We start from the raw sequence: 72089 nt of genomic DNA on the forward strand, positions 1-72089 counted from the left end.
TCAAGTCATCACCTCTTGAAGATTTTCCAAAACGGCCACGCCTTGAGAACTTCTAGGATTTCCTCATGAGCATTGCTAGCTCCTGGCTTAGTTCCTCAGGATCACCAAGGCTGCTGTTAGAATCTTCCCCTTCAGATGAGGAAATTGCCTTGGCCTTCAGTGCACATGATCTTCCATAGCTTGGCCCGTAGAGGTCTCTCTTCTTAGCTTGTTGGAATTCATGAGTATTCGGTCTCTCAAGGATATCAGCGGGATATAGTGACTTGTAGTCTCCACGTTTTTGAATCATCAGTGTCAGTGTATCGAATGAGGAATGAAGTGAACTCAGCAATTTCTTCACCACCTCGTGGTCGATGATGTCGGTGGCACCAAGTTCTTGAAGCTCATTGGAGATGTCAGTGAGGTGATCGAAGGTTTGCTGAACATTTTCGTTGTCGAGTCTTTTGAAGCGATTGAAGATATTGTGAAGTACGTAAACTCAAGAATCAAGTTGTGTTGATATTCCTTCGTTGTCCTTGGATAGCCTATCCCAGATAAGCTTTGCAGTCTCCTAAGCACTCACTCTGTCATACTGTCCTTTGCTCAGATGACCACATATGATATTCTTCGCTTGAGAGTTGAGTTGCTTGAATAACTTCACATCAGCAGCGTTTACGGAGGGGTGATGGAGGGAACGCCATTTTCCACAATGTACCAGAGATTGTTGTCAATTGCCTCAAGATGCATGCACATCTTGTTCTTCCAGTAGGGGTAGTCCGTCCCATCGAAGGTAGGACACCCAGCCGAGACCTTGATCATGCCTGCAGTCGACATAACTAAAACTCCAGGTGGTTAAACCAAAATCACATAGAACAAGGGAGTACTTGCTCTGATACCAATTGAAAGTGCGTTATATTGACTAGAGGGGGTGAATAGGTGATTTTTGCAAATTCATCACTGAGGAAAAACTACTTGAGGAATTTGCTAAGTGACGAAATACAAGCAGCGGATAAAGTACTCAGGTGCATGCATAACAAGACAATAGCATAGTCATCATGATGAAATGAAACATACACAAAGCACAGGTAGCGTGTAAACAGGATAAACAGGAAGAAGACAAGGTGACTGAAGAAATAGGACTGAAGAAATTGAGAAAGTCTTCAGTCAAAGTCTTCAAACAGTAATAATCAATTTCATCAACACATAAATGAGGGAATGAAAGAGCTGAGGAAATAGAACCAGTAGCTCAGTGAAGACAGTGATTTGGTAGACCAGTTCCAACTGTTGTGATAGTTGTATGTCTGGTTGGAGCGGCTTGGTATTTAAACCAAAGTACACACAGTCCTTACCTTATTCTCCTTGAGCTAAGGTCACACAGGAGGTGGGAGACACGATATTTACCTCGGTTCGGGCCCTCTCTATGGAGGTAATACCCTACTTCCTGCTTAATTGATCTTAATGAATATGAGTATTACAAGAGTTGATCTACCACGAGATTGTAAGGGCTAAACCCTAGAAGTCTAGCCTATGAGATTATGATTGTTGTGACTAAACCCTAGAAGTCTAAACCCTCCGGTTTATATAGACACTGGGGGAGCTAGGGTTGTACAAAGTCGGTTTACAAAGAAAGGAATCTTCATATCCGAATCGCCAAGCTTGCCTTACACGCCAAGGAGAGTCCCATCCGGACACAGGATGAAGTCTTCTATCTTGTATCTTCATAGTCCAACAATCCGGCCACAGTATATAGTCCGGCTGTCCGAGGACCCCTTAGTCCAGGACTCCCTCAGTAGCCCCTGAACCAGGCTTCAATGACACAGAATCCGGCGCGTAGATTGTCTTCGGCATTGCAAGGCGGGTTCCTTCTCCGAATACATCAAAGTAAAATCCAAACACAAGGATCGTGTCCGGCTCTGCAAAGCAAACACCACACACAACCGTTGAGAGTATAATATTTCATGAGTCCAATCCGCTGACAACTTTTTGTAGCGTGACATCACGCCACTGCCCGGTCATTATTTGAACCGTGTTTTAGCTTGTCGCTCCGTATTTCGACGTGCGTTTTCACTGGCACATCTTGTCGAAGCAGAGATCATGTCCCCTTATCACGGGATCCTCATCAATATAGGCATGGGTAACCCAACCGTGCCATCTGCACGACGCTTGGGGAATAGGCGGATTTTAAGGCGAGCCGGGAGGTGCATAACTTTTACTACCTTTATAAGGGATAAGGATCAATCCTTGTTCACCCACGCCTTCTCCTTCCTCTGCCCATCCATTCTTGATCTCCAGCGCCCAAGTTCTAACTTTCTCCGCCCAAAAAGCACTCCAATCATGTCCGGATCCAGAGCTGGAGGCAAGTGGATGGCCTCCTCTGTCAAGAAGGAAGACATCAAGAAGCTCCGGGAGGACGGGTACCTGGCCAAGGATATCGCTCATCGACTTCCAGCCAAAGGACAGATCGTCCCCACCCCGGAGCCACAGGAGAGGGTGGTGTTTCTCACCCATTTTGTCCGCGGGCTGGGATTCCCCCTTCACTCGTCCGTCCGTGGACTGATGTTTTACTATGGGCTAGACTTCCATGACTTGGACCCCAACTCCATCCTCAACATCCTGGCATTTATTGTTGTGTGCGAGGCCTTCCTCCGCATCCCACCTCACTTCGGCCTATGGCTGAAGACCTTCAATGTGAAGCCAAAGGTGGTGAGCGGCCAACAAGCCAAGTGCGGGGGCGCCATGGTGGGCAAGATGCCCAGCGTCACCTGGCTTGAGGGCTCCTTCGTGGAGACGGTGAAGGGGTGGTTCTACATTACCGAGCCGCACGGCAGAAACTGGGCTTGTCTTGGGGCTCTTCGGACGAGCTGACGGGGCTCCAACGTGTGTCCAGAACATGATAAGCAAGAAAATCAAGCTTGTCAACGTGGTCCAGGTCATGCCCTTCCACCGGATCCTTCCGTGCCAGCGCCGGACTAGCAATTTGTGGGAGTTCGCTCGGCCAAGCACCAGACGCTGCTGGAGTTCTTCGGCACGACGCACGAAGACATCTGGAAGGTGCTCTTCAAGGCCGGCGAGGTACAATCGCCCACAACTGAGGATCGTGGGCTTAGCTCGAAATGCCCGGCTAATCCGGTAAGTTCTTTCATGTTTTCAAGGTATATCCTTTACTGGCATATCTGAGGGAGGAAACTAAGCCTTCCTATCAATTTTTCAGGCCTGGATAGAGGTAGCGGAGCAGATTAACTGTCCGGCTCCGCTGCCCGAAGACCCAGGAACGCCTCTTCTGACAAAGATGTTGTTTCCGGCACCTTATGAGGTGCCGGAGAAGAAGGCCAAAAAGAAGGCCCGGGGACCAAAAGTGGTCTCCGTTGCAAGGGCACTTCGGACGTGACGTCTGAAGACTCCGAGACGCGCTCCTCTACCGAAGATGATGAGGAAGAGGAGGAAGAAGAAGAAATCCATCCCCCCTACTGGGGGGAGAAAGAATAGGAAGGCCCCCAAACATGGGGAGGCCGAGGCGTCCAAGAAGGGGAAAACTTCCCTTCCGGACAACTCTGCAGCGGCCACCAACAGCGGCGGGGAGTGGGAGCCCAAGGACAAGCCCCTGGCCATCTTGTAAGTGACCGGACATAGTAATATATCCAGCATTTTTACTTTATTGTTTTTAATGTGCTACATCATGCACTTGCAGCCCGGCCCAGTCCAACATCGCACTGTCCTCCTCTTCGGAGGGGTCACTAGACCCGTCGGTGATGAACAACACATCCCTTCCGACGGCCTCCTCCCCCAAGACCGCGGGCAACACCGAGGAGAAGCTCAGGAGGCCGTCCCGGTGGTGCCAGAGGGTGAAGCCCAGGCTTCCGGACACGTGGTGGAGCAAACCCCCATAGACACCGGCGATTGGGGCCGTATCCAATTCGACCCCCAGCCGCATACAGCTCCAGAGACCCAAGCGGCTCCGGATTCGGGCAGGCCGCCTCTTCCGAATGAGGGAAGTGAGCCAACTCCACCGGTGACCTCTGTCCAACTAGAGGCACCGGATAGATTACTGGAAGCGCTGCAAGGCGCTTCTATTGTGGAAGAACACCGCACTCTTATGATTATGCTGATCGAGAAGGTCCAGTCTACCAAAAGCGGACTGACCGAAGCGTGGCTAGCCTTCTAACAAGCTTCGAGGTAAGTAATTGTAAAAGAATGTCACAATATAGACAGTAGCCCCTGATGCTCTGTTCGGTGTTCGGAAAGAAAAGCCGAACAGAGGATCAAATTAATTTTCGCAGGAGTGTAACATAAAGTGTCTATGTGAATGAGCAGGCGTCGCTACTGGCTGCGACTACTCACACTGCCGAGGTCTTCGGACTGAAGCAGAACCTGGAGCGGGCTGAGGAGGAGCTCGGCCTTGTGAAGAAGCAGCTGGAGGACAGCCAAGGTATGCAGTGACCTGCGTGTATATTCGGGAAGGATGAATGGTTCGGGCTGACTAAAGTGTTATGAACTTTGTTAGGGGCCACGACCGAAGTAGCGACCCTCAAGAAGGCGTTGGCCGAGGCCGAGGACAAAGCGGCCAAGGAACGCGCCGCGCGTGAGAAGCAGGAGGCCTGGGTCAGCGAGGTCCAGCAGGAGCTCCAGGACATCGTCAAGAAGTACGAGTCCTTGGATCGCGATTTTAAGACTCAAGAGTCTGAACTTGCCAAGGCCCGCCAGAGCGCACTAGATGCCCGAGACGAAGCACAAGGCGCCCTCCAAGAGATCCAGACGGCCAAGAAAATTACAGCGGGTAAAGCTTTCATTATGCAAAGCAGATATGTGAAGGAAACATTCCTGTTACTTACCCGGATTTGGAGCTCTCCAGGGGCATTTACGGATCTGCCGCGCAGCATATCAGATGCTTCCCAATTTTACCGAGCCGAAGAAGGGAGCTCTACGGAGAAGCTGTTCTGGTCTCAATACCTTGGACCAGAACTTCCGGTGCCCTTTAGCGACCAGCTGAAGCAGCTGGTCGAGCTGCATAAGGCGGCCGAACTAGCCATGAAGGACTTAATAGTCCGGCTATGGCCTGCCGAGCCCATGCCCAGCAGCTACTTCGGACTCGTAAAGCGGCTTGTCAGTGCCTGCCCACGGCTCGAAGTCATCAAGCGATCGGTATGCATTGAAGGTGCGCGGATGGCCTTTGCCCGCGCCAAGATGCACTGGGCGAAGATGGACGCCATGAAGCTGATGACCGAGGGTCCGCCTAAGGGCAAGGAGCACCGCCAACCTGAGCTATATTTCGACAATGTCCTGGAGGGATCCCGCCTTGCGGCGGAGCAATGTGCGAAGGATGTTGTATTCCCATGAAAACATTCATGTTTTCCTGTCCTATGATATGAAACAAGTTTGTTATGTAATATAATGCTTGTTACTTTAAAAAAATTACCTCTTGTGCGGCCGTTTATGAAAATCTGAGAGTTGCCAGTCGTCGGCTTCTGCCCCCATGTAGATAGTATGGGGGTGTTCGGGATAAATATAAACACTCTTTACTCCAAATTTTGGTCCTTAAAGGAGGTGTTTAACGCAACCAACAAGGCAATCGGACTATATGACTTTATCACCCTCACTTAGCCATAGGAGTTTGACAATGAAAATTTTGGCGAAGCCCCTGGTATTCGGAAGACCAAAGTTGGGGCGCTATACACGCCTAATCGGATGAAAACCGATTCCTCGCATAAAGAGGAAAAATCTCTAAGGATTTGAAAACCTCTCGAACAGCTGACCAGCTCTCGCCGCATCATGACAGTCAGTTTTCGGCTTTCTCTACTGAGGTTCTCGTCCAGAAGAACTGGGACACAATCGCAGTAGTTCTCCCTTTACTACCCTAGCCGATATAGAGGAATGTAAGGTAGTAAGCACAGGAGCTGGGCAACCCAACTATTGACCAAAGACATGATTCGGAGCCGATGCCTATAATGCTATAAGTTCGGGGCGCCGAACTGTACTGTAAAAGTGTTCGGACTTGATTGTCGTATTTTGCGGTGTAATGAAGCCCCTGGCGAATTAGTACGTACCAGAATGTAAGGGTGCAATAGATAATGAATACAAAGACAAGGAAAAAATCAAGTAATAAGCTGACGCTGTAAATTATTTTCCATTGTAATTTGAGTAATACGTCGAGGCATACTTGTACAAGTAATGCGATAAGCAAGAAAGGCTATTTAACATGCCGTGACCAAGAGCGAGCTGCATGCGGGTATGTAAAACAGGTATAGCAATCGTCAGCAGATACCACCTGGGTATTCCCTTGTACGTCAAAGCCCCTTGCCTCCTTGGTGTATCCGTCCCGTGATGGGTCCGATGATCAGGTTGTTAGAAAAGCCTCAAGAAGAGAAAAACCTGAAAGAAAGAGAAAAAGGTAAAGGTATGCGGATCCAGGGGTGGTTGAGCCGCATTGTGGACCGCAGACTAGCTATGCCTCTGTCCATGCCCATGGTACTTTAAATGCGTAGTTATGTACGCACGACACAAATTTCATCGCTTGATTGGGACTGGGACGGGGGGCGGATTGCTAGTTGAGCTCTGGACAAACTGGACGGTCCTGCTGCAGAGTAGTTCGGACTCGCTTGACGGTGTTCGGGGGCTTCACTGCCGAATTAAGGTTCTGACTAAGTAGGATGCTCTGTACTTCTGCTGGAAGGGCCGCGGTGTGCTCCTCAGTACGGAGGGAGCGCTCTGTATTTCCATTGATTGTTATAACACCGTGAGGTCCGGGCATCTTGAGCTTGAGGTATGCATAGTGCAACATCACATTAAGTTTAGCGAATGCGGTTCGTCCGAGCAGTGCATGATAACCACTGCGAAAAGGGACGATATTGAAGGTTAACTCTTTGCTTCGGAAATTATCCGGGGATCCGAAGACCACTTCCAGTGTGATTGAGCCCGTACAGCAGGCCTCTACACCTGGTATGACACCTTTAAAGGTGGTTTTAGTGGGCTTGATCCTTGAGGGATCGATGCCCATTTTGCGCACTATATCCTGATAGAGGAGGTTCAGGCTGCTGCCACCATCCATGAGGACTCGTGTGAGATGAAATCCATCAATAATTGGGTCAAGGACCAGTCCGCCTGAACCGCCATGACGGATACTGGTCGGGTGATCCCTACAACCGAAGGTGATTGGACAAGAGGACCATGGGTTGAACTTTGGGGTGACTGGCTCCATCGCGTAGACGTCCCTGAGTGCACGCTTGCGTTCCTTTTTGGGGATATGGGTGGCATATATCATATTCACCGTTTTGACTTGGGGGGGGGTTCTTCTGTCCCCCTGTGTTCGGTGGTCGGGGTTCCTCGTCGTCGTCACTGCTTTGCGAACCTTTCTCCTTATTCTCGGCATTTAACTTGTCGGCCTATTTGAAAACCCAGCATTCTCTGTTGGTATGATTGGCTGGTTTATCAGGAGTGCCATGGATTTGGCATGGTCGATCGAGTATGCAGTCCAGACTGGACAGGCCCAGATTATTTCTTTTAAATGGCTTCTTCCACTGACCGGACTTAGAGCCACTAAATCCGTCGTTGACCGCCGTGTCTTCGGTGCTACCACCGTTATTTCGACGCTTATGTCTATTGCGTCGGGGCTTGTCGTTGCTGTTTCTGGCTTCAGAAGTGCCAGGTTCGCTTGTTGCTACGGGCTAGCCAGCTGTCTTCGCCCGCACAAAAGTGGGTCATGAGTGATGTGAGGGCTGACATGGACTTCGGTTTTACCTGGCCGAGGTGTCTGGCCAGCCATTCATCGCGGATGTTGTGCTTAAAGGCCGCTAGGGCTTCGGCGTCCGGACAGTCGACGATCTTGTTCTTTTTAGTGAGGAACCGAGTCCAGAATTTCCTGGCCGACTCTTTGGGCTGTTGGATTATATGACTTAGGTCATCGGCATCCGGAGGTCGGACATATGTGCCTTGGAAGTTGTCGAGGAAGGCGCCCTCCAATTCCTCCCAGCTGCCGATGGAGTTTTTGGGCAGACTGTTTAGCCGGTATCTAGCTGGTCCCTTGAGTTTGAGCGGGAGGTATTTGATGGTGTGAAGATCATCTCCGTGGGCCATATGAATGTGGAGAAGAAAGTCCTCGATCCACACCGCGGGGTCTGTTGTGCCATCATATGATTCAATGTTTACGAGTTTAAACCCTTCTGGGAAATCATGTCCCATTACTTCGTCAGTGAAGCAGGGGGGGTGTGCGGTGCCTCTATATCGGGCCAAGTCGTGACGTAGTTCGGAAGGAGCTCATCTACGGTTTTCAGCCCAGGCGTGGTTATGTTTCTCACGTTCAGCCAGATGGCCGTCGTCGCGCCTCGAGGCACGCCCCCGTGATCCATAGATTGATCTTGTATGACCTGCTCTCTTTTCCAAATCGCGTCGCAGGTCATGTGTATATCCCCGAGCTGTTGTATTTCTGTTTGTTCGGTGAGGTAGAGCGGGCTAATATTCGGCTTGAGGTGCCGCTTTGTCCCGGCCATGTGGTGGTCGGTCAGCCGTATTGTACCTTGGTAGGATGGGTTCCAACACCTCATCATCGAACTGTGGCAATAGTTTGCGCTTCGGGTAGCTTTCGGTTGGGTGCTCGAGGCCATATTCCTTGGCTACCAAGACATCAGTCCATATTTCATTGAGCAGATCCTGATCAGCTTGAAGCTACTACTGCTTCTTTTTCAGGCTTCTTGCAGTGGCAATTAGCTTACGCTTAAAGCGTTCTTGCCCGGCAGGCTCTTCAAGCACGATGAAATCTTCGTCACCGAGGCTAACCTCGTCCTCGGAGAGTGGAAGGTAGTTGCTATCCTCCGAGTCTTCGTTCATGGCCTGTTCGCCAGGGCCGGCTTGCCCGTCCTCCCATTCCTCCTGTTCGGAGGTCGGCTCAACGGGGTCTTCATTGTTTTCGGCACTGTCCGGAGTGTTATCCTCTTCTGTGACGGTATTTCTGTTTTTACTACGGCGTGGCTTAGAGCGGCGCCGCTGACGTCGGCGCTTCAGCTGTATCTTAGGAGGTTTATCCTCGACTGGATTTTCCTCATCGCCGTTATTTTCTTTGGGTGTATCCACCATGTATATGTCGTACGAGGAGGTGGCTGTCCAACGCCCTGTAGGCAGTGGTTCTTGCTCTTCTCCGGCATCGTCGCCCATACCGTCGATGTCTTCGGAGTCGTAATCGAGCATGTCAGTTAAGTCATTGACTGTGGCTACAAAGTGGGTGGTGGGTGGGAAACGAAGTTCTTCGTCATCCGCTCCCCATTCGAGCCGAACATAGTTTGGCCGTGAGTCCCCTGACAAGGAGAGGGATCTTAATGAGCTTAACACGTCGCCAAAAGGCGAGTGCTGGAAAATATCCGCGAGCTGAACTCTAAGATCGGCGCCCAATCAGGTTCGATGGACGCGAATGCACGCGGTCCGGAGTCCATGGCCAGAGATGAGTCCGAGGTTCCGGAAACACAAGGCCAACTTGATGTTGGGTCTGTGTGCAGCTCGAGCACCGCTGAGTCTGCGTCCTCCGCAGCGGGGTTGGGCTTCCCGTCTATAGACGACGCAGTCCGCTCCGGCTCTAGGGCCAGGGCAGTCACAGGTGCTAGCTCCTGTGTGCGGCCAGATGACAGATCTAGGTCATGTTCATCATGGTGGCCGAGGGCAGCCGTCATGGGCTCGAATCCGTCGAAGATCAAGTCACTTGGATGTCGGCCACAAAATTCAGGCTTCCAAATCTGACCTGATGGCCAGGGGCGTAGCTATCGATCTGCTCTAGATGGCCAAGCGAGTTGGCCCGCAGTGCGAAGCCACCGAATACGAAGATCTGTCCGGGGAGGAAGGTCTTCCCTGGACTGCATTGTTGTAGATGATTGATGGAGCCATCAAACCTATCTTCGACGACACAGAGGAACTCTCAATGAAAGCACCAATGTCAGTGTCAAAACCAACGGATCTCGGGTAGGGGGTCCCGAACTGTGCGTCTAAGGCTAATGGTAACAGGAGGCGGGGGACACGATGTTTACCCAGGTTCGAGCCCTCTCTATGGAGGTAATACCCTACTTCCTGCTTGATTGATCTTGATGAATATGAGTATTATAAGAGTTGATCTACCACGAGATCGTAAGGGCTAAACCCTAGAAGTCTAGCCTATGAGATTATGATTGTTGTGACTAAACCCTAGAAGTCTAAACCATCCGGTTTATATAGACACCGGGGGAGCTAGGGTTGTACAAAGTCAGTTTATAGAGAAAGGAATCTTCATGTCCGAATTGCCAAGCTTGCCTTCCACGCCAAGGAGAGTCCCATCCGGACACGGGACGAAGTCTTCTATCTTGTATCTTCATGGTCCAACAGTCCGGCCACAGTATATAGTCCGGTTGTCCGAAGACCCATTAGTCCAGGACTCCCTCACTCGTGGTAAGTCTTCAAGGTGACTTCCAAACCTTCACAGACTTGGTCAACCGGCAATCCACAATTCCTCTTGGATGCTCTAGACCTTGATGCCTAACCGTCTGGAAGATGCACAGTCTTCAAAGTAACAAGCATCGGTTCCACACAGGAACAATCTCTTCAGTGATGCTCAATCACTTTGGGTATTAGGTGTTGGGGTTTTGGGTTTTTCCTCATTGATGATTCTATCTCAAAGTCCTCGGAGGATGAGATGCTCTAAATGACAAGTGTCAATCTATCTCTCGGAGCAGCCAACCAGCTAGTGGTTAAGGGGGGCGGCTATTTATAGCCAGGGAGCAGCCTGACATGATAAGACATAAATGTCCCTAATGATATGACTATTACATGGATAAGATATCTGGACAACTGGCGCAAGGCACATCAACGGTCGGAATTTCGAACCATGAAATCCCTCAGGGCTATCATGTTCCTCACTGTAGGCAATTCGCACTAGCGAATTCCTAACTCCTCAGTCAGAACAAATTGCTTAGAGACCAGAAGAACTTCGTCTCTGTCACTTAAGAAATTGACTGAACTGCAGGAGATTTCCAAAGGATTCACTCGAAGGATTGGGTATGTGTAGGCTTTGAAATGAGCATCACTTGTAAATTTTTCCTTAGTATTACCTCAACCCCCTTTAACAGTACGGTGTTTCCTATGACTCAAAAGAAAGAAATGAAACTATGAAAACAAAAGTCTTCACGCTTCATAGTCCTCACATCAATATCTTCAAGGTCACCCCAATTTCCTCATTTTCAAAGTCTCCAAGAAAACCAAAGCCTTCAGATGAAGACATTCATTTTTAGGGGTCGACTTTCTTCAGATGTATCAAACTCCTCATAGACTTATAAGACATGTGTACACTCACAAACACATTAGTTCCTTAACCTATAAGTCTTTAATACACCAAAATCACTAAGAGGCATTAGATGCACTTACAGTTGGATATCTAGCACCATATAAAGGGCAACGATACCATGTACCAGATTTCCAACAACACCCACTTGGGAGATATGAGACATTCAACCATCAACATTCTTCTTTGCGAAATGTCATCGAAAGAACATTTGGTGTTCTCAAGATGAAATGGTGAATTCTTGGAGGCATACCTTGTACAAACCGGAGACCCAAAAGATGATTGTCACTGCATGCATGTGTCTCCACAATTGGATTCATGATAGCAAGTGACATGATGAGCATTTTGACAAGTTTGACAATGATGCATATGTACAACCTCCATGTCGTTTGTAGGTGCCAACGCTCTACCACCAGAAGATGATAGTACCATGAACGCAACATGCGAGTCGATTGCTGGTAGTCTTGTACCTTGAGATTATTCATTTTTTATCTCATCCACTTTTGTAATGACCAAAACTTTAAATCCATTCTAAATGTAATATTTAGCACTTTTTATGACATCCGTAAATCACTTCCGTACTCATTCGACTAGATATTGTTAAAAACAACAAAGTGTTAACAATTCATCAAACAATTTTTGTCTAAGGGTATACAAACATTTCAACACACAACTCTTTCCGGAATGTCAAACTACAATCTCAGAAAAGAACTCGACGACAGATTCTGGGAGAATTTTCCAGAATGAGAATTTTCCAGAATCTTGATTCTGCAAAATCCTGCGTGAAAAGAACTGGGCATGAGATCAACCCCAGAAAAATCCCCCAATGACCCACCGCTCCCTCGAACGACCCCTTGCATCTCCCCCTCTCACCACATTTCATCGTCTAGCCGCCACACACTCACATCTCTCTCGCGCGCACGACGCACTAGGAGATAATGGCGACCGAACCCTGATCTACGTCGACGTCGGTCGTTGCCCCTGCCCTTAGTCTACCTCGATGTCGCCCCTGCTCACCGCCGGTCACGGGCGCCCCTACCCGTGGTTTACCTCATCTGTCCGCCCCCATCTCCCCTCCTCGCTTTCTCCTCCCTTCCTTCCTGCTCCTTGCCATCGGTGCCCTTGCTCCCTACTGGTGCCGATCTAGATCCAGTCCTCCGTACATCCCAGCCTGTCCTCCTTTCCGTCCAATCTACTACCCCTGCCCGTTGATTTGTACATTTTGTTCTGTTTGGCCCTTTCCCAGGGAGAAACTATTTTTGTAAACCCCATTATAAGTTGAATTTCGAATGAGGCCATGTAATGTGAATCTAGTGATGTATTGGTACAATTTATGATGGTTTATTGCTTATGATGTGTGGCACAAATACATGGCAAATCTGAACATTTTTTATGGCAAGTTTGCCGATGTGAGGATGACAACTTTAGTTATCAAGTATGACCATTTCTTTTCGTATGACAAGTTTCGTTTATTGGGTTTTTTCTTTTTTTTTTGGATGACAACTTTAATTGTAAAAAACGTCAGGGCCGGAGTGCTTCATGCCACATGTGTGACTCTTATTATTTGGGTTGCGTATGTAATATGAATCTAGAGATGCACTAATACAATTTATGATACTTTAATGATGAGATTATGTTAAAACGATGATGTTTTATTGATGGATTTATGTGTTAGTTGTTGGAATGGTGATGCTTTGTTGATGAAAGTATTAGTTTAGTGTCAAAATGTTGGTTACCTTACATGCAGTCTAAATATAGCATATCCAAACAAAGCCTGTCTCATCACATGCAGATCTACCAAACAATTACGATTACATATACTACTCCCTCCATTCCTAAATGTAATTCTTTTTAGACATTTCAAATGGACTACAACATACGGATGTATGTAGACATCTTTTAGAATGTATATTCACTCAATTTGCTCCGTATGTAGTCATTTGCTGAAATCTTTAAAAAGACTTATATTTGGGAACGAATGGAGTAGTACTCAACATGTTCATTCCCACACAAAAAAAAAGTACTCAACATGTCCACACTGGGAAAAGTGTGCGTGCCACCGCGACGTGCCGACGTCTACCACGCCGCACCCGCGCGTCGCTTTCCCTTGTACCAGCGCCCGGGACGCGGCTGATCTCCACTCTCTTCTTATTTCTTCTTCCCCTTGTGTGCTTCTCTTCTCTAACCTCACCCGCTCCTGCTCCCCTCGAATCTGAGCTGACCCACTCTACTCCACCACTCAGCAAGCTGTACCCACGAGAGCGCGCGACCACGCATACCGTCGGTAGCCCACTCTGCTGCGCGACCTCCGAAGCGAAGCGCCAGATTTGATTACCTCGCTGTCCGAGGAGGTCGCAGCTCGACCGGCGCCGGGCACAACCTGATTGGATCGGATCCGTGGACCTTGGCATAGGTCAGTTTCTCTATCTTGTTCTTGCTACCTCCAACCAAGCTTATGCGGATCTTAAAGGAAATTTATCATCATTAGCTCTCGGGTATTACTATCATATCATCGTGTCAGTTCTTATGTGGTTCCCCTAACGTGTGCACGTATCAGCCTTGCGATCTTGGTGCACAAGTTAGCTGTACTTAATTTATATATTTTCACTCTGTCTAGTTTCTACTCTCTAGTACAGTATATGGCAGTACAGTTCGTCATTGCTCCGTTTTTGCCTTTCCCAATGTATCTAGAACTAAAATACATCTAGATATATTCATTCCTCCGACGAGTATTTCCGGACGGAGGGAGTATATTCTAGCATTTGCATTTTATGCTGATTGGAATGTGTGTGTATGTAGCCTATGGTTCGTCAACCCCGTGGCTTTGGTTCCATTTGCTCATCCCTGAACTGAAATCGCCGATAGCCTTGGCGCAGTTGTCGGCTGAACAGACTATATGATTCTCCATCATGTAGCAAATTGAATTGATAGTGACAGAACGTTCTAAATGCAGGTCATTCTGGTTCTTGGAGGTTATTGCTAGCCCATCTCGAATTAGATATGGAGGCAGAGAAGAAGTCGAAGGATGAGTTACATCTCAAGATTAAGAGTAAGGACAAGTCCTCGGTGAATGAGGAGGACGAGAAGAAGGAGATCGAGATAGAAATCGATGCAAAGGTTGTGGAGAAGGAAGAGGTGTCCAGTGATGGTTCAAAGTCTGCAGGCAAAGTTAAGGAAACTAAAAAAGACAAAGAAAAGGAAGGGGAAAACAAGTCAGAGAAGCATGTAGATGAACATGAAGAAGATCAGAAGGCGAGTAAGAAGAAGGAAAATAAGAAGGCAGAGAAACATGAAGATGGTAAGAAGGAAAAGAAGAAGTTAGAGAAGCATGAAGATGACGGGAAGACAAGTAAGAAGGATAAAAAGGAGAAGGATGAGAAAAAGAAAGAAGATGGCGAAGGCTCAGAAAAGGAGAAGGCCAAGAAAGGGAAAGATAAGAAGAGCGAGAGCAAAGAGAAGGATAAAAATAGCGTCAAGGAGACTGGAGCTGATGCAGATGACAGTAGCCCCAAGAACAAAAAGAAGGAGAAGGACAAGGCAAAGAAGAAGGATGAAAGCGATGAAAAACAAGAGAAAGACAAAGAGGAACATGAGAACAAGAAGAAGCATGTAGAAGTGGATCAGGCAAGAGAAATCAAGCTACAAGATAATGAGTCGGCGAAGAAAGAAACTGATGCTTCTGAAGAGAAGAAGGATGGCACGGACAAAGCAAAGGATAAAAGAAAGAGAGACAGTGCGAAGAAGCAAGATGAACATAAGGAAATCGGTGACAAGGACGAACAAGGTAACAAGAAAGATACAGAGAAGAAGGACAAGAAGAAAGATAAAACCGACAGGAAGGGGGGAGGCAAGAAGAAGGATGGCGATGATGAGAAGGAAGAAGGTAAGAAGGACAAAGAAGCGAAGGAGAAGAAGAAAGATAAGACCGACAAGGAAGAAACTAAGAAGAAAAAGAAGGATGGTGAGGATGGGGAGGAAGAAGGTAAGAAGAAAGACAAAGAGAAGAAGAAACACAAGGGCGGCAAGGAGAAGACCAACGATCCGGCAAAGCTTAAGAAGAAGCTGGAGAAGATCGACGCAAAGTTACAAGACCTACATGCTGAAAAGGAAGACATCCTAAGGCAGCTGAAGGAGAAGGAGCTCGAAGAGGGAATGACCACTGAAGAGAAGAAGCCTGTACAGATAGTGGAAGCGAGTGGCAAGGCCAAGTCCAAGGAAGATGATCTTGTTACTGCACCCTGATCTTCTGGAAATCTTTGACTTGTTGACACTTGCTGTGATTTTATATGGTTGTAACGCGAATAATTTCTGATCTGGGTACGTGCACACGTTTCTGTGTGCAGTACAGAACTCTCTCTATATACATATACAGCTTGAGTGTAAGAATATAAACGCCCAGAAAAATAAAATAAACCCATTAAACATGTTTGCTCCCATGGTCCTTTCGTTATGCATCTGCTAACATGTTCTTTGTAGCTGGTATTCCGCTGCATGTCTCTACCCGGTGGTAGTGCAGTCGGACTGGCTGAAGCTCTTTCAGTTCTATTTAGCAATGGTCTCATAAGATCAGCGTATGGTCAGTTAATCCTAGAGATCAAGGAGTTTGATGAATAGAAGGGAGTTTTTACCTCAGAAAATTCATCATAGACAGAATAGTGTTGCAGATCGGTTGGCCAATTATAGCCGCACCGAGAGAACCACGGCTGTGTGGGTACACTCGATTTCACCTTGTATCGAGGATTTGTGGCCTCTTGATTGTAACACTGTGACATTGCAATAAAAACTTCCTTTTCCCTGGAAAAAAAAAAGAAAAATGAAAAGAAAATGAAAGCTCTGGTCTTCACTGATTGACCCAGCAGCGACACTTGCGTCAGTATATATCTTGTACTCTCTACCTATGTTCTGCGCTTTATACCTTACTAATGAGACCTGGCATTGTGATGAATTTTCTTTTTCTTTCTTTCTTGACCATCACAGGTTGAACTATATGATGTATGCACCTCCCAGTATCATGATTTTTTCTATGATCTGTTGCGCTGCATCAGTCTCAATAAAATTATATTCCCTGTTCCTAAATAACATTATAGTCCCTCTGTTCTGGCAGTTCAATTTCAACTACCAAAACATCTTATATTTAAGAACGGAGCATCCACGGATGGTAAACCGAAAGGTACTACTCCCTCCGTCCAGAATTACTTGTCACCAAAATGGATGTATCTAGAACTAAAATACATCTAGATACATCCATTTCAATGACAAGTATTTCCGGACGGAGGGAGTACATTATAACCTTGCTTTTTCTGAAAAAAAAACATTATCAAACTATGAATCACATTACATTACACAAATAGGGAGGTCCCATGACCATGTCTCATCATGCTCCAAGTATACATCTTCCATTTGTTTACTCTCATCGTTTTGCCTATTTGAGTCACAAATACCTGTATCCATCCATCAGTCTAGTACAAAATGTTACCTAAGAACTATGTACTGTAAGTCCGTACCTGAATGAAATTATCGAACAAATGTGGCACAACCAAACAAAATTCTGTTATAGTCGAATGGTGCATGCGTTAACAAGTGGATCACACAGTACCTTCTAGTATGCCCAGAGTACTATGCAAGAAGTATACCTTATAATGCTATCATTATAATTTACTTTGCCAAATGTGAAATTCGTCTGTATTTATTTGGAACCCACTAGAGTTTCCAAATACTTCTCCACATTGTCCAAGCCACACAGCTCCTTCACCACAGGCATGATTGCCGGAACTTCCAACTCAAAGAACGAAGGTGAAGACGATCCAGACCCACAACAGTGGAGTTCCTTCCGTGCTGCGGCAATTGCATCCCTTGTTGCGCAGTGAACTGAAGCTGCAAGGAGCAAAGGCGGCTCCCCAGATGCTGTGACAAACACCAAGTCAACAAGGCAAAAAATAAATAAATCATAAACGATCTCTACCAAATATTCTAAATTATTGTTTTTTATTTTTGAACTTAATACCATCTTATCCCTGCTAGGAGCCTAGAAAGCAAAATACAACTATCCGTTTGTTATATGCCCATAGATGTCAAAACAGGGGAGAAACCGAATACCTTTTGAAGACAGCACTCTCTTCTTGTGAAATCCACTGTTGCGCAGCTCAACATTAAACTGTTTAGGGATGGTGTCCACGGTTGGGATCTTGTATGTCCAAGTCCCGTCCGAGACAACCAGCCCATCCGTATTGGTCACATATTCCTCACTCATGAAATAACCAATTCCCTGAACAAAGGCCCCTTCCACCTGAAGTGCCATAATAGGACAGCAACAAAAGATATTAAAACACCATTAATGCAAATCAACATCAAAATGAAATGGGTTTCTATGTCCATCTCTGTGGACTTAAAGAAATGAACAATCAATGCACTAGACAGTAAACCAATACTAGAAGATAGCATAAAACACAAATAATGTAGGTTAGAGTAGAGCGAGACTACATTGTAATTAACTGATGACCTGCTATCTGAAATGACTCGAAGATGCATCTTTGGAAAGTTAACAAATATAGACAGGTTAGAGTAGAGCGAGACAAATTATACCCACCTGCCCCATGTCCACAGCAGGATTTAAGCTCTGGCCACAGTCATATATAAGATCACTGCGCAAAACTGTAGTTGCTCCCGTGAGAAGATCAATCTCTACCTGTAAATACCCGCTATGAATATCTTAATGTATGTAAACGCGTGTGTATTTCAAATTTGTACATCTATAGCAGCAGCTTACTAGCATATCTGAAACCAAGGAGTAAGGATACCTCACTAGCAGCAGCTCCGTAGTTTAGGTATGAACCAGAAGCCCCAGGAATGTAATATTCTCTTGCTGACAAATCCACACCAGCCATTTTTGCCTGCACAACGGAACATCGCGACACCTTAAGGTCATTGACTACATTACTGAGTAATGTAATATGGCACACATAACTATAGAAGCCAATGATGCACAAATTTCTACGGACGACTAATTTTTGAGAGAATAACACAATAACATCCTGATAATAGTTGCTATTAACTGAAGTTATCATCTTATCAATACCTGTGAAATTAGTCCATCCCATGAAACCTTGCCATGCTTTTCTTGCAATTGCTCCTTGAGTGATTTCAGCCTGTCAACCATGATATTGCAGGCAAGTCGAACTGCCTCACAGCTGCATTCTGATGTGGTACTCCCTGTGGTCCACCCTCCCTGTACCACACTTAACGTGTCTGCTTGAATAACTCTTACTCTTTCCAACAGGTCTTGGCTTCGATCAGCCCACAACTGTCCAAGACCAAATGCTGCCATCTGCTTCACTTTTGTCCAAAGCCCCTGGCCTAACTCAATGCCTCCAACTTCAACAACAATGGATCCATCGTTAAGAATAGACACCTTTCCAGGTGTCGGTCGAGATAACACTTTATGCACTATCGGAACAAAAGAAAGTCCCCTCTTTTTCCACTGGCTGGTTTTGTTAAAGGTCTGGATTATTTCTGAACGATATTGGTAATTTGCTGATGCAGTCAACTGATTACAGATAGAGGGAAGTGTATACCCCAAGGCATTTTCCAGGCACTCACTGTGAAACAAAGCAAGGCTCTCCACTGTGTGAATATTTCTCTGCCTTACCAAATTAGCATCAGTAGAGAGAACTGACGCCACATGCTCAATAATAGCTTCAGCAACATAAGAACCTTGCACTTCTCCAGGGCCCCGCATTGCAGACCGTGTTGAAATGTTTGTTTTGCAAATCTTTGCATCATATGAAAAGGCACCCCAATTATATTTCTTCAGTGCCTCTATGAAATTATGAGGAATAATTGGGCTAACATCCATGGTCATTCCTGCATTTATGAACAAATCTACATGCAATCCTGTGACCTTCCCATCTGATTTGAATCCTATTGAATAGCATATTTTCATGGGATGCCGGCCGCCAGTCATTATCATGTCAGTCTTGCGATCAAGATACATTCGAACAGGACGACGCAACTTAAATGCTGCAAGTGCACAGGCCGTCGCCACCTATAATTAACATACATATAATAAGTGTTCCGTTCTTTATGCTAACTCAATGAACTGTTAAACAAAACTGCAGATTAAAAGGCTCGTGAAGCACCAAACTTAACAATGTTTAAATGAGTATGTTCTTCAAGTTTTTAGCACTTTAGCAGCAAGACTGCAGCCACCCCTGCCTCCTCCTATATGTAGCACTTGAAAACTTCACATGAAGTATGTCATTAAGAAAATGGCTAGATCAGAGTGAATCTTGTTAAAAGAGACAATTCGGCTTCAACATTCAGTGTAACAATGTCACAAGAGGAAACAATACGCTTTTAGTTGTGTTACAGCTGAAGCAATCTGTATGTTATGCTTATAAGGTGAAGGTATGTGCAGATGTTCTATATTCTTATTTGGGTGCGAGGATACTCAAAATTTCAGGATCACAGCGTCTGCATTTTAAAGCACAACTGATAGTTGGTAAACACAGCAGAGTTGAACATGCAACAGCACTTGGCTGATTTACCATTTGTACTTCACAGAAAGTGTTAAGCATAATCTGACAAAAATAAGACATGGTCTGCAGCATTTCAAAAGCTGTAAGAAATGATGGTATCGACACTTACTGGTAATGATCTAACAGCTTTTCCTCCGAAGCCACCACCAACTCTTCTAGTGATAACACGAACATTGTGACAAGGTAAACCGAGGCATCTTGCAATGTTATTTTGTGCTGCCTCAGGGCACTGACTTGAGCTATACACTACCATGCAATTATCCTCATCAGGTATGGCTAGAGCAGTTTGTGTTTCCATGTAAAAGTAATATTGTGAGTTAAGCTTCACCTGCACCAAGTGTTTGTAGCACAATGCGACAATATCAAAGATATATAAAGAATAACCGAATCTTATAAAAAGATACTCCCTCCGATCCAAAAAAAGTGTCGTGGTTTTAGTGCAAATTTGAACTAAAACCAGGACATTTTTTTTTTTGGATCAGAGGGAGTACATAAGAAAGGACTAACCACCTATCAGGGAGGGGGGGGTGATATGTCAATTGTTCAATAATTGTGGGGGTCGAGATTGAAAGGTTAGACAAGGAAACAACTCACAAGTAGGGAGACACAAATCAGAGGAAAGGGGAACATAAAAGGGAGGCACACTTGCAACATCCATTTAATGTAAACTACTGTAGGGGCACTAAGGGTGATTCAGCGTTGCAGCAATGAATAATCTTTACTATATCTTTTACTATTAAAGAGGAGTTGGTGTCTGTATATAGGTTGGTGAAGCCTCCCCTTTTGTCTTGGTTTATTCCCCACCGATCCCCCTTCCACTGATTCCCCCCCTTACTGATAGTCTTGTCATTTTCCATGCACGCCGATTTGTTTCCTTATCCATACCCCAGAGACGTTTCCGTTTTTACCATGCTTCCTTTTTTTTACAGTGGTTACCGTGTTTCCTTTGGTAAGTGTTCCCTCTTAACATTTGTCTTCGTATGTCTCCCATCCCCCCCGCATGTCTCTGCTGAGAATAAACCAGGATGCGATCCAATATTTCCACGTGTCTAAAAAAAGCTATTTCCTCTTCCTACCTGTCAAGGGCCTCGGTGCCCAAGACAGCAGGGCCTCGACTACGTAGTTCGTAGTCTCGGTGGATAGGAGCGCTAGGGTTTTTGCCTGGCTGCTCAATGGTGCGGGAGGAGAGGATAGGAGTAGAGGAAGAGATAGGAGATAATAACTTTATTGCTTGCGTCCAAGGGTGCAGGTTACAGGATATATAAAGGCCTTATGGGCTTCTAACAACTAGGAAACTAACTATGCTTCTAACAAACTAGGAAACTAACTATTCCTGGACTCTAGGAACCAATGCAGGATCAGGACTCCCTGTCCCGATCACGCTTCGCCAGCCGTGGCCGGCCGTTGCTGGGCACGCGACCCGCGTCTGTACGCAGCGCCCCACATGACATCTCTCCCCCCCTCGACGAGCAGCTCGTCCTCGAGCTGAAAAGCGGGGTAGCGCTCGACGAAACTGTCAAGATCCTCCCATGTTGCCGATGACGCAGCCTCGCCCTTCCAGTGGACAAGGATCTGGCGCACGCCGCGTGCGAGACGTGAACGAGTCACGCGTTCCGGTTCCGGGACAGCCGCACCGTTGTGGATTGGAGGCAAACACGGCGGTGCAGTTGGAGGCGTGCCGAAGAATTTCTTGAGGAGGCCCACGTGGAACACATCATGGAGGCGCGAGCGCACCGGTAGCTCAAGGCGGTAGGCGACGTCGTTGACGACCTCGGAAATGCGGTATGGCCCGTAGAAGCGTGGCTTGAGCTTGCCCCTGGTTGGCAAGTTGAGAGAAGATGTAGCGCGCTGGCGAAGACGAAGCCACACCCAATCGCCCACTACATGCCTGACGTCGCGATGGCGTCTGTCATAGTAGGATTTGTAGACCGCCTGCGCCTGCTGTAGTCGATAGCGGACATCAGCGAGTAGCTCGTCTCGCTCCGCCATGCTTTTTGCCACGGCCGCCACCCTCGTTTCGCCTGGCTCGTAAGAACGAATAGTAGGAGGATCGCGGCCATACACCAGCTTGAATGGAGTTTCTTGGGTCGCTGTCTGGTAGGCGGTGTTGTAGATGTACTCGGCCCAGGGTAGCCACCGTAGCCACTGACGCGGATGATCCCCTGTGAGGCAACACAGGTACATGACAATGATCTTGTTAGCAGCCTCCGTTTGGCCATCCGACTGAGGATGAAATGCCGACGTCATGTGCAACTTCGTCCCGGTGAGGCGCATGAGCTCCCGCCAAAACGCCGAGGTGAAGACGGGGTCGCAGTCCGAAACCATGGACTGCGGAACGCCATGGAGGCGCACGATCTCGGCGAAGAACACCTGTGCCACCGACTCGGCCGTGTACGGGTGGCTCAACGCCACAAAGTGACAGTACTTGCTGAAGCGATCCACCACGGTGAGGATGACGGACTTCCCACCCACGCGAGGGAGCGCTTCCACGAAGTCGATGCCGACGTCAGTCCACACGCCCGTGGGCACCGGCAGTGGCAGCAGCAGCCCGGCGGGGTGCAAGTGCTCGGACTTGTACCTCTGGCAAGTACTGCAGGTGCGGACGTACTCTTGCACCGTCTTGCGAAGGTTAGGTGCGTGGAAGTCGCGGCGGAGACGACGCAAGGTGCGCAGGACGCCTTCGTGCCCATCGTCGTGCACTGCACTGAGGATCTCCTGGAGTAGCGGGGACGGCGGCGGAATGTAGAGGCGGCCGTTGAAAGTGACGAGGCCGTCGGAGAGCGACCACGGCTGCTGCCGCGTACCCGCCGTGATATCCTCACGCAACGTGACGAGCGCCGGGTCTGTGGACGTAGCTTGCCGGAGGCGATCGATGAAGTCGAAGCGAGGACCCGAGATCGCCATGATCGACGTCTCCTCCGTGTCGCGGCGGGAAAGAGCGTCCGCCACAGTGTTTGTACTACCGGCCTTGTACTCCACGGTGAAGTCGAACCCCAGTAGTTTGCCGACCCAATGATGCTGCGGAATGGTTGCCAAACGCTGGTCAAGTAGAAATTTGAGACTGTAGTGATCCGTTTTTACCACAAATTGGCGCCCCCAGAGGTATGGTCTCCAATGACGAATCGCGAGCACCAGGCCGATGAGTTCCCGTTCATATGCTGCCAGGGAACGGTGACGTGGCGCGGCTGGCCGGCTAAAGAAAGCCACCGGGTGCTGGTCCTGAAGAAGGACGGCCCCGAAGCCGTATGTAGAGGCGTCACACTCGACGATGAACGGCCGCGTGAAATCCGGCAACGCGAGGATGGGAGCCGTGGTGACCGCCGTCTTGAGAGCGGTAAAAGCTGCTGCCGCCTCCGGCGACCAGGAGAAACCATCCTTGCGAAGGAGGGCCATCAGTGGCGCGGCAACCACGCCAAACTCCTTGACAAACTTGCGGTAGTACCCCGAAAGGCCGAGAAACCCCCGGACCGCGCGCGCCGAGCGTGGCTGCGGCCATTCGGCCACTGCCTGGACCTTTTCCGGATCCATGGCCACTCCTGCAGCGGAGATGGTGTGACCCAGGTATGAGATCGACTCGACGGCGAACGCGCATTTGGATTGCTTGACGAAGAGCCGGTGCTGGTGCAGGACGGTGCGCACATGGCGGAGATGGTCAGCCCACGTCTCACTAAAAATGAGGATGTCGTCAAAGAAGACGAGAACAAAGCGGCGCAGGAACGGCCGTAGCAGATCGTTCATGAGGGCCTGGAACGTCGCCGGCGCGTTGCAGAGGCCGAACGGCATCACCAGGAACTCGTAGAGGCCGTCGTGAGTACGGAAGGCGGTCTTCGGGATGTCCTCCGCACGCATCCGCACCTGGTGGTAGCCGGAGCGCAAGTCGAGCTTGGTGAAGAAACGAGCGTGCCGGAGCTCGTCGAGGAGTTCGTCCACCACCGGGATCGGAAACGCATTCTTGACGGTAATGGCGTTCAGGGCGCAGTAGTCGATGCAGAAGCGCCAGGACCCGTCGGCCTTGCGGACCAGCAGTACCGGCGATGAGAATGCGGAACAACTCGCTCGGATGATGCCCTGGGCGAGCATGGCGGCGCACTGACGCTCCAGCTCGTCCTTGTGAGCGGTCGGGTAGCGATACGGACGGACGGCCACCGGGGCGAAACCGGGCAGCAGGGTGATGCTGTGGTCGCGGCTGCGGGGTGGTGGCACGCCGGAGGGTTCGGCGAAGATGTCGTCGAACTTGGTGATGATGGCGTCGAGGAAGTCGCGGCCGCTGCATGATTTCAGGGCTGGTCCGTCCGGTCCTGCAATGCCGCGCCAGCACACCCGATGGCCCCTCCGCCAGAATGTCATGGAGAGGGCGCGGAAATCCCACAGGATCGGTCCGAGCGTCGCCAGCCACTGCGTGCCCAGGACGATGTCGTGGCCCGCGAGCGGCAAGGCGAGGAAATCCTCCGAGAACTCCTCTTGGTCGATGCGGAAGGGCACGACGCGGTACGCGCCCTGGCACAGAACGCGCTCGCCGTTGGCCACCGTGACGCGCATCTTCTCGGTGGTGGGGGATGGCAGCGTAGCACGAGCGGCCGCCTCCTCGGCGATGAAGTTGTGGGTGGAGCCTGAGTCGATCAGGGCGAGGAGGGAGACACCCCCGAGAGTGATATGCATCTGCATGGTCTCGCTCGTGCGCACGCCGGAGATTGCGTGGAGCGAGATCTGAGGGTCGGCCGGCGATGCATCAGCAGTGGCGGAGGCCGTGTCGTCGTCGTCGTCGTCGTCCGGCGCTAGGTCGAGGAGAAAGATGCGCTCGCACACGCGGTTGTGGCCCCTGCCAAACTTCTCATTACAATTGAAGCATAGGCCCAGGCGACGGCGTTCCTCCATCTCCGTCTGTGACAGACGTTTGATTGGGCGCCCTTCCGGCAGACTGAGGGCATGCTGGGGTGCGGCTGGTGGAGCCGGTGCGGGGGGCGCGAGGCGTGGTCCCGGCGTCGGCAGGATGCCCTTCTGCGGAAAACGCACCGGTGGCGCGGAGGTGAGCGCGCACTGGTCGCGCAGCTCCAATTTGCGGGCGAGGCTCATGGCGACGGCGAGGGACTGCGGGTTGTGGATTTCCACGTCGAGGCTGAGGGGTGGCTGGAGTCCCGCGGTGAAGATCTGAACCTTCTGTGTCTCGGATAAGGTGCCTGCCCAGGGAAGGAGCGCCTCAAACCGCTCCTGGAAGTCGACGACGGACGTCGTGCGCTTGCACGCCATTAGTTCGCCCAGCGGGTTAGCGCGCAGAGGTGGCCCGAAGCGGAGATTGAGCAGCTCGGTGAAGCGGGGCCACGGAGGTGTGCCCTCGTCGCGCTGGACCTGCATATACCACAGTTGGGCAGTACCCTCGAAATTGTATGACGCCATCCACACCTTCTCCTCCTCGGCGATCCGTTGTTGATGGAAGAAGGACTCGCATCTGTTGATGAATGCGAGAGGATCAGACTTGCCGTCGAACTTGGGGAAGTCCATCTTCTGAAACCGGGGCGGCCGATCATTGTGGTGCTGCCCATCATGGCCTCCATCAGCGCTCGACGAGGAGGACTTGTCCTTCTGGAGTGCGGTGACGGACGACTGCAGGGACGCCACCATGGCAGTCAAGGCCTAGATCATCTTGGCCAGATCAGCGGTGGTAGGTTCTGCCATGCCGGAAGTGACCGAGGCGGCGGCGGATGGTGGCGAGGTAGGGGAGCTTGGCGCGGACGCAGGGGTGGAGGCGGGCTGCGGATGGAGCGTGGACGAGGAAGAGGATCGCCTGGAACCTGATACCAAGTTGTCAAGGGCCTCGGTGCCCAAGACAGCAGGGCCTCGACTACGTAGTTCGTAGTCTCGGTGGATAGGAGCGCTAGGGTTTTTGCCTGGCTGCTCAATGGTGCGGGAGGAGAGGATAGGAGTAGAGGAAGAGATAGGAGATAATAACTTTATCGCTTGCGTCCAAGGGTGCAGGTTACAGGATATATAAAGGCCTTATGGGCTTCTAACTACTAGGAAACTAACTATGCTTCTAACAAACTAGGAAACTAACTATTCCTGGACTCTAGGAACCAATGCAGGATCAGGACTCCCTGTCCCGATCACGCTTCGCCAGCCGTGGCCGGCCGTTGCTGGGCACGCGACCCGCGCCTGTACGCAGCGCCCCACATGACACTACCCACAACTCCCACTTTATGCATGCTAATCGGGAACATCCACATTGTCTGTTTAGGCCTTGCACGATGCAAGGTGCTTAGGAAGATGCTTAGTAAAATAAACCGAGTTTTTCTCAAGCATCAGTGCTTATCTCTACAGGAGGGGTGCCTAATTAAGCGTCTACCCTCTACAAATAAGCACCGGTGCTCAGAAAAACTGGTTTATTTTTCTAAGCACCTTGCATTGTACAAGGCCTTACAAACCAACATGCCGGCAGACCTGCATGAGGTTTCGCAGCCCAGCAGTTACCTCGGAAGCTGGGGGATCTCACCACTGCCACGGCCACCACGGGTAGCAGCGACACACGGAAGGCGTGGCCACAGCTTGAGCGGCTGCGCAGGGGGTACGCGCACGAGGCGGGAAACCTGCGGCATCCATACACCTATGAGGTACAACTGCTAAACCCCGAGCGCCGGCGGCAAAGTGCAAGGCGGGCCGGGGCACGTGCCGAGGTTGCGTGCGTCGCCAATGATGAGCACAAGGCCGCATAGCTTCCGCCGCGCAGATAAGGTCTGCCAAGCGCCAAGCCTTCAAGCTCTGTTTCCGCCAGACCGCCGTTGAAGCTGTATATGCTGATAATCTTAGGCAAGCTTTCATCAGGTACTTGTATAAAACAACCCTTTATAATCAATGGTGATTGTGCATATTTAATAGCTATTCCATAGCAATGCACAAGTACTTAGCTACTCTCTCGATTCACTATTATAAGATTTTCTAACTTTTTTCTAAATCGGATGCATGTAGACATGTTTCAGTGTGTTTGTTCACTCATTCCAGTCCATATGTAGTCCATATTGAAATATCCAGAACATGTTATAATAGTGAACAGGTGTAGTAACTAGTAAATATCAAATTACGAGTTCATCACTCTTCATGGGCCAAACACCTACCAGTCTGCCACAGAACCATCTCATATAACAGGTACATGCGACCAATGAATACTAATGTTAGCCCAAGCTGAAACTCTTTACCTGACATAAGAATCAGTTCATCCACAAACTTTGGATGGGTATCAAGAAGATTCAACTTAGCATTAAAAATTATATGAGGTGTACCTCAGCTGAGTAGATCTTCTGATCGGCTTCTTCCATCTCTTTGGAAAAATCACCAATATTTTGCGGAAGAAGAAATGGTGGGGTTTCAAAGTAACTGCATCTTCTAACTGCCTCCTCTATCGATAAAACTGGGCTATCTAAAGTTTCTGTGCTGTAGTTGACTACAGCTCGTTTGGCAGCTATATTGGCAAAATTCCGTGTTTCTGCAACCTAAAAATGCTAAAATCTTCAGTAATAGCTGGAATTAACGTTAACTCATGTTGTCAGAAATATAAACTTCATTAAAGGATAATTATTTTTTCTTTTTGTTGAAAACTGTTGCAGATTTCTTCAAATCCAAACCATCAGAGCAAAAGCCATACCACGATACCAAGAGGTTCCCCAGCACACTGAGTAAGTGGATCGCCAAACAGAGGTTCAGGTCCAAATATAGTGTTGGCCCCAAAATTGCCACCCCCCTCTGGAATATCCTTAACAGTGATAACTGCCACAGTTTTCACCTGCTCGAGAGAAGGGTCGAGCTCTATGCTATTCACATGAGCTAAAGGCTTTGTACTATATACAAATGCTCCATAAAGGCAGCCCTCTGGAGAAGGGATGTCATCCACATATACAGCCTCACCTATACATAATGTTTCTGTTATCAGCACTACAGTATACTTTATGCAAGATCAGAGTATGCAACTTCCACTGATTAAAATAGACACATAAATAAACTTGAAAGAAATGTTAAGAAAGGAATCATCAATGTATAGATAAGATGGAAGAAAGGAAGATAAACCATGTCACTAAACAACACTAGCAAGAAAAACAACATGCTGCATAAAACAACTGCTAAGTTATCTATATAAATAGGGAAAGGTACATTTTTTGTCCCTAAACTCTCTCGAAAGTATAGAAATGGCCCCTCAACTCCAAAACCGGCAAACCTTAGTCCCTCAACTCTTTAAACCGGAATAGTTTAGTCCCTTCATGCGCCAAAAGCGATTTGCATGCTGACACCGCATGGTTTTGACCCGTCACCTGTGTGGCAATCTTCTTCCTTTTACATGCATGAGCAACAGGAGAATGAGGTAGGCATGTATCTTGTGTGGCTCATGGCATCAGGAACATGTGCATACAAAGCTAGCACATACAGAACAGTGCCATGCCACTCACTCGGGCAGCTTTGCTAGAGCGAGCCATTCAACACTAGGCCAATTTTTTTAATTTTTTTTGACAAGTCGACGAATTGCATAGGCACAAGCAAGACGAGCCAATTTTTTAATTTTTTTTTGACAAGTCGACGAATTGCATCGGCACAAGCAAGACGAGCCTGGCCAACACAACCGGTGGCGAACCGCAATGGCAGCCAGTGGCCACGAGCGAGTGGCGGCGCGTGCAAGTACAAGTGGGCTCTCCTCTCCGTGACGCGCATGAACACAACCGCGCGCAACACATGCCTCAACATTGCGGCATCAGGATCTCAATCCTGCTGGCGCGCTCGTGCCTCGTCGAGTACGACTGCGATAGCACTTGACATCCTCGCTTTGTCGTTGTCGTCCACGCCGAAAGCTACTCGGCGGAACGGCCTGCGCTAACAGCGAGCAGGGGTGCCCAGGACGAGTGCACGAGGCGGAGGCATTGATGCGGAGCATCCTTCCATCATCCCCATGGACTCTACATCAACACATCCACCCCCACAAGGACCCATGACAAGAGCTAGAGCACGTGCTTTGGAAACCGAGGTGAACTCCTTCCTACTAGACTTGCATATGGACACAAATGGAACATGTATACTACCTCACCAAAATATGCTATGCATCCTTAGGTATGAAGTGGAACATCACCAAGGAGCTCAGGAGCATCCCCAAGGAGAAGGAGAACCACCCCAAGGCCATGAGGATCAAGACGGAGTGCAACCACAGCAAAACAGCAAGTCCCAGGTGACCCCGTGCGCACGGACCCCAAAGACCCCGTGTCCACGGGCTACACAGGAACCCGGCGCTGGAGCACCCCGTGCGCACGGGCATGTACCGTGCCCACGGGACCCCCGTGCGCACGGGCCTCCCAGGATGGCCGGCTGAGATGGGATCTCCGACTCCCCTTCGTCTCCTTCGACCCCAAGCCTATATAATTTGTACCTAGGGCCATGTTTAGGGTTAGCAAAGTATTGGATGATATCTTGGTGAGCTTTGCTCCATTACCTTCCCTCTTTGAGGATCAAGACCCCATTAGGGAAGAATCCTTGAGGATTTCAAGACCTCCATTGGGAGAAGACTACCACCAAGACCCCTCTTCCTTTGGATTTGGGATGAACTTTGCCATTGTATCTTTCCTTTGATTGTGTTTGAGACTTGTGGATCTTGTGTTGTTACTCTAGTGGATGTGTAATCGGGAATTGTTGGAGTGATTGTCCCTTTGTGTTCATCCTTGTGTTCTTGTGATTTATCTCCATTTTTTCCCTCCAACTGTGAAAAGGTCCTTCCTAGGGTTCTACCCTACATCATATGGTATCATGAGCCACGTTGATTCACATCTTGGAGTCCCTACCTTCCACTTTCTAGCTTGATTTTGTTGTTTTTCGTCCTAATCCGAAAATCCCCACCAAAAATAGCCCCAAAAATTTTTCTTGCAATTTGTTGATCTTGTGAGATTTGGTTGATTTGATCCACGAATTTGGTGTTTGGCAAGTGGATCTACCCCCCCACCATCATCCCCACCCATCACACACGGGAATTTGCCCAAAAACTTGCAATCCCCACGAAATCACAGAAGTGCACACGGGACATCGGGACCCCGTGCACACGGGCCTCACTTACCCCGTGCGCACGGGCCATCCAGAAACTTTCGGCCATGTTCTGTTTTTCTTATTTTTGTTTCACCACCATCCTTCGTGTTCTTCCGCACCATTCCACGTGTTTGTTGAGTGTTCGGTTGCGATTTCTCTTGTGTCCTAAGGTGTTTCGGCTACTTAGGCGCAACTTGGTAACATCATCGCCACCAATCATCGACTCGGACAACACTTTGACTTCGACAAGATCATCTTCGACCGTAAGCAAGGACGGTAACCTCGACGACACTTTGTACTCCCTTGCCATTAACTTGATAGCTTTGAGCCATTTTGCGTAGCTTACCCATCGAGACTAGCTTGTTGAGTATTGTCGGGCCACGTCTTAGTGCACCATTTAGTGTTCCGTCCATCCCGTGCATCTACTACTTGTTATCTCGTTGTGTGGCTCGCATATCAAGCATCGTGGCATAGTGAAAAAAAAAGAGGAGATAAAAAGCTTTTAAGCAAAAGAGAAGAGAAGCAAAGAGCTTATAAGCAATAGCATCGAGCCCTCGCATTTGTGCATCATCTTGGTCACCACATACATTTGCATACTTGGGATAGTGAGACGAGTAGATTCTCTATTAGGTTGGTGCACTAGCGTATCTAGCCCATTAGTGCAATCGAGCTAGCGTCTCTCTAGTATCCGTACGACAAGAGCTTTTCCCGTGTTTAGATATCTTCGAGCTCATTCCTTGGTTGTGCGGATCCCATTTATCTTTCGTGTGTGTGTTCCTCGTGTTATATTGGGAGGTTGATCTATTTGTCTTATTTGCCATTTGTGAATCTTCTCAACTTTATCAACATCTCGACTAACATTTGCTGTCTTTCCTAACCAAGCTCCTCCATAGACCATTTACTTGTAGGTGTGAGAAACAATTCCCGGTACCAATTCCCCTATTGTAACATCACGTGGGATCGTACTTGTTACATCCACAATCTTCGGAAAAGGTAACTTTGGTTTTGTTCTCTCATTTTCCTACTCACCACCACTTTCTTATGATGGATAGGCCAAGCTCCTCTACCAACCCACTCTTCATCGAGCAAGACGACGACATGTCATCCTTCGTCACCAAGAGCCACCTCTTTGGTGCACAACGAGCGCTCCATCAAGAGCAACAAGCTATGAACGACCGCATCGACAACCTCGCCACCGACTTACGACTCTCCGAGCAACGAACACGTGACTACTTCGACAGCAAGCTCGACGCGCACAAGCAAGAGAACGATGCAAGAATGGACGAGATCCGAGCTTTGTTGGTCAACCGGCATTCTTGAACTTCTTCCTACTCAAGACGGAGCCATTCAAGTCGACACTCCGACGACACCTCCTCCGGCTCAAGTACACCGTCATCGACCATACTTCGACGAGCCGCGCGTCAAGACCGTCATGCATCTCGAGATCCACTACACGACAAACATTCCCAAGAGCAAGTTGATGAACAAGTCCATCGTCCTCAAGCAAATCAAGTCGCTTTTGCTCAAGCTCAAGAACGACAACGTCTTCGTCGTCAAGAAGAAGAAGAACGAGCGCGTCTACACCAAGAGAAACAAGACGCCGAGGCTCAACGTCTTCAACAACAACAACGAGAAGCACAAGCTATTGAGGCGGAACGTGCCCTTCAAGAATCAAGTCGAGCCATCGCCAACCGCAATCGCGAACGGCGGAATCAAGAGGAAGCTCTTCGAGAAGAAATACAAGAGAGGAACTATCAACCACGTGTGCACCGTCAAGTTCCTCAAGCTCCTCCCCAAGTTCGTCAAGCTCCACCTCAACCTCAAGTGCAACAAGAGCGACACCAAGTGGAACAAGTGCTCCAAGACCCTCCTCAACACCAAGAGCGACATCATGAGGAGCGAGCATTCGAGGACTTTCCAAGGCAAGAGCGCTACCGCAACCGCTATCAAGATGAAGAGCAACGATACGGAAAACTCAAATTCACAATGCCCAAGTTCAATGGAAGCAATGATCCGGAAGAATATCTCTCATGGGCATTGAAGGTCGACAAAATCTTTCGTTTGCACAACTATGAGGAAAAGAAGAAGATCGCAATGGCATCACTTGAGTTCCAAGACTATGTGCTCATATGGTGGGAACAAGTCCTTGAGCGCCAAGAAGCAAGAGGTGACCCTCCAATCACCACTTGGGATCAAATGAAGGATGTCATGAGAGCACGATTTGTGCCCACCTACTACAACCGTGATCTCTTCAAGAAGCTACAACTCCTCAAGCAAGGAACAAAGAGTGTTGAAGAATACTACAAGGAAATGAAGATAGCCATGATTCGAGCCAATGTCAAGGAAGATGATGAGCAAACAATGGCACGATTCTTGAATGGGCTCAATCACCCCATCAAGAAGATCGCCGACTTCCAACCCTACTCCAACCTCATCGAGCTAGTACATCAAGCGACCAAGGCGGAACGTCAAGTACAAGATGATTTCAAGTACGTCAAGTGCTCCTCCAAGACATATGGCTTCTCCAACAATCAAGCTTCAACAACTCCTCCAACATCTACGTCAACCAAGCCTTCTCCAAGCAACAACGAAAAGACATCATACAAGAATCCTTCGTCAAGTTCAAGTCGCCTTCCTCCTACTACAAGCAACTACAAGCCGCGTGCTTCTTCCTCTACTCCGACCGATGAGACCGTCAAGACAAGCTCCTTCAAGTGTTTCACTTGTGGCGGCCGAGGCCACAAAGCCTTCCAATGCATCAACAAGCGCACCATGATCCTCAACGACGATGGCACCTACGACTCAACGAGTGAAGATGAAATGGAAGCTATTGAGCAAGTGGCCATGCACCGGAGTGTGAATGAGGATGAAGATGATCAAGTCTTTTGTGATGAGGATTCGAGCCCCGCTCTCCTTGTCTCCAAAGTCTTGACACTTCAACATCAACAAGAAGAAGACCAACGATGCCACATCTTCCACACTAAAGCCGGCATCAATGGAAGGTCAGTCAAGGTCATCATCGATGGAGGTAGTTGCCACAACTTGGCAAGTGAAGAACTATGTTCAAAGCTTCAATTGGTCAAGAGGAAGCACCCGCACCCTACAAGGTTCAATGGCTAAGTGACTCCGGCACTATACGAGTTGAGCATACGGTCCAAGTCTCCTTCAAAATCGGTGCATATGAGGACACTTTGGAGTGTGATGTGGTCCCAATGACCGTTTGCCACCTCCTTCTTGGTCGACCGTGGCAATTCGACCGTGGTGTCATCCACAATGGGCGAACCAATCACTATAGTTTCAAGATGAAAGGGAAGGAGTATGTGCTACGACCTATGTCTCCTAGTCAAGTGATAGCCGACAAGCAAGCCACCCACCATGGAGAGAAGAGTGAGAAAGTGACCCACCCAAAAGTGAGTGAGAGCCACAAGCCAAACTTGAGCGCCTCTTCGCCTAGAGAGAAAAACCTCATCCTATTTGCCACCAAAAGTGAGATGAGAGAAGTGTGTGAGAACCCATCGAGTGTGATGCACTTTGTCCTTGTGTGCAAGGATGGAGAGCCAACAACTAACACTTCTCACGAGCTACCTTTAGTGTTTCAATCTCTTTTGCAGGAATTCCACGATGTTTTCCCCGATGAGCTACCTCCGGGTCTACCTCCACTACGAGGCATTGAGCATCGAATCGACCTCATCCCCGGAGCACCACTTTCAAACAAAGCTCCATACCGTGTCAACCCCGAAGAAACCAAGGAGATTCAACGGCAAGTACAACAACTAATCGACAACGGTCATGTACGTGAAAGCTTAAGCCCTTGTGCCGTTCCCGTTATACTTGTGCCTAAAACCGATGGAAGTTTCCGCTTGTGTTCCGATTGTAGACCTATAAATGCTATTACCGTTTGATATAGGCATCCCATTCCTCGCTTAGATGATATGCTTGATGAACTTAGTGGAGCCAACTTTTTCTCAGAAATTGATCTTAAAAGTGGCTATTATCAAATTCGCATTCAAGAAGGTGATGAATGGAAAACTGCTTTCAAAACCAAATTTGGCTTATATGAGTGGTTAGTGATGCCTATGGGTTTGCCGGAAGCACCCGGAACTTTCGTGCGTCTTATGCATCATGTGCTTAGACCTTACATTGGAGTCTTCGTTGTGGTTTACTTTGATGATATCCTTGTGTTTAGCAAAACCATGAAAGAGCATATTAATCATGTTAAATCTGTGTTGCAAACTCTTCGCAAGGAAAGCCTTTATGCAAACTTAAAAAAATGCACTTTTGGCGTTGACAAAATGGTTTTCTTGGGTTTTGTTGTCTCTTCCAAGGGTGTCCATGTTGATGAAGCTAAAATTGAAGCAATTAAAACTTGGCCTCAACCCACCAATTTGCAACAAGTGCGAAGTTTTCTTGGTCTTGCAGGATTTTATCGCCGCTTTGTGAAAAACTTTAGCACAATCGCCGCTCCTTTGCATGCTTTGAGTAAGAAGAATACTCCTTTTGTTTGGGGATCTTTGCAATCAACCGCTTTTGATGAGCTCAAGTCTTTGCTTACTCATGCTCCGATTCTTGCTTTGCCCAACTTTGACAAAACTTTTGAGGTTCATTGTGATGCAAGTGGTACCGGAATTGGCGGAGTTTTAATGCAAGAAAAACGAGCAATTGCATACTTTAGTGAAAAACTCTCCGGTGCTCAACTTAACAATCCCATCTATGACAAAGAATTGTATGCTTTAGTGCATGTCCTACATGTTTGGGAACATTATCTTAGACCTCATGAGTTTGTCATACATACCGATCATGAAACACTTAAATACCTAAAAGGACAAACTAAGTTGAATAGGCGTCATGCCAAATGGAGTGAATTTATTGAATCTTTCCCGTATGTGATCAAGTACATTAAGGGTAAGGAAAATGTAGTCGCCGATGCACTTTCACGCATATGCACGCTCGTCACTAAACTTGAGTTGAATGTTATTGGCTTTGAGCACATAAAAGACTTGTATGCTAATGATCCATCTTTTGCACCTCATTATGCTAAATGTTTGATGCATACATCTTGGGAACAATATTACATCAAGGATGGTTATCTTATGAGAGCTAACAAACTATGCATTCCCGAGTCTTCTCTTCGTTTGCTCCTTTTGCAAGAGGCTCATGGAGGCGGACTCATGGGACACTTTGGACGCGACAAGACTTTCGCCACGCTCTCCAAGAACTACTTTTGGCCCAAGATGTTCCGCGACGTCTCATGCTTCACCACCCGATGCTCTACATGTCGCAAAGCTAAGTCTAAAGCTCAATCTCATGGTCTTTACATGCCTCTTCCTATTCCTTATCAACCTTGGGAAGACATTAGTATGGATTTTGTACTTGGTTTGCCTCAAACTCAAAATGGAAAGGATTCCGTGTTTGTTATTGTGGACCGATTTTCTAAGATGGCACATTTTATTCCTTGCAACAAGATAGACGATGCTTCACATATTGCAAATCTCTTTTGTAGGGAAATCTTGCGCCTCCATGGAGTACCAAAGACAATCGTCTCCGACCGCAACGTCAAGTTCTTGAGTTACTTTTGGAAGACTCTATGCGCCAAGCTCGGAATCAAGCTATTGTTCTCATCCGCATACCATCCTCAAACCGACGGCCAAACGGAGGTGACAAACCGGACACTATCCACTCTACTTCGCGTCTTGATCAAGAAGAACATCAAGGAGTGGGAGGCGTGTCTACCCATCACCGAGTACGCCTACAACCGCGCAAGACATTCGACTACCGGCAAGTCCCCCTTCGAGGTCGTCTACGGCTTCAACCCGTTGTCCCCATTGGACATTCTACCTCTCCCTCTACAAGAGCGCACCAACATGGATGCGAGTGCACGAGCAAGCTAAATCAAGAAGATGCATGAAGATACAAGAAACATCATCGAGCGCCACGTACATCGACTAGCCACCAAGCTCAACGTCAACAAACAACCCATGATCTTCAACATAGGTGACCTCGTGTGGCTACACCTTCGCAAGGACCGCTTCCCCAACGAACGCAAGTCCAAACTACTACCTCGAGCCGATGGACCATTCAAGGTGCTAGCACGCTACAACAACAACGCCTACAAGATTGAACTCCCACGAGACAAGTACAACGTGAGCGACATCTTCAACGTCAAAGACCTCTCGCCTTTCCATGGTGATGAAGATCTTGATCCGAGGTCGGATCCTTTCGAAGGGAGGGGAGATGATGCGGAGCATCCTTTCATCATCCCCATGGACTCTACATCAACACATCCACCCCCACAAGGACCCATGACAAGAGCTAGAGCACGTGCTTTGGAAACCGAGGTGAACTCCTTCCTACTAGACTTGCATATGGACACAAATGGAACATGTATACTACCTCACCAAAATATGCTATGCATCCTTAGGTATGAAGTGGAACATCACCAAGGAGCTCAGGAGCATCCCCAAGAAGAAGGAGAACCACCCCAAGGCCATGAGGATCAAGACAGAGTGCAACCGCAGCAAAACAGCAAGTCCCAGGTGACCCCGTGCGCACGGGCCCCAGAGACCCCGTGTCCACGGGCTACACAGGAACCCGGCGCTGGAGCACCCCGTGCGCACGGGCATGTACCGTGCCCACGGGACCCCCGTGCGCACGGGCCTCCCAGGATGGCCGGCTGAGATGGGATCTCCGACTCCCCTTCGTCTCCTTCGACCCCAAGCCTATATAATTCGTACCTAGGGCCATGTTTAGGGTTAGCAAAGTATTGGATGATATCTTGGTGAGCTTTGCTCCATTACCTTCCCTCTTTGAGGATCAAGACCCCATTAGGGAAGAATCCTTGAGGATTTCAAGACCTCCATTGGGAGAAGACTACCACCAAGACCCCTCTTCCTTTGGATTTGGGATGAACTTTGCCATTGTATCTTTCCTTTGATTGTGTTTGAGACTTGTGGATCTTGTGTTGTTACTCTAGTGGATGTGTAATCGGGAATTGTTGAAGTGATTGTCCCTTTGTGTTCATCCTTGTGTTCTTGTGATTTATCTCCATTTTTTCCCTCCAAGTGTGAAAAGGTCCTTCCTAGGGTTCTACCCTACATCAGGCATGCTGCGACAGGGGCGCTCCGTGCCACTGAGCCAGACTCCGATGACCACCGCGTCGGCGTCCCAAAGGGAGGAGAAGACATGCACCCGGCATCGCCATGGACCACGATGCCACCCGAGGGACCTCCCGCAGTGACGCCAAGACGGTGTGATTGCCCCCAGCTCCGAGCATGGAAACCACGTGCACTGGAGGAGGAAGAGCGCTAGACAACCTGGGGCAACGCATGTTTGTGATATAGGCTCAAGGCGACGCAGAGACATCATCGGCGCCGTGGCCAGCAATGGCGGAGGCATACCATGAGCACCAGGATGGCAACACGAGCAGCACTTCGCCGTGTTAGGAGCTCGCCTACGCCAAGGCCAATCTGCTGCGTGTTTCCCTGCTGCTAGTGAGCCTCGTAGTGCCACAGCTCCCCAGCTGTCTGCACCTTTTGCATGCACCGCCGTGAACCACACAAGCTCCACGTCTACCTCCTTCTCCTATTGCTCAGTGTGCGCCCACTGCTCGACGAAATGTCCAGCTAAGTTACAATGAGAAGGGAGAAGAAGACTGCCACATAGGTGACGACCGGTCAAAACCATGCCAAGTCAGCATGAAAACCGCTTTTGCATGTGAAGGGACTAATCCTTGAGAAGTTAAGGGACTAATATTTGCCTGTTTTAGAGTTGGGGGACCATTTCTATACTTTTGAGAGAATTCAGGGGCGAAAAATATACTTTTCCCTTACCAAAGTTCAAGATTACCAATGGCTACAACAAGAAATATGTGAAGCTCGTACCAGAGGCTTGGAGTTCTGCTCCAACTTTCTTGGCTGGTATGCCAACTGGGAGATAATCTTTACTGATTTCAACTATCTGCTTGCAAGATTCAAGTATGTGGTCATTGCTATGCAGACCAGATTCCACACTATTGGTCTCCTTAAGTGACAAGTCAATATCTGCACTGGGTGGACAATTTGGATTTCCATTGGTATCAGAAGCAGCATGGCCATTTAGACGAGCTGATCTTGCAGGCTTCACATTGCGTTTGGTCATCGGGTAAAGAAAAGTAAACAGAAAGGCAACTGCCAAGCTTGATCTGTAAGCAGAATGTGTTGTGCCTTCTTTTGGAACAATGATTTTCTTAAGAACGTTGCATGCTTCAAGCAGGACTGATGCACTAATGGGTTTACCAACTAAGTACTTCTCAACGTCTCTAGCCCTGATAGCATGTCGGGTTCCAAATGCACCAAAAGCTAAATGTAGTTTTTCCAGTATTAAGCTTCCTGAACTTTCATCTGAGGAGATTTGAGCAAAGAAAGCGCAGTTAAGGTAAGCAACTGCATTTCCAAGAGGGCGCGGAGCAGCTCGGTATGTCTCGAATAGCAGTGAACTTTCTGTCTTATCTCCTGTCATATTTACAGCCCCAGCACTTGATGAGACATTGTCAGGAGTACAATGAGGAACAGAAATGCTTAAGAGTAGTGCCTTGTAATCACACGGTGGCATTTCCAGGAACTCATCCAACGTGACATTCAATTTTCCTGATGATACCTGGATGCACACTGACGAACCAGCAGCAAGAAGAATAGTTGCAATATCAGAGGGAAATTCGTCCCTTTGCGCCATCACCAAATTTCCACCCAAGGTTGCCGTGTTCCGAACATAATGAGAGGACACCTTTTCCATGTGATCAGCAATCTTACCAAAGATGACATCCTTGCAGTCATCACCTTCTCGTCTTAAAATCTCAATAACCAGAGAGATCGATGTTGCAGCTCCAATTTGAACACCCTCGGAATCCTTGGATACTGAATTCAACTCTGGGATGTCTCTCAGGTCAATGTACCTATCATACACCTCTGCCTCCCTGTAAACACCAGAAGAGGTGTTGCCTACGACCACCTTTGTGCCACTTCCATCGAACGAATCAGAAGCTATCAGCCTGTAGTACTCCTCCACACTCCGAGGTCGATGCCAAGAGCTCTCGCTTCCCGCCATTACCCTAGCCGACATACACTTATCAATCCTCAGAGAGGCTCTGATCTCAGCCTTGAGAAATTCTGGGAAAGCACCAATGCTCCCCTCCTTGTACGGTGGCAATTTGTCGACATGAGCGTCTCCCTTTTTCCAGAAGGAGTTGAGACCAAGGTCCTCCAAATCGACGTCTGCCGCGAAGCTCTTGCAGGCGTCGGCAATGGGGCGGTAACCCGTGCAGCGGCACAGGTTACCCACGACGGCGCGCTCCGCGTCAGCCGACGTGAGCCTCGAGAACCCCTCCCGCGGAGGCGGACCGGACCCCTTGCCCTCTGCGCCGGCTAGCGCGGCGACGAGGGACATGCACATGCCGGGCGTGCAGAAGCCGCACTGCGAGGCGTGGAAGCCCGCGAATCGCGCGTGCACGGCGTGGAGCCCGTCGCGGCTGTTCCCGAGCCCCTCGGTGGTGGTGACCGCGCAGTGGTGAAGCCCGTGCACAAGGGTCAGGCACGAGCTCACGGCGGCGTGCGAGACCTGGTCGGCCGCCGCGTCGTACGTGGAGAGCAGCACTACACACGCGCCGCACCCACCTGCAACCAAGTACGAATGGAAACCCGCATTAACCTCGAACGGCGACGGCCTCTGCCTAGGAGGAGGAGAGGGAGGGGGTAAGCGCAAAGTGGTGGAGCGTACCTTCGCCGCAGCCGAGCTTGGGCCCGGTGAAGCGGGTGCGGGTGCGGATGAAGTCGAGGAGGGTGGCGCCCGGGTCGTCGCCACCGCGGAGCTCGAAGCGCTGGCCGTTGACGGCAAAGACCGCCGCGGACGGCGGTGGCTGCGGCGTCGAGGAAGCCATCGCGCGGAGGCGAAAAGGGGGAGAGATTTGCGTGCCGGAATCCGATTCCCATGTGCTCGATCTCCTTATCTAGTGAGCCTTCCACCCTTCCGTGTCGCAGTCTCGTCACTGTCTGCCTCGGCTGCGAGAGCTCGCGAAATTCCAAACAGAGAACAACCGACGGTGACACGCGAGAGCATGTGTCGCCTCCCCCGACCCCGGCGGCGTTGCTGGAGAGACGTGTCGTGGCAGCTGCAGGTGGGGCCAACGAATAGGATGGACGGCGCATGGGGGTGAAGTTGTTTGGGATCACTTGATTGACTGAATGAATATTTTATAACTGCAATAACACGTGAGGGACGGCGTCACGGCGAAGACGAAGCGGGTGTTCCGGTGCACGCGCGGCGGTTTCGACCATGCTCCGGCCACGTGACGACGTCCACCTCCGCGACCAATCCCACTTGACAAAAGCCCAAATGTTGATGGTTCCTGGAAATAGAAATATTATAGAAAATAAGATGATATGTATCTTAAATTTTATAAAAAAAAGATGGCATTGATATATAGAGCAGCAAAAATTTCATCGAGTCAAGGCTAATGTTTTCTTTCTTTAAAATGCGAAGGGTTAATTTCTATCCTGTAAAATAAGAATTCATTCCTACAAGGTTTCAGAAGAATTTTTCTTTTGAAAATTCTGTCCTATAGAATTCCTACAACCAAAGGAGATGGTACTCCGCCCGTCAAGTGCCGCAAATCAAAATCTGGTCTGACTTAGAGCATCTATATCTGGGCGCCCACCCCCCCTCCCCCCACAAATGGCCTGGTCAGTGACCCGTCAAAATATCCAACTCAGGTGTGTCTCTCAAACTGGTCGTCCGGGCAGTCCGGCACCCCTCAGATTCAGGAGGGTTTGCGAAGGCCCGGACACGTTCGTCACGTCAGACCGGCTCATCATGGCCCACCCGGTGCCACATAAATCCCAAATTCGGACGAACTCTAGACCGCAATCCACTCCACTTCTCTCTCTCTCTCTCTCTCTCTCTCCGCCTCCTCCTCTTTTCGTCTATCCCAATCCGACCTATGGCGAGCGGCGACGACAGCGCCGCCGATGACGACGTGGAGGAGATCTCCCTCTGCACCGCGCTATGCCAGTTGGCCCTTGGCCGGGGCGGCAGTTGTAGCGACTCGATCCCAATGGATCAAAGTCTCTGTGCTTAAGTGTCATCCCTGGATCGGTATACTGACACACAGTATTCGAGGAATTATAACAGAGTTCAATCACACACTTATTACATCGAGGTCCTCATAAAGAGTATTTATTACAAAAATATGGTTGAAGGCCATCTAAATAAGATAACTGCGGAAGCTTCGAACATAAATGAATCCATCAACTCCATGGCATAACTGAGTGCATGACAACGACCTAGCCACCTTATTCTTCGTCGGAAAACTCTGCAACATTAGACGTTGCAGCCGTGTAGGTCAGCACATGGAATTTGCTGGCAAAATTACACTATAGAGCAATGAATGAAAAAGACTATATCTACATGCATATTTGGTTGGTGGAGGCTCTAAGTTTAATTTTTACAGAAAGCTAACTTTTTTCCTACAACAAAGGAATAATTTTATTTTACTACCAAGTTTATGCCATTATTGAGAAGGTTCCTCCAACTCAATCCCAAAATTATCAAGTATAATAATAAACCCAGTGCACTAATTAAAGAGTGATGAGATCAACAAAATATTCACTTCCAGATACTCAAATTGTCCATAACCTGGGACACGGCTCACCATGATTAGTTTGTACACTCTGCAGAGATTTGTGCACTTTTCCCCACAAGACTCGACCGCATCGATGATCGAAAGATCGAGAAATAGTCTTTCTGAAGCATTAAATATTTACTTTGGGTAGACCGGTACACCTACTTTCCCCTACATTTGCTAGTCTACCACTGAAAGAGGTCACACAACTTACTCAACTATGACAGAGCCCATGATTGGATTATGGCTGTACATGGAAGTTTCTAGACATGAAACATCATATGATCCCTTTGAGCCTGGGTGGCGGACCTAGGGTAATCACACGGGTACTCCGGGATTCCCATGGGCAAGCAATGGTTTCTCCAGGTGCCCCAAACAATCCACCAAGATGTGTATTAAAGTTGCCACTTAATGTTGTACCAAAATTATTATCTCTCGCAACTTACATGAACCTCACAAACCAATACCAGTCTACGAGCATGGCTAAGCAATTTATGAGCATAACGTATGTTCCTGGGGTGATCAAAGGTAATAGGTTCCTACCACATGAACTACATAACCAAACCACATATTCCCAATCCTACTCATGCAAATCTTGGAGGGAGAAACGAATGCATAGTAAAAACTGGGTATTGAAAAGTATGATCAAAGTGTAACTTGCTTTGCTAATGATCGGAAAACTCTAGAGATACGTAGTAACAAGCTTCGCACTCCGGAAAATCTATCGTAAACAAAAAATAGCATACATAAGCACTCAAGCAAAAGATGCAAAGAGAAATCAAAGAAACGATTCGAAAAACTCAAAAATAAATAAATAACTAATCTAAACAGGAAACAATTTTTAATGGTACCATAATTATGTGGATTATATCTTAACAGAAGGTACATGTGATTATCTTCGATTTGCAAAAAGAATCAACTAAAACGGACCTACGAAACTTAAGATCGATCAAAAGAAGATCAAATTCAAATCTGAACAAACTCAAAATTTTAAACTTTCAAAAACATGTTTAAGTTGGATTACTGGATGGATGAGATTGCGCTGAAGGTTTTTTGCGTTAGTCTCATCGAATTTGGACAAACGAGCAAAAGGTTATGCTAGTTTGAAACGCAGGGGCTAAACTGTAAATAAAAACTAGCAGATAGGTCCCTGGCAGAAAAAGAAAAGAAAAAGAAAAAGATCTAACGAACGAACGTTCGCTACAGAAACTAAATGAATGAAAACCGTTCGCTACCGAGATCTAACGAGCGAACGCTCGCTAAAAAACAATTCGAAAAAAACAGATCTCGATCTGGATCGTTGGATCCAGATCGGACGATCGAGGGCGGCGGCGCTTACAGGGCGTTTGTGATCGACGGCAGCGAGGCGGTCGACCGACCATGGGTTGAATTTTGGGGCGACAAGAGCTACGGCGTAGACGTCCCTTAATGTGCGTTTACGCTCCCTCTTGGGGATGTGGGTGACATAGATCATGTTCACCAATTTCACCTCGGGGGGAAACTGTTTCTGTCCCCCAGTGTTCGGCAGGCGAGATTCGTCATCATCCTTGCTTTGAGGTCCTTTCCCCTTATGTTCGGCATTCAATTTGCCAGCCTGTTTGAAATGCCAGCAGTTTCTGTTGGTGTGGTTGGCAGGCTTGTCACGGGTGCCATGAATCTGGCAAGGTCTGTCTAGTATTTTGTCCAAGTTGGATGAACCGTACCTATTACCTTTGAATGACATCTTCCGTTGACCGGGTTTGGAGCCACTGAATCTGGCGTTTACTGTCGTATCCTCTATTTCGTTATTGTTCCGATGTTTGTTTTTGTTGCGGCGTGGCCTGCCATTGCCATCCCTGGCCTCAGAAGTGCCGAGGTCGCTGTAACTGTTGCTTCTATAAGCCAACCATCTATCTTCGCCCACACAGAAGCGGGTCATAAGTATAGTAAGAGCTGCCATGGTCTTCGGCTTTTCCCGGCTGAGGTGTCGAGCGAGCCATTCGTCGCAGACGCTGTGTTTAAATGCCGCTAAGGCCTCGGCGTCCGAACAGTCCATGATTTGGTTCTTTTTAATTAGGAACTGATTCCAAAGTTTGCGAGCTAACTCTTCGGGTTGCTGAATTATGTGACTCAGAGCATCCGGTGGCTGAACATAAGTGCCCTGGAAGTTGGCCCGAAAAGCATCCTCTAAATCTTCCCAGCTGCCAATGGAGTTCTCTGGGAGGCTATTCAACCAGTGTTGTGCTGGTCCTTTTAGCTTTAGAGGGAGGTACTTAATGGTGTGGAGATCATCTCCGCGAGCCATGTAAATGTGGAGAAGAAAAATCTGCAATCCATACAGCGGGATCTGTCATTCCATCATATGGCTCGATGCTTACGGGTTTAAACCCTTCCGAAAAACTGGTGCTACATTACCTCATCGGTAAAGCACATGGGGTGCGTGGTACGTCTATACCGGGCGACATCGCGATGGAGTTCGGATGACATCTGTGTTCGGGGCTGACCCCGGATTTGGTTATGTTTATCATGCCAGGCTTGATGGCCGTCATCTCATGCTGGAGCATGTCCTCTTGATCCATAGATTGATCTAGTCTGGCCGGCTCTATGGTCAGGTCCTGACGTAAGTCGTACATGTAGCCCAGAGCCGTTGTCTCCTTGCCTCTATGGCGAGGGGGCACAGGCTGGTGGTCGGCATAATGAGCCATTTTGTCCCGTCCATGTGGTGGTCGGTCTGGTTGATCAGCATGATTGTATTTTGACGGTATTGGCTCAAAAGCCTCATCGTTGAATTATGGTAGTAACCTACGTTGGGGATAACTTTTAGTTTGGCGCTCATAGCCATATCCTTCTTTGACGGCTAGGACCTTGGTCCATCTGTCATTGAGCATATCAAGTTCGGCTTGAATCTGTTGTTGTTTCTTTTTCAGGCTCCGTGCGGCGGTGATAAGCCGTCGCTTGAAGCGTTCTTGTTCGAGGGGTTCCTCTGGGATGATGAAATCTTTGTTACCGAGGCTAACATCCTCTTCGGGGGTGGGTAAGTAATTATTGTCTCCTGAATCCTTGTGATCAGCGTGTTCGGGGCTGTATTGACCCTCTTCCCTTTCATCCTGCTCGAGCGCAGGCTCAACGGGGTGGTTGGGGTCTTCGGCATTGTCCGGAGTGTCATTATCTCTGGTGCTGGTATTGATGTCCCTTGCCCGACGCGATCGTGAGCGGCGCCGCTGACGTCGGTGTTTTGGTGGTTCATCGATGGGCTTATCCTCATCTAGATCTTGGGTGCCATCGTCGTCCTTCTTCTCAGGCGTGTCCACCATGTATACATCCTAAGTAGAAGTGGATGTCCAATGCCCAGTGATAGGCGGGTTTTGACCTGGTTTGGCTCCGACATCGTCGTCCATGCCATCGATATCTTCAGAGGCGTAGTCTAGCATGTCGGTTAGGTCCTCGATAGTGGCTATTAAGTGGGTGGTGGGTGAGACATAAAATTACCTACTCCCAGCCCCCAGTTCAAGCTATGCATAGTTCGGAGGTGATACTTCCGTGATGGTGAGAGATTGTATTAAGTCCAGTGTTTCGTTTAGGAGTGAAAGCTAGACAGGCGTATGAGGATCTGTGGAACTGGGCTCGGTGATAACCACTTGATCGAGCTCGATGGACGCAGACCTCAAGAGTTCGGAGTTGTCGTCCAGAGGCGAGTCCAGCTTCCCGATGACGGTGAGTCCCTTTTGACTCCGGGTCTGCCGACGGCATGGTCGCATCTGGGTCTCTGGCTAGAAGCTCCGTGATGGGAGATAGTCCGATGGGGTTCATCCTCCCGTCTTTGAACGATGTGGCCCGCCCTAGATCTAAGGCTGAGGCGGATACGAGCATCGACCCCCCTAGACGGGATCTGATAGTTGATCCGAAGGGCCCTCTTCGTATGGGTGGGAGCGGCGGCCAAGGCCGTGAACCCCTTGAAGACCAGGTCTCATCAAATATCGGCGATGTAATTCAAACTTCCAAACCTGATCTGGTGACCAGGGGGTAGCTGTCGACCTACTCAAGGTGACCGCCCGAGTTGGCGCATAGCACAAAGCTGCCAAACACAAAGGATTGACCAGGGAGAAAAGTCTCCCCGGGAACAGCGTCGTCGTCGATGATGAGGCAACCCATCTTCTTCTATTGACAACACAACGGAACTCTCAATGAAAGCACCAATGTCGGTGTGAAAACCGGCAGATCTCGGGTAGGGGGTCCTAAGTTGTGTGCCCGAGGATAGATGGTAACAAGGGACAGTAGGGAAACGATGCTTACCCAGGTTCGGGCCCTCTTAATGGAGGTAAAACCCTACGTCATACTCGATTATATTCGTTGTGTATAAGGGTCGCAAGAGTTGATCTACCTCGAGATCGTAATGGCTAAACCCTAGCTGTCTAGCCTATGATTATTCTGATAGCCTCTATAGACTAAACCCTCCGGTTTATATACACACCGAAAGGGCCTAGGGGTTGTATAGAGTCGGTTTTGCAGAGGAAGGAAATAACATATCCGAACACCAAACTTGCCGTCCACGCATATAGGAGTCCTACCCGGACACGGGGGATAGTCTTCTGCTTTATCTTCACGGCCCATCAGTCCGGCCCATATCGAATAGTCCGGACACCCGAAGACCCCCTAATCCATGACTCTCTCAGTAGGCATTGCACTGGCAATGATAATTGTGTTGGATAATATTCATCATGTAGCAGTAATACCTAGGGTTACATAGAACTAGCTCCAATCCATCAATATAACGTAGGCATGTATTCTTTATATAGTCATACGTGCTTATGGAAAAGAACTTGCATGACATCTTTTGTCCTACCCTCCCATGGTAGTGGGGTCCTAATGGAACTAAGGGATATTAAGGCCTCCTTTCAATATAGAACCGGACCAAAGCATTAGCACTTAGTGAATACATGAACTCCTCAAACTACTGTAATCACCGAAAATAATCCCAATTATTGCCACCTTGGGGTATGCGGATCATAACTCATAATAGGTGTCTACAACTTGCAAGATAGGATCAAGAACTCAAATATATTCATGAAAACATAATAGGTTCAGATCTGAAATCATGGCACTTGGGCCCTAATGACAAGCATTAAGCATAGCAAAGTCATAGCAACATCAATCTCAAAACATAGTGGATACTAGGGATCAAACCCTAACAAAACTAAGTTGATTACATGATAAATCTCATCCAACCCATCACCGTCTAGCAAGCCTGTGGTGGCATTACTCACATATGGCGGTGAGCATCATGAAATTGGTGATGGAGGAAGGTTGGTGATGATGATGGTGACGAATCCCCCTCTCCGGAGCCCTAAACGGACTCCAGATCAACCCTCTCGATGAAGAACAAGAGGAGGAGGCGGCTCCGTATCGTAAAACGCAATGAACCCTTCTCTCTGATTTTCCTCTCCTGGAATAGGTACTTATAGAGTTGGAGTTAGGGTCGGAGGAGGTCTAGGGGGCCCACAAGCCTACAGGGCGTGCCCCCAGGGCTTGTGGCCTCTGGGTGCCCCCCTCTAGTAACTTCTTGCGCTAGTATTTTTTATATATTCCACAAAAATTCTCTGTAAATTTTCAGGTCAATCCGAGAACTTTGATTTCTGCACAAAAATAACTCCATGGCAGTTCTACTGAAAATAGCGTCAGTCAGGGTTAGTTCCATTCAAACATGCAAATTAGAGTCCAAAACAAAGGCAGAAGTGTTTGGAAAAGTAGATACGATGGAGACGTATCACCTACTCTATAAGCTGCTAGGGAAAACAAATAAAAGGGTGTTTATCTAAACTACAAACGAGAAGGTAAAAACAAGAATTAAAAAGGAACTAAGTTAGTAAGGTGGTGCTTGGGAAGTAAGTTGTTCTCGATTTTAGAGTCGTCACTACTAATATGAACTGGGCAACATGTGTGGATCATATCTCTTTGTCACATCCCTAAGCTAGTCTTTATGTGCTTAAGTGGGTGGATCATCCTACAGAATATGTTCTACTCTAGGTAAACTTCTTACCACGCACGCCACTATCATAGTCTCACGACTTCGGTTCTCACCACGGTAATTAAGGGTTTCCCCATGGACATGGCCTTACCAAGGGTTCTCCGTTACTTCCCTACCGAGTGCAAGAGGCGAGGAAAAGAGGCTTTTACTGGTACCTCGAAATATCTTAACATCCTAACCTAGAAAATCAACAATAATATGCTTTACGACCAATCAAGGCGATAATGTTTCGCGAGCATTCCTCACAACACTCGTGAAGGCTATTGACTCAAATATAAACAGAAGATATCGGATTTCTCAAAGTAATTTAAATCTAATCATGAAAGTTCATCCATATCCCCGATAACAAATATGACTACTCAAACATGTAAATGGATAACATAGAGGAGAATGATACATCTCCAATGTATCTATATTTTTTTTATTGTTTCATGCTATTATATTATCAATCTTAGATACTTTATATGCAACTTTATATCATTTTTGGGAACTAACCTATTAAGTTAGTGCCTAGTGCCAGTTGTTGTTTTCTGCTTGTTTTTGGTTTTATAGAAAATCTATACCAAATGGAGTCCAAACACGACGAAACATTTTGACGATTTTTTTGGACATAAGAGATCCTAGAAGCTTCAGCAGAGGACTAGAGAAGACCTAGGAGGAGACGGGAAGGCAACAAGGCACGTCCTATTGGGTAGGTGCGCCCTGATGCCTTGTGGGGCCCTCATGGCCCAGCCTGACCTAATTCCACCTCTCTTAATTCCCAAATATTGCAAAAAACCCAAAGCATCTACTGAAACAATTTTTTCGCTACCACAAGTCTCTGTTCTTCCGCGATCCCATCTAGAGGCATTTTCTAGTACTCTGTTGGAGGGTGGATCGATCACGGAGGGCTCTACATCGACCTTGTTGCACCTCGGATGATGTGTGAGTAGTTTACCACAGATCTACGGGTCCATAATAATTAGCTAGATCTCTCTCTCTCTCTCTCTGATCTTCAATACAATGTTCTCCACGGAGTTCTATTCGATGTAATCTTCTTTCCCGATGTGATTGTTGGGATCCTTTGAATTGTGGGTTTATGACCAGATTATTCATTGAAAGTAATTGAGTCTTTTCTGAACTTTATTATGTGTGGCTGTTATAGCTTTGCATTTCTCTCTGATCTGCCCGTTTGGTTTGGTGAACTAGATCGATTTATCTTCAGTGGGAGAGGTGCTTTGTGGTAGGTTTAATCTTGTCGTGTCCTCACCTCGTGACAAAAGGGGTAGCGAGGTGCATTGTATTGTTGCTACTAAGGAGAAAATGACGGGGTTTAATCATATTGCTTGGTTTTATTCTGTCTACATTATGTCATCATACTTCATGCATTACTCTATTTGTGATTAACTTGATACGTAGAGAGGCAAGCATAGAAACGCTCTCGAAGTGGAGTAATAGTAGTAGATGCAGGCAGGAGTCGGTCTACTTGTCACGGAAATAATGCCTATGTACATGATCATGCCATGAATGATGTCATAACTATGGGCTTTTCGATCAATTGCCCAACAGTAATTTGTCTACCCACCATATTGTTGGAAATATGCCCTAGAGTCAATAACAAAATGGTTATTATTATATTTCCTTGTTCATGATAATTGTCTATTGTTCATGCTATAATTGTATTGACCGGAAGCCATAATACATGTGTGAATACATAGACCACAACATGTCCCTAGTGAGCCTCTAGTTGACTAGCTCGTTGATCAACAGATAGTCATTGTTTCCTGACTATGGACATTAGATGTCATTGATAACAGGATCACATCATTAGGAGAATGATGTGATGGACAAGACCCAATCCTAAGCATAGCACAAGATCGTGTAGTTCGTTTGCTAAAGCTTTTCTAATGTCAAGTATCATTTCCTTAGACCATGAGATTGTGCAACTCCCGGATACCGTAGGAATGCTTTGGGTGTACCAAATGTCACAACGTAATTGGGTGGCTATAAAGGTGCACTACAGGTATGTCCGAAAGTGTCTGTTGGGTTGACACGAATCGAGACTGGGATTTGTCACTCCGTATGACGGAGAGGTATCTCTGGGCCCACTCGATAATGCATCATCATAATGAGCTCAATGTGACTAAGTAGTTGGTCACGGGACCATGCATTACAGAACGAGTAAAGTGACTTGCCGGTAATGAGATTGAACAAGGTATTGGGATACCAACGATCGAATCTCGGGCAAGTAACGTATCGATTGATAAATGGAATTGTATACAGGATTGCCTGAATCCTCGACATCATGGTTCATCCGATGAGATCATCATGGAACATGTGGGAGCCAACATGGGTATCCAGATCCCGTTGTTGGTTATTGGCCGGAGAGCTGTCTCGGTCATGTCTGCATGATTCCCGAACCCATAGGGTCTACACACTTAAGTTTCAATGACGCTAGGGTTATAGGGAAGGTTTGTACGTGGTTACCGAATGTTGTTCAGATTCCCGGATGAGATCCCAGATGTCACAAGGAGTTCCGGAATGGTCCGGAGGTGAAGATTTATATATGGGAAGTCATCATATGGTCACCGGAAGTATTCGGGGGTTTGCCGGTATTGTACCGGGGCCACCGAAGGGGGTCCGGGAGTCCACCGGGAGGGTCCACCTACCTTGGAGGGCCCTATGGGCTATATGTGGAAGGGAACTAGCCCCTAGGTGGGCTGAGCACCACCCCCCTAGGGCCCATGCGCCTAGGGTTGGGGGGACCCTAAAGGGGGCGCCCCCCTTGGCTTGGGGGGCAAGCCCCCTCCCCTTGGCCGCCGCCCCCCTCTAGATCTCATCTAGAGGGGCCGACCCCCTTCCCCCTTTACCCTACAAATAGAGGGGAGGAGGGAGGGCAGTCGCACCACATCCATGGCGCAGCCCTCCCCCTCTCCAACACCTCTCCTCCTCCGTTTGTGCTTGGCGAAGCCCTGCCGGAGAACCATTGCTCCACCACCACCATGCCGTCATGCTGCTGCTGGAGCCTTCTTCCTCAACCTCTCCCTCCTCCTTGCTACATCAAGGCATGGGAGACGTCATCGGGCTGCACGTGTGTTGAACGTGGAGGTGTTGTTGTTCGGCGTTTAGATCGGAATCCACCGCGATCTGAATCGCTACGAGTACAACTCCTTCATCCGTGTTATTGCAACGCTTCCGTGTCGCGATCTTCAAGGGTATGAAGATGCACTCCCCTCTCTCTTGTTGCTAGTTTCTCCATAGATTGATCTTGGTGATGTGTAGAAAATTTTAAATTCTGCAACGATCCCCAACAATGGCATCATGAGCTAGGTCTATGCGTAGTTTCTATGCACGAGTAGAACACAAGGTGTTGTGGGTGTCGATTTTGTCAATTTACTTGCCACTACTAGTCTTATCTTGATTCGGCGGCATCGTGGGATGAAGCGGCCCGGACCGACCTTACATGTACGCTTACGTGAGACAGGTTCCACCGGCTGACATGCACTAGTTACATAAGGTGGCTAGCGGGTGTCTGTCTCTCCCACTTTAGTCGGATCGGATTCGATGAAAAGGGTCCTTATGAAGGGTAAATAGCAATTGGCATATCACGTTGTGGTTTTGGCGTAGGTAAGAAACGTTCTTGCTAGAAACCTATAGCAGCCACGTAAAAAACTTGCAACAACAATTAGAGGATGTCTAACTTGTTCTTGCAGCATATGTCGTGTGATGTAATATGGCCAAAAGGATGTGATGAATGAAATATATGTGATGTATGAGATTGATCATGTTCTTGTAATAGGAATCACGACTTGCATGTCGATGAGTATGACAACCGGCAGGAGCCATAGGAGTTGTCTTAATTTATTGTATGACCTGCGTGTCATTGAATAACGCCATGTAATTACTTTACTTTATTGCTGAACCGTTAGCCATAGTAGTAGAAGTAATAGTTGGCGAGAAAACTTCATGAAGACACGATGATGGAGATCATGGTTTCATGCCGGTGACGATGATGATCATGGCGCCCCGAAGATGGAGATCAAAAGGAGCAAAATGATATTGGCCATATCATGTCACTATTTGATTGCATGAGATGTTTATCATGTTTTTGCATCTTATTTGCTTAGAACGACGGTAGCATAAATAAGATGATCCCTCATAAAATTTCAAGAAAGTGTTCCGCCTAACTGTGCACCGTTGCGAAGGTTCGTTGTTTCGAAGCACCACGTGATGATCGGGTGTGATAGATTCTAATGTTCGCATACAACGGGTGTAAGCCAGATTTACACATGCAAAACACTTAGGTTGACTTGACGAGCCTAGCATGTACAGACATGGCCTCGGAACACAAGAGACCGAAAGGTCGAACATGAGTCGTATAGCAGATACGATCAACATGAAGATGTTCACCGATGATGACTAGTCCGTATCACGTGATGATCGGACACGGCCTAGTTGACTCGGATCATGTATCACTTAGATGACAAGAGGGATGTCTATCTAAGTGGGAGTTCATTAAATAATTTGATTAGATGAACTTAATTATCACGAACTTAGTCTAAAATCTTTGCAATATGTCTTGTAGATCAAATGGCCCACGCTAATGTTGCCCTCAACTTCAACGCGTTCCTAGAGAAAACCAAGCTGAAAGACGATGGTAGCAACTATACGGACTGGGTCCCGAACTTGAGGATCATCCTCATAGCTGCCAAGAAAGCATATGTCCTAGATGCACCGCTAGGTGAAGCACCCGTTTTCCCAGCAACTCAAGACGTTATGAACGCCTGGCAGTCGCGTAGTGATGATTACTCCCTGGTTCAGTGCGGCATGCTTTACAGCTTAGAACCGGGGCTCCAAATGTGTTTTGAGCAGCACGGAGCATATGAGATGTTCCAAGAGCTGAAAATGGTTTTCCAAGCTCATGCCCGGGTTGAGAGATATGAAGTCTCCGACAAGTTCTATAGTTGTAAGATGGAGGAGAATGATTCTGTCAGCGAGCACATACTCAAAATGTCTGGGTTACACAAACACATGGGAGTTAATCTCCCGGATGACGCGGTCGTCGACAGAATCCTCCAGTCGCTTCCACCTAGCTACAAGAGCTTTGTGATGAATTTCAATATGCAGGGGATGGTGAAAACCATTCCTGAGGTATATTCAATGCTGAAATCAGCGGAGGTGGAGATCAAAAAGGAACATCAAGTGTTGATGGTCAATAAAACCACTAGTTTCAAGAAAGGCAAGCGTAAGAAGAACTTCAAGAAGGACGGCAAGGGAGTTGCCGCGCCCGGTAAGCCAGTTGCTGGGAAGAAGCCAAAGCATGGACCCAAACCTGAGACTGAGTGCTTTTATTGCAAGGGAAACGGACACTGGAAGTGGAACTGCCCCAAGTACTTAGCGGACAAGAAGGCCGGCAACACCAAAGGTATATGTGACATACATGTTATTGATGTGTACCTTACCAATACTCGTGGTAGCTCCTGGGTATTTGATACCGGTGCGGTTGCTCATATTTGTAACTCAAAACAGGAGCTGCCGAATAAGTGGAGGCTGGCGAAGGACGAGGTGATGATGCACGTCGGGAATGGTTCCAAGGTCGATGTGATCACCGTCGGCACACTGCCTCTACATTTACCTACGGGATTAGTTTTAAACCTCAATAATTGTTATTTAGTGCCAGCTTTGAGCATGAACATTTTATCTGGATCTCGTTTAATGCGAGATGGCTACTCATTTAAATCCAAGAATAATGGTTGTTCTATTTATTTGAGAGATATGTTTTATGGTCATGCCCCGCTGGTCAATGGTTTATTCTTATTGAATCTCGAACGTGATGTTACACATATTCATAGTGTAAGTACCAAAATATGTAAGGTTAATAATGATAGTCCCACATACTTGTGGCACTGTCGCCTTGGTCATATTGGTATCAAATGCATGAAGAAGCTCCATACAGATGGACTTTTGGTGTCTCTTGATTATGAATCATTTGACACATGCGAACCATGCCTCATGGGCAAGATGACCAAGACTCCGTTCTCCGGAACAATGGAGCGAGCAACCAACTTGTTGGAAATCATACATACTGATGTGTGCGGTCCAATGAGCGTTGAGGCTCGCGGTGGCTATTGTTATGTTCTCACCCTCACTGATGACTTAAGTAGATATAGGTATGTCTACTTAATGAAACACAAATCTGAGACCTTTGAAAAGTTCAAGGAATTTCAGAGTGAGGTAGAGAATCAACGTGATAGGAAAATAAAGTTCTTACGATCAGATCGTGGGGGAGAATATTTGAGTCACGAGTTTGGTACGCACTTAAGGAAATGTGGAATCGTTTCACAACTCACGCCGCCTGGAACACCTCAGCGTAACGGTGTGTCCGAACGTCATAATCGCACTCTATTGGATATGGTGCGATCTATGATGTCTCTTACCGATTTACCGCTATCATTTTGGGGATACACTTTAGAGACAGCTAGATTCACTTTAAATATGACACCGTCTAAATCCGTTGAGACGACACCGTATGAATTATGGTTTGGGAAGAAACCTAAGCTATCGTTTCTAAAAGTTTGGGGATGCGATGCTTATGTCAAGAAACTTCAACCTGAAAAGCTCGAACCCAAGCCGGAAAAATGCGTCTTCATAGGATACCCTAAGGAAACCATTGGGTATACCTTCTACTTCAGATCCGAAGGCAAGATCTTTGTTGCCAAGAACGGGTCCTTTCTGGAGAAAGAGTTTCTCTCGAAAGAAGTAAGTGGGAGGAAAGTAGAACTTGATGAAGTACTGCCTCTTGAAGCGGAAAGTAGTGCAGCTCAGGAAGATGTTTCTATGGTGCCTGCACCGACTAGAGAGGAAGTTAATGGTGATGATCAAGGTGCTTCGAATCAAGTTGCTACTGAACTTCGTAGGTCCACAAGGACACGTTCCACACCAGCAACCCTGTCCTGGAAATCATGTTTTTAGACAACGGTGAACCTTCGAACTATGAAGAAGCGATGACGGGCCCAGATTCCAACAAATGGCTTGAAGCCATGCAATCCGAGATAGGATCCATGTATGAAAACAAACTATGGACTTTGACAGACTTGCCCGATTATCGGCGAGCGATAGAAAATAATTGGATCTTTAAGAAGAAGACGGACGCGGATGGTAATGTTACCATCTATAAGGCTCGGCTTGTCGCTAAGGGTTATCGACAAGTTCAAGGGGTTGACTACGATGAGACATTCTCACCCGTAGCGAAGTTGAAGTCCGTCCAAATCATGTTAGCAATTGTCGCATTCTATGTATGGCAAATGGACATCAGAACGGCATTCCTGAATGGCTTCCTGAAGGAAGAATTGTATATGATGCAGCCGGAAGGTTTTGTCGATCCTAAGAATGCTAACAAGGTATGCAAGCTCCAGCACTCCATCTATGGGCTGGTGCAAGCATCTCGGAGTTGGAACATTCACTTTTATGAAATGATCAAAGCGTTTGTGTTTATGCAGACTTGTGGAGAAGCCTGCGTTTACAAGAAAGTGAGTGGGAGCTCTGTAGCATTTCTCATATTATATGTGGATGACATACTATTGATGGGAAATGATATAGAACTTTTGGAAAGCATAAAGGCCTACTTGAATAAGTGTTTTTCAATGAAGGACCTTGGATAAGCTGCTTACATATTAGGCATCAGGATCTATAGAGATAGATCGAGACGCCTCATAGGTCTTTCACAAAGCACATACCTTGATAAGATACTGAAGAAGGTCAATATGGATCAGTCCAAGAAGGGGTTCTTGCCTGTATTGCAAGGTGTGAAATTGAGCTCGGCTCAAAGCCCGACCATGGCAGAAGATAGAGAAAAGATGAGTGTCATCTCCTATGCCTCAGCCATAGGGTCTATTATGTATGACATGCTGTGTACCAGACCTAATGTAAACCTTGCCGTAAGTTTTGTAGGGAGATACCAAAGTAATCCTGGCATGGAACACTGGACAACGGTCAAGAATATCCTAAAGTACCTGAAAAGGACTAAGGATATGTTTCTCGTTTATGGAGGTGACGAAGAGCTCGTCGTAAAGGGTTACGTCGATGCTAGCTTCGACACATATCTGGATGACTCCAAGTCACAAACCGGATACGTGTATAGTTTGAATGGTGGGGAAGTAAGTTGGTGCAGTTGCAAGCAAAGCATCGTGGCGGGATCTACATGTGAAGCGGAGTACATGGCAGCCTCGGAGGCAGCACATGAAGCAATCTGGATGAAGGAGTTCATTACCGACCTAGGAGTTATTCCCAATGCGTCGGGCCTGATGACTCTCTTCTGTGACAACACTCGAGCTATTGCCCTTGCCAAGGAGCCCAGGTTTCACAAGAAGACCAGACACATCAAGCGTCGCTTCAACTCCATTCGTGAAAATGTTCCAGATGGAGACATAGATATTTGTAAAGTGCATACGGATGTGAATGTCGCAGATCTGTTGACTAAACCTCTTCCACGAGCAAAACATGATCAACACCAGAACACTATGGGTGTTCGATTCATCACAATGTAACTAGATTATTGACTCTAGTGCAAGTGGGAGACTGTTGGAAATATGCCCTAGAGGCAATAATAAAATGGTTATTATTATATTTCCTTGTTCATGATAATTGTCTATTATTCATGCTATAATTGTATTGACCGGAAGCCGTAATACATGTGTGAATACATAGACCACAACATGTCCCTAGTGAGCCTCTAGTTGACTAGCTCGTTGATCAACAGATGGTCATGGTTTCCTGACTATGGACATTAGATGTCATTGATAACGGGATCACATCATTAGGAGAATGATGTGACGGACAAGACCCAATCCTAAGCATAGCACATGATCGTGTAGTTCGTTTGCTAAAGCTTTTCTAATGTCAAGTATCATTTCCTTAGACCATGAGATTGTGCAACTCCCGGATACCGTAGGAATGCTTTGGGTGTACCAAACGTCACAACATAACTAGGTGGCTATAAAGGTGCACTGCAGGTATCTCTGAAAGTGTCTGTTGGGTTGACACGAATCGAGACTGGGATTTGTCACTCCGTATGAAGGAGAGGTATCTCTGGGCCCACTCGGTAATGCATCATCATAATGAGCTCAACGTGACTAAGTAGTTGGTCATGGGATCATGCATTACAGAATGAGTAAAGTGACTTGCCGGTAACGAGATTGAACGAGGTATTGGGATACCAACGATCGAATCTCGGGCCAGTAACGTACCGATTGACAAAGGGAATTGTATACGAGATTGCTTGAATCCTCGATATCGTGGTTCATCCGATGAGATCATCGTGGAACACGTGGGAGACAACATGGGTATCCAGATCCCGCTGTTGGTTATTGGCCGGAGAGCTGTCTCGGTCATGTCTGCATGATTCCCGAACCCGTAGGGTCTACACACTTAAGGTTCGATGACACTAGGGTTATAGGAAATGTTTTTACATGGTTACCGAATGTTTTTCGGAGTCCCGGATGAGACCCCGGACATCACGAGGAGTTTCGGAATGGTCTGGAGGTGAAGATTTATATATGGGAAGTCATCATATGGTCACCGAAAGTATTCGGGGGTTCGCCGATATTGTACCGAGGCCACCGAAGGGGTTCCGGGGGTCCACCGGGATGGTCCACCTACCTCGGAGGGCCCTATGGGCTATATGTGGAAGGGAACCATCCCCTAGGTGGGCTGGGTGCCACCCCCCTAGGGCCCATGTGCCTAGGGTTGGGGGGAGAACCCTAAAGGGGGCGCCCCCTTGGCTTGGGGGGCAAGCCCCCTCCCCTTGGCCGCCGCCCCCCCTCTAGATCTCATCTAGAGGGGCCGGCCCCCTTTCCCCTTCACCCTATAAATAGAGGGGAGGAGGGAGGGCAGCCGCACCATATCCAAGGCGCAACCCTCCCCCTCTCCAACACCTCTCCTCCTTCGTTTGTGCTTGGCGAAGCCCTGCCGGAGAACCACTGCTCCACCACCACCACGTCGTCGTGCTGCTGCTGGAGCCTTCTTCCTCAACCTCTCCCTCCTCCTTGCTGGATCAAGGCGCGGGAGACGTCACCGGGCTGCACGTGTGTTGAACGCGGAGGTGCCGTTGTTCGGCGCTTAGACCAGAATCCACCGCGATCTGAATCGCTACGAGTATGACTCCTTCATCCGCGTTATTGCAACGCTTCCGTGTCGCGATCTTCAAGGGTATGAAGATGCACTCCCCTCTCTCTCGTTGCTAGTTTCTCCATAGATTGATCTTGGTGATGCGTAGAAAATTTTAAATTCTGCAACGATCCCCAACACATATGCTATCTTTATGAGAGAGATAGTGAAAACTATGCCCCCTGGGTCTATTTTAATCATATTGGTAGAACCAAAAATACCTTGCTGCAATCTACTATCTTTCATTTTACTTTGCTATTAATCCATCACTTATTTCCAGATTTGATCCTTGCAATTAACGAGTGCAAGGGGATTGACAACCCTCTTGCCCGTGTTGGGTGCAAGTATTTGCTCTTGTGTGTGTAGGTATTGTCGATGAGTGTTGATACGTCCCCAATGTATCTATAATTTTTGATTGTTCCATGATGTTATATTATCATTCTTGGATGTTTTACAATCATTTTATATAATTTTTTGGTACTAACCTATTGAGATAGTGCCCAGTGCCAGTTGCTATTTTCTACATGTTTCTTACATCGCAGGAAATCAATATCAAACGGAGTCCAAACACAATGAAACTTTTTTGGATTTTTTTGGACCAAAAGACATCCAGTGGGCCAAAGAAGTTCCGAAGAGGGAGCCCAAGGTGAGCACAAGACACCAGGGCGCGCCTGGAGGCCCAAGCGCGCCCTGGTGGTTTGTGCCCACCTCGGCGGCCTCCCGCACCACCTCTTTTCTCTATAAATACCCCAATATTCCAGAAACCCTAGGGGAGTTGACGAAAATCAATTCCAGCCGCCGCAAGTTCCAAAACCACCAGGTCCAATCTAGACACTATCACAGAGGGGTTCATCATGTCCATTGGTGCCTCTCCGATGATGTGTGAGTAGTTCATTGTAGACCTACGGGTCCGTAGTTAGTAGCTAGATGGCTTCCTCTCTCTCTTTTGATTCTCAATACAATGGTATCTTGGAGATCCATATGATGTAACTCTTTTTGCGATGTGTTTGTTGGGATCCGATGAACTTTGAGTTTGTGATCAGATCTATGTTTTTATCCATGAAAGTTATTTGAGTCTTCTTTTGATCTCTTATATGCATGATTGCTTATAGTCTCGCATTTCTTCTCTGATATTTGGGTTTTGTTTGAACAACTTGATCTATTTATCTTGCAATGGGAAGAGGTGCTTTGTGATGGGTTCGATCTTATGGTGCTTGATCCCATTGACAGAAGGGGAACCGACATGTATGTATCGTTGCTATTAAGGATAACAAGATGGGGTCTATTTCTACATAAATAGATCTTGTCTACATCATGTCATCGTTCTTATTATATTACTCCATTTCTCCATGAACTTAATACACTAGATGCATGCTATATATCGGTCGATGTGTGGAGTAATAGTAGTAGATGCAGGCAGGAGTCGGTCTACTAATCTTGGACGTGATGCCTATATAATGATCATTGCCTGGATATCGTCATGATTATTTGAAGTTTTATCAATTGCCCAACAGTAATTTGTTTACCCGTCGCATGCTATTTTTCTTGAGAGAAGCCACTAGTGAAATCTACAGCCCCGGGGTCTCTTCTTTATTATATTTGCCTTCGCGATCTATTTTTATTTGCTTTTATTTCCAGATCTATTAATCCAAAAATACAAAAATACCTTACTGCAGTTTATTGTTATTTATTTTATCTCGCGTTCTCGTGAGACCTATTTATCCAATCTACTACAATTTTATCTATCTTTTTACCCGTGAGGGATTGACAACCCCTCTCACGTCGACACGATCAAACATGATGCCATGATTAAAATTATGGAGCACATGGGGTTTGACGCCAAATGGCTGGATTGGATCAAATGCATCTTCTCCTCCGGAAAATCTTTAGTCCTCCTTAATAGTGTTCCAGGTAGACAATTCCTCTGCAAATGTGGTGTTCGTCAAGGTGACCCTTTATCACCACTCATCTTCGTTCTAGCAGCTGACCTTCTTTAGGCTGCTATTAATGACGCATTCCGACAAGGCCAAATTCAGCTACCATTCCAGAGACCAAACCAGAATGATTATCCTGTGATCCAATATGCCGACGACATGATTATTCTACTCCCAGCTTCCGCTGAAAAAGCTAGGACAATCAAGGGCATTCTTTCTGACTATGCCGCTTCCATTGGTTTAAAGATAAATTTCCACAAGTCCACCTTAATCCCGATCAACTGTGAGCCTGATTGGTACAACGACATCGCCTCTATCTTCGGCTATAAGGTAGGCTCTATGCCCTTCACTTACTTGGGATTGCCTCTCGGAATAACCAAGCCTACGGTCCAAGATCTTATGCCTCTAGTCTGCTTGATGGAAAGAAGAATGACCAGCACTCTAGCATTGATGTCATATGGTGCAAAGTTGTCGCTCCTCCACACGATGATCATGTCGCTCACCATATTCGCTCTCTGCACCCTCAAATTCCCACCGAAGATTCTAGAGCTGCTCAATAAACTCAGAAGAAAGTGCCTTTGGACAAAAAACGGAGCAAGGAGATAAATGTAACTCACTTGCGGCTTGGGACATGGTTTATCGACCAAAACAAAGTGGTGGCCTTGGTATCATCAATCTCCATATCCAAAGCGAGGCCCTCCTCCTCAAATATCTGCACAAATTTTACAACCACCATGACCTGCCTTGGGTGGAGTTGATATGGACAACATACTACACACACAAGATCCCACATGCGTCGGATCCATGCGGGTCGTTCTAGTGGAGAGACGTGCTGAAACTCACACCAGTATATCGAGGAATATCCAAGGCAATTGTACATGTTGGGGACACGGTTCTTATGTGGAAAGATCTATGGTTGGAATCTGTGCTGGAAGATCACACCCGCGGGCCTTCTCCTTTGCATTAAATGAGGACATCTCAATCAAGGATTTCTTGGGATCCACCTCCCTCCATGAAACGTTTCACCTTCCCCTTTCGGTGCGAGCTCATGGAGAAGTCCGTGACCTGCAACAAAAAGTGCTACACATCGGTAATCATGAAGATTCATACACACATGATACACGGGAATATTGTTGGGGTTCGAAAGACTTCAAAGCCAATAGATACTACAAATTCTACTTTCGGGATGTGAAGGCCCACCAATCCTATCACTGGCTCTGGAAGTCCAAAGTCACGCTAAAAATCAAGATGTTTGGATGGTTGCTACTCTTTGATCGACTAAATACTCGCAATATGCTCAAGCGAAGACACTACAACATCGGAGATGACCTCAGCTGCCTCTTATGTAATCAACAAGTTGAAGAGGATGTGGAGCACATGATCTTCCAATGCCCTTTCAGCACAAACTGCTGGTCCAAAATAGGGATCTCATGGGAAGAATCTGGATCCAGACTACACTGGATAAGTAAAGCCTCTAATGATTGGAATAAACCCATGTTCATGGAAATCTTCTTACAAGCAGCTTGGAGCATATGGAAAGAAAGGAATAACAAACACTTTAGAGGCATCCCTCCAACATACCACGGCTGGCTTGATAGGTTCAAATAAGACTTCACCCTCCTCCAATACAGAACCAAAGTAGACTTGAGAGACTTTATTCTCTCTTTTGTAAACAACCTTCCACCCCACTAGTTAGTCCAGGACTTGGTTAGATCACACTCTCCCCCAAAGTGGAGGATGAGATGCTTGTAAATATATGTTGTACAGTGTACCCAACTTTTTGAGTAATACAAACACAGTGGGAGCCTCTCCCACGGTATAATTTGAAAAAAAAAGACAACCCCTCTCACGTTGAGTTGCAAGTATTTGTTCTTTCTGTGGAGGTGTTGTTTACGTAGTGTTGCTTGGTTCTCCTTCTGGTTCAATAACCTTGGTCTCATCACTAAGGGAAATACCTGCCGTTGCTGTGCTGCATCACCCCTTCCTCTTTTGGGAAATACCAACGTAGTTCTAGCAGACATCAAAAGGAATTTCTGGCACCGTTGTCGGGGAGACATCATCAACATCTATCAAGTACCCATTCATAAAATTTCATCTCATTGCATTTACGTTATTTTCCATTTGCCTCTCGTTTCATCTCCCCCACTTTTAAAAAGTTTTCACGAAAATACAAAAATATTTTCTGTTTTCCTTTCTGCTTATTTGCTATCTTTGCTTGTGTTGCCATGTGCCTACTATTTGCTTGCATCTTCGCTTGCTAAAAAATGTTGATATGAATCCTCATCCACTTGCTAATCTTTTCAAAAGACCAAATTATGATGAACCAATTGCTAGGGAGTTGAGTGCACTTGATTATATCTATTAAGTTTTTCTTGAATGTCATGAATCTAAAATTTGTGATGAAGTACTAAACAAAGAAATTTGTGAAGTGATTCATGATAGCTCCTTGAATGGAAAAGCATGATTGAAATGGTGTTATTATAAATTCTATTAATGTCAATTATGCTAATAATATGCAAAACTACAAGCTTGGGGATGATAATTTTGTTATGTCCACTACTTATTGCAATGATCATGATTGGGGTGATAATGTTTCTTATGATCTTGAAAATTTATTTAAGCCTCATGATGAATATGTCATTGATAATAATGTTTGCAATAATATTGAAAGTGGGTTTGGAAGAGTTACAATTTTAGGTAATAATGATCCCACTACTTTGGAGAATGACCAATCCTATGAATTTTTTGATAAAAGTGGGCTTGGAGAGGTCATGACTTAATTTGATGATAATCCCACTATCTTCCAAGCATGTCAACCTTGCATGCATGTGGATCATGCAGAGAATATGTTATGTGATATATATATTGTTGAATTTTATTATGACTACATGTAGTTATTATGAGAGAGGAAAATATGGCTGTAGAAATTTTCATGTTACTAAATTACCCCTCGTTATGTTGAGATTGTCAATATTTTATTCATCTCCTTTGCATATGCTAGATAATTCTTGTCTTGATAATTTGTTTGCATATAAAATATGCATAGGAAGTATGATAGACTTAAATGTGTTTGTCACATGCCTTATGATGCTCTCTTTGTGTTTCAATTCTTATCTTTCATGTGAGCATCATTGAAATATCAAGCCTATCTTATTGGCTATAAAAAAAGAGCTTGTTGGGAGACAAACCAATAGTTATCTTTCCTATTTTATTGTGTGCACAAAATTATGATAATGTTGTGTTTTAGTGTTTAATTAGTGTTCATGCCAAGTAAAACCTTTGGGATGATTTGGGTGATAGTAGCTTTAATTATGTGCATTAACAAAAACTTTTGCGCCCAGTATCAGAATAAATGTGCTCGGCTGGAATGTGATAAAATTCTAGGTTTTTACACATGATTGATATACAAATTTCCCATGTTTTCCTAATTATTCAGAACTTTTGGAGTTACAAAAGTATGGTCAAAGTTCAGATTACTACAGATTGTTCAGTTTTTGACAGATTCTGTTTTCATTGCATTGTGTGCTTATTTTGATGAATCTATGGATTGAATCGGGGTATAAGCCATGGTAAAGTTGGAATACATTAGGTATAGTGCAATAACAAAATATGAATGGGTTTGCAACAGTACTTCAAGTGGTGATTTGCTTTATTATACTAACGGATCTCACGGAGGTTTTGTTGAGTTTTGTGTGATTGAAGTTTTCAAGTTTTGGGTGAGATTGCGATGGATGAGGGAATAAGGACTGGCAAGAGCCTAAGCTTGGGGATGCCTAAGGCACCCCAAGGTAGTATTCAAGGAATTCCAAGCAACTAAGTGAAAGAACATGCGGTGCCCCCATGTTTGGTTTTGGTAATTGATGACAATCTCTATGGACTAATGGTTTCCTTGAGTTATATTTGAAGGTTTTGTCCATAGGCTTTTCTTGAAGTCCATGTGTTGGTTTCAAGGAGTTTATGAGTTGACCAAGGTGCTATTAAGGAATTATCCAAAGATTGGTCATGTGAGTGTTGAGCTTATTGCAAGCATGTCTTGAATAAGAAGATTGTGTGATCATTCATGTTTAACTTCAAGACATCATCCAAATGAAGAGAGTTGGAAAGATTCAAGGTTGATCAAGACTAAGTCAAGAGTGAATCAAGTTGATCAACTCACAAAGCGTAGAAGATGTACCGAGAGGGATCAAGTGATCCCATGGTATGGTAAGCATTGTCCATTGCACTTTATGTACTAACCCATGGTCTATGTGAGAGTTGTATGTGGGGTTAGGTACGTATCCATGGGCTTGCGTCAAGAGGAAGATATCATACAACCCATGGAAAGGATGACATCAAGTGGTGTCATCAAGATTGCCGTGTGCAAGTTCAAGTGGAGCATCACGAAGAGATCAAGTGCTTGAATATTGCCATCCATTGTGGTGTCAATGGACTTGTGAAGATGTGCCAAAGAGTGGCTCACCCATAGTGAACTATGGGGGAGCAATCATCTAGTCTTCATCGAGCCAACGGAATCAAGAAAGGTGGTCCAACTTGAGGGAGTCAAGATCGTCTTCATCTAGCTCAAGTGGACCATGTGCAAGGCAAAGATTTTCCCTTGATAGGTTTTCTATTTTACCGGTCTTGTGGTGGTAGTTGGGAGACCGAGTTATAGGATCGTTTGCCGTACTATCAAGGGGGGCTCTCAAGTTGGTAGCTTGATCGTATCGTTAGTAGAGAGCTCAAACCATTGCATCCTTGCATCATGTTTCTTGGATCTTGTTTGGTTATCTTTGTGAGTCTTAGATCTTATGGTCATCTTGATGACAAGCTTGAGTTCATCGAAAATGGAGTTCGCATGCGTCTTCTATGATGTTTTCGGTGTTGGAGGTTTTACCGGTCTTATCCGATGAAGGGTTATCACCATTTTCTTATGGGACTTTTCTCATTTGCTTATTCTTGATATTTCTATCAATATTGTGTTAGCCCATGTCGTTAGCTTTCCAACAAACTTGGTTTCGTTGAATTCGGAGTCCGTTTGCAAAAATTGTGGCTGTTTTGGTAAAGGCTGCAGCGGTACTACCGCGACTAGAGCGGATGTAATTTTTTACTACCGCTCCAGAGCGGTACTACCGCTGCTCCTGAGCGGTAGTACCGCTCCAGAGCAGTACTACTGTGGCTCCTAAGCGGTAGTACCGCCCCGGACCAAAATCTCATGTTTTCTCTCTCGTTTGGGCTGTTTTGACCGTGCTAAGCGGTAGTACCGCTTGTGCACGACCTGAGCACATAACGGTTGGATTCGGGAGGTCCTGTAAAAGGGGGTCTTCTTCCCCAATGAACCTAATCCTTTGAGCTCGTGTTCTTCCCCCATTGTTGACCTTCTTCGAGCTTGCTATCTCTCAATCCCTCCATGGATTCTTGCTAGTTCTTGAGGGAAAAGAGAGAGGAGATCTAGATCCACGTTTCCACCAATCACTTTCTCCTCTAAGTGAGGGGAACCCCTTGGATCTAGATCTTGGAGTTCTTCGTGTTCTTCTTTCGTTTTTCCTCTCATTTTCCTCCCTAGCATTAGTTGCTTTGGTGGGATTTGGGAGAGAAGGACTTGGGCACTCCGTGTGCCCTTGCCATTGCATTTGGTGCATCGGTTTGAGTTCTCCACGGTGATACGTGGAAGTGAAGTTTGAGAAGCTTATTACTCTTGGGTGTTTGGGCACCCTAGAGCTTGTTCCTCTTGGGTGCCTTGGTGCCCTAGACGGTTGGTGGTGTTCGGAGCTCAATCATTGTGGTGTAAAGCTCCGGGCAAGCGTCGGGGTCTCCAATTAGGTTGTGGAGATCGCCCCGAGCAATTTGACGGGTATCGGTGATCGCCCCCAAGGTTTGCCAAAGTGTACGGGTTCGGTGACCGCCCCCAAGGGTCGCCATTTGTACGGGTTCAGTGACCGCACTCAAGGGTCCCTTAGTGGAATCACGGCATCTTGCGTTGTGCGAGGGCGTGAGGAGATTACGGTGGCCCTAGTGGCTTCTTGGGGAGCATTGTGCCTCCACACCGCTCCAAACGGAGATTAGCATCCGCAAGGGTGTGAACTTCGGGATACATCATCGTCTCCACGTGCCTCGGTTATCTCTTACCCGAGCCACTTTACTTATGCACTTTACTTTGTGATAGCCATATTGTTCTTTGTCATATATCTTGCTATCACATAGTTGCTTATCTTGCTTAGCATAAGTTGTTGGTGCACATAGGTGAGCCTAGTTGTTGTAGGCTTTGTGCTTGACAAATTAACCGCTAGTTTTATTCCGCATTTGTTCAAGCCTAAACCGTAATTATTTTAAAGCACCTATTCACCCCCCTCTAGGCGACATCCTCGATCTTTCAATTGGTGTCAGAGCCTCGTGTCTCTTTATTAGGCTTTACCGCCTAGAGAGTAAAGATGTCGACTAGAGGATTAGGATTCTCTGACACTCTTAGTTTCGATGGCACAAATTTTGATGTTTGGGTAATTCGCATGCTTAATCTCTTTAGGGTCATGGACCCAAAGTTAGAGCGAATTGTAGATATGGGTTTTTCTCCTCCAAAGGATCCCCAAAGATTATCTTTAGAGGATGAGAAAAACTCTTATCTCAATGCTCAAGCTTCTAATGTGCTTTTTGATGCTTTGAGCAATGTATTTATATTTGAACTCATGCCGTTCCGGGATGCTCATGAGTTATGGACAAAGCTTCAAGATAAATATGGTGTGTCCAATATTTGTGGGGATGATTGTTCTCCCTCCACCTCCGGTCGTATAGTCTTCTCAACTTCTTCTACTTCACCTACATGTGGTTTGCCACAAGGAAATGGTATGGTGAGTAGTGTTGGTCATTGCAATGATGATAGTATGCTTACTGTGGATAATCCTTCATCACTATATTATTGCAATGCTCCTTCTTTGGGCTTTAACACTTCGAGCACTCCAAATGTTTCACATGCTTGTGTTGATAGTCCTTGCATATCATGTAGAAATTGCTTGACTAAATCGCATGATGATATGCTTGCTATGTCTTGTTGCCATGATAAAAATGCATCTATTTCCTCGAATTATTGTGCTAACAATGTAGAGGAAACCGAACACTCCATGGAACAAGATGTGGTGTTTAATGGTGCCTCAAGGGATCCTACATCATCATCTATTGCTTTTTGCCTTATGGCTAAGGCATCAAATGTATCTCCTACTTTGTACCCCAATATGTCTCTTGATGATGATGTTGATGCTAATGATGATGAGGATAATGATGAAGAGAATGATAATGTTGCCTCCTTAAAAACTAAGGGGGAGATGATTTTTAAAGCTCTTCATAAAAATAAAATTGCTCGTTCCAACTTCATGAAAATTATGTCCATTGCCATTGAGGGCAAGAAATATATTGAGGAGTTGGAATCTCATCTCGAGGAGCATGAGGTCACCATTGAGAAAATGGAAGCTCATGGGCGTGATTACGCAAATGAGATCGCGGAGCTATCTCAAGCTCTTGAACATGAACAAACCACCAAGGAATCTCTTGAGGAGACTTTTGCTCTAGAATTGTCTAGAGTGAAGGAATCTACTGATAGAGCTCTTGAGGTGGCCAATGTTTTTGAAACTAAAAATGCTAAGCTTGAAGTTTCTCATGCTAGACTCCTTGAGGATATTGAGCATCTCGAAAATGGCTCAAGGGTCATCAAGAGTGAGCTCATCAAACTCACCGAGTCTCATGCCCAACTTGAAGCTTCTTATTTAAAAGAGCTTGCCAAGTTGTCCTCTCCTATTGTTATAAATGATGATGCTTGTGCTACTAACTCTATTACTTGTGAAGCATCCATTTTGAAGGAGAATGTTGAGCTACGGGCTCAACTTGAGGTGCTATCTTGCAATTATGGGAAATTGGAAGAAAGACATGAAAAGCTGTCAAGCTCTCATGATGATCTTCTAGTATCCCATAGTGTGCTAAAGATAGCTCATGAGGCCATGATTGCTAAGGTAACATCTAGTGAGCCTCATGTGGATACTAGCACTACTTCTAGTCAAAATAGTATATTGCCATGTGCTAGTCCTTGTAATTCATCTACTCACAATGTTGGTACATCTTGTGATGAATTGCTTTCCTTGCCTTGTTTCTCCAACGATGAAGCTTATACTTCCTCTAGTACTTGTGTTGAGACTAACCATGTAGAGGAAATCAAAGAGCTCAAGGCCCAAGTCACTTCTTTGAAGAAAGACTTGGAAAAGTGTCATGAAGGGAAGGCCACACTCAACAATATCTTGAGTGTGCAAAAATCCCCCAATGACAAAGGTGGACTTGGATTCAACTCCAACAAGAAGAAGAAGTCCAAGTTGAATAAGAAGAAGGGCCAAGAACAAGTCAAGAATTCGGCCAAGATTGTTTACTTCAAGTGCAAAATCGAAGGGCATCATGTTAGATCTTGCCCATTGAAGAAGAAGGCCATTAGTGTCAAGCAACAAGGGAAGAGGGCACAAGTTCAATCTCATGCTCAACATCAAGTTGAAGAAAGGCCTCTTCCCAAGAAGACTCAAGTTAATGCTTCTCAAATTGAGAAATCAAGTGAGAAGAAAGTGAAGAGTAGACGTTGCTACTTATGCCGTGAGAAAGGTCACGTCGCTTCTTCATGCACTAGTGGTAACTTATCCAACCCAATTTTATTGATGATATCTATTCTCTTGGTAAGGATAAGGTTGGCATTGTGTTTGCCAAGTTTGTTGGTACTCAAAGTGGTGTCAAGCGAAGAACCATTTGGGTAGCCAAACCTATTGTGACTAACCTCTTAGGACCCAACTTGGTTGGGGACCAACAAGCCCAAACTTGATCAATAGGTGTTGTTGGAGGTCATTGTAAACTTGGCTACTTTATGAAGAATTAAGGGGACTTCATCTTTCTTGTTGTCTCAAGCCAAGTCAATTGGGTTGTCAAGTTTCTATCTTATATCCAATGTGCCTCCTTGCGGTAACTTGTACTTAAATTGTTTACATTGAAAGTTACTTGCCCCTTTGCATGTTTTGGTTTTGTTCCTTGCATGTGTTTGTCTATGTTGTGATTCCAACTTGCTTATCTTGAGCAATCAAGTATGTGTGTGTTGGTTTGCACACCATGTATGTGTCGTGCATTGAGCCTTTATGCTTCTTGTTTGTATCCTAGTTGGCTCGTGTGAGAGATTAATGGAACATCCCATTTTGGGGGAGTGATGTGCTTTGTGCACCTCACAATCCTATAAATGTGTGTACATGAGGAATACCATCTAGTATTGATATTACAAGATTATCTAGTCGCTAGGTGGTATATCTCTCATGAGAAATTCAAATTCTAAATAGTCCATTAATTATCTCTTGTTTGTTCCTCTTATTGCCTCTTGTTAAGTTCTTATTGGTATCACATTATGGGGGAGTAATATGCTATGTGCATATTACAAGCCTAGAAAATGTGTACATTTGAGATATTGTCACCTATAATTGATATTGTAAATTATCTTGTTCCTAGGTGGCATGTTAGCTCTACAAGTTGCAATTTGCTTTTTGTTTGGAGTGAAGATGATGTCGGATATCCTTGCTATCTACCACCGGGAATTATTTCCAAATACTTCTTGTCTTTTGACAATTGGTAATCACTTATGTGTGGTAGAATTTAATTGATCATATTTACATTGGCTTTTGTTTATTTGCCTTTTTCTCTTGCCAAGGTTTGTGTCAACTCCCATTGTCTTCCCTACCACTTGTGGATCTTGTTTATTTCTTGTTCTTGTCTAGTGTTTTCTAGATATAGTGAAAGTGGTGGTCCCACCTTGTGCATTTTGTATTCAAATGCAAATCCTATATAATGCACAACTCGTGGGGGAGCTATCCTATTTTCTTTAGAACACTCTTCTTGTGATCCTTATCAAGTGTGTTTTGGTGGAAGGCAAGCCATTTCTTTTTGGTACTTTGTGCCATCATGAAACTTTGTTGAGAGCTTGGTTTGTTTGGAACCATCCTCTCTTTGGGAGTTTGACATCTTTAGTTTAGTGTGTATCAATGGATATCTCATTCCTTGATGTATCTTTAATGATATCTTCCAAGTGATGATTTCTCCATTTGGTATCCTTTTCACTTGGCATTTCTTTCTCTTTAGGTTTCGGGTTTAGAAAGTCTTGAGCATGCATGTTTACTTCATGTATTTGATTTGGCATGCTTTCTTTCTTTGACTTAATATATAGGGGAAACTCCACCTAGTCTCAATTTGGATGAGATGTGCATGAAATTCATTTTCATATCTATATGCACATATTTATGTGGAGTTTGTCCTATGTATTGGTGTTTCTAACTATTTGGTCCCGATGAGTTTGGGTACCGTTTAGTTTGTGTTGTTCTTCTAGGAACATTTGGAGATGCATTGGATGCTCGGCTCACTCACAAGGAAGGTGTTGTCACCATGTGCATATTGGAGTCAAGCTAGGATGATCAATGAACTACTATCTACCTTCAATTGGTATCTACTACATCCTTCCAATGATATCTCGGTAACAAGTATCTATTCATGCTTTCCCTCTTGCATTCAACCTTGTGTAGGTTGTATCTTGGCATGATATTCATTTCATATCTTGTGATACTTGTTTCCTTTCTCAAAGCATCCCAACGATGATCTCTTGTTGCTAGTTGTGATGCCTTTGATGGATGTGTGTTTGGACTTCATTTATATACAATAAGACCATATCTAGCCAAGTGCTATGCTTTCAAGCAAATATCTTATTGGTATATCTATGACTTCCTTGTGGATATCTTGTTCCTTCGTGTTGTAACTATTTCGGGTGTACATTCTTCGTTGTAGATATATATATCATCATGATTTCGTCTACATAGAACCTTATACACTTGAGAGAAATTACATCTCTAGTTGATATCCTTTCTTTCACGTCCACCTTGTCTTTCTTATGTTATTTCTTTGGTGGCTCCATGAAAGCTTGTGCCTTGAGTGCGTGTCTTCTATCGTTTCATCTTGATGCACTCTTGTGTGGTGAAGGTTATTTTCCTCTTGCTTATCTTTACGAGGTTTTTGCCATCTTAATTGGTATCCCTCGTCTTGATGAGCCTCCCCTCGTCTATCTTCACCACGGGTTGTCACAAGCATAGGTTCTCTTTTGCCTATTAGTAAGCTTGTGAACCCTTTTGCCAGTTGTGTGTGGGAATGATAGGCCTTGCACCATGTGCCTCATTATTTCAAGACTATGTTGATGCTTAATGCTCATCCTAATTTTAGTCTTCTCAAGTGCTTCGCCATGACTCACACACACCATTTTGGTTGAGCCTATTCTTAAGTTGCCTCTTTTACATGTTGCTCAATCATGTGCTTGTTGCAAGCGCTAGGCTTTGTTTCCTATAGGCTCACTTGCACTAGATGTAAGTTTCTATTGATTTTGGGGGAGCTATGATCCTATTTTGTGCACTTTGTATTCAAATACAAAAATTCTTATGTGTGCACAAATCATGGGGAGCTTCTCCAGTTTCTTTAGAACACTCCTCTACTCATATCGTAATATCCTTCATTCATGTGGCTCATAGGATCTTTGGTCTAGTTGGTTCAATTGACATCCTTTGATTGCTTGCTTCAATTGGTATCTTTTGATTGCTTGATTGCTTGTTTCTCTCTTTGTTATGTCTTTGTGGCATATCATTCTTTTGCAATCTTTGGGCCTCAATATAGTTTGTGTTCCTCCAAGTATTTACTGTTGGATATGTGTATTGCATTCCACTCTCTTGTTGAGAAATACACAATTTATGGAGGACCACAATTTACATTGGCCTTCTTAGTTTTTCGCCCAATGGGGGAGAAGTTTCAGAGAGTTTTGTGGAGAAGTTTAGAGAGTTATCTCCTCTTGCTTTGGTTTTGTTCCTAAGCTTTTGCATCTCATTCTCCTGCATCATTGGTTGTTGCATTGCATTGTGATGCATAACTCCTTGTATAAACTCTCTTGAAAGTGATTGTCATCAATTATCAAAATGGGGGAGATTGAAAGAACATGCGGTGCCCCCATGTTTGGTTTTGGTAATTGATGACAATCTCTATGGACTAATGGTTTCCTTGAGTTATATTTGAAGGTTTTGTCCATAGGCTTTTCTTGAAGTCCATGTGTTGGTTTCAAGGAGTTTATGAGTTGACCAAGGTGCTATTAAGGAATTATCCAAAGATTGGTCATGTGAGTGTTGAGCTTATTGCAAGCATGTCTTGAATAAGAAGATTGTGTGATCATTCATGTTTAACTTCAAGACATCATCCAAATGAAGAGAGTTGGAAAGATTCAAGGTTGATCAAGACTAAGTCAAGAGTGAATCAAGTTGATCAACTCACAAAGCGTAGAAGATGTACCGAGAGGGATCAAGTGATCCCATGGTATGGTAAGCATTGTCCATTGCACTTTATGTACTAACCCATGGTCTATGTGAGAGTTGTATGTGTGGTGTCAATGGACTTGTGAAGATGTGCCGAAGAGTGGCTCACCCATAGTGAACTATGGGGGAGCAATCATCTAGTCTTCATCGAGCCA

General features: G+C 46.4%; 2 protein-coding genes and 1 pseudogene across 2 annotated transcripts; 1 reads left to right on the top strand and 2 right to left on the bottom strand.

The window, feature by feature from the left end:
- LOC119360881 overlaps positions 1-289 on the bottom strand; it is an 838-nt pseudogene extending 549 nt beyond the window's left edge.
- A 13107-nt stretch (positions 290-13396) lies between these two features.
- On the top strand, positions 13397-15691 carry LOC119363733 (cylicin-2-like). Its single transcript, XM_037629103.1, has 2 exons — positions 13397-13676; positions 14217-15691. Exon 2 carries the CDS (start codon positions 14264-14266, stop codon positions 15503-15505), a length of 1242 nt encoding a protein of 413 aa, XP_037485000.1. The 5' UTR covers positions 13397-13676; positions 14217-14263; the 3' UTR covers positions 15506-15691.
- Positions 15692-16577: 886 nt separating this feature from the next.
- On the bottom strand, positions 16578-39920 carry LOC119363734 (indole-3-acetaldehyde oxidase-like). The gene is made up of 10 exons (XM_037629104.1): positions 39586-39920; positions 37716-39482; positions 27431-27690; positions 27069-27278; positions 19907-20125; positions 18339-19304; positions 18061-18153; positions 17850-17948; positions 17360-17549; positions 16578-17167 (listed from the first exon to the last, which is right to left on the bottom strand). Exons 1-10 carry the CDS (start codon positions 39743-39745, stop codon positions 16950-16952), a joined length of 4182 nt encoding a protein of 1393 aa, XP_037485001.1. The 5' UTR covers positions 39746-39920; the 3' UTR covers positions 16578-16949.
- Positions 39921-72089: the final 32169 nt, after the last annotated feature.

This window comes from Triticum dicoccoides, chromosome 2B (assembly GCF_002162155.2).
Source record: "Triticum dicoccoides isolate Atlit2015 ecotype Zavitan chromosome 2B, WEW_v2.0, whole genome shotgun sequence".
Classification (NCBI taxonomy): domain Eukaryota; kingdom Viridiplantae; phylum Streptophyta; class Magnoliopsida; order Poales; family Poaceae; genus Triticum; species Triticum dicoccoides.

Excerpts from the sequence above, each read along its gene's own strand:
- LOC119363733 (XM_037629103.1), top strand. The coding sequence starts at position 14,264 with ATGGAGGCAGAGAAGAAGTCGAAGGATGAGTTACATCTCAAGATTAAG.
- LOC119363734 (XM_037629104.1), bottom strand. The coding sequence starts at position 39,745 with ATGGCTTCCTCGACGCCGCAGCCACCGCCGTCCGCGGCGGTCTTTGCC. Across the intron at positions 39,483-39,585 it reads CAAGCTCGGCTGCGGCGAAG|GTGGGTGCGGCGCGTGTGTA; the intron begins GTACGCTCCACC and ends ACTTGGTTGCAG. Across the intron at positions 17,949-18,060 it reads ACGGAGCTGCTGCTAGTGAG|GTAGAGATTGATCTTCTCAC; the intron begins GTATCCTTACTC and ends GGGTATTTACAG.